The following is a 72,089-nucleotide window of genomic DNA, read 5'->3' as shown; positions in this document are numbered from 1 at the left end:
CCCCCCACCTTAAATTCCTCCATATACCTGTCTCGTAGTCTCTTAATCTTCACTAGTGTATTTGCCTCCACCACTGACTCAGGCAGTGCATTCCACACACCAACCACTCTCTGAGTAAAAAACTTTCACCTAATATCCCCCTTGAACTTCCCCCCACCCCTTACCTTAAGCCATGTCCTTGTAGTGAGCAGTGGTGCCCTGGTGAAGAGTTGCTGGCTATCCACTCTGTCTATTCCTCTTAATATCTTGTAAACCTCTATCATGTCTCCTCTCATCCTTCTTCTCTCCTAAGAGTAAAGCCCTAGCTCCCTTAATCTCTGGTCATAATGCATACTCTAAACCAGGCAGCATCCTGGTAAATCTCCTCAGTGCTTCCACATCCTTCCTATAGTGAGGCGACCAGAACTGGACACAGTACTCCAAGTTTTATAGAGCTGCATCATTACCTTGCGACTCTTAAACTCTATCCCTTGACTTATGAAAGCTAACACCCCATAAGGACATGGACCTCTCACGTGTGTCGGTATAGGAGTGGGGATAGGAATTGAAATGGTTGGCCAGAATAAGGAGATGGGCGGGGGAAGAGAGAGCCCATGTGAGCCCCTTCCTTTCCTGTCTGCAAAATCTCTTGAGCTTTGGACAAGCAACCAATGTGCAACAAACTGTACAAATACAAAAGAAAATAAATAAAATAATAATAAATACATAGATATCAAGAGCACAAGCTGTAGAGTCCTTCGAAATGGGTTGGGTGAGTGAAGTTATCACCTCCGTTCAGGAGCCTGATGGCTGGGGGGTGGAGGGTAATAACTGGCCCTGAATCTGGCTGTGCAGGACCTGATTTGTGGGTACAAATCCCCTTTGAGCATTAGTGAGTGTAAATTTCAGTACCAAAATCAATTTTGAGGTTTGGTTGGGAATAAAATACCGTAGATACAATGTCTGCAAATCTACCAGATTTTTTTAAAAAAGTCATCAACAAATCTTATAATATTTGTTAGTGATGGTAAACCTGATTCTGATTCTGATTCTGAAAACATAAATCAACTATAAATTATACGCAATTTTTACAAGAAAGGGCACAATTCCAACCCTCAACCACCTGGCTCATGCTCTTCACTCTCCCCAATGTTAACCTCACATCAAGTCTCAATACAACTGATGTTCTCACTACTTACTTATTTATCTATCTATCTAGTTATTTGTTGTTGTAATAATGACTTTTTATTTGCTATTTATTTATTCATTTATTTACAGCACAAAATAGCCCCCTCTGGCCTTTGGAGCTTTGGTACCCCATAATTCCCTAAATTAACCCTAGCCTAATCACAGGAAAATTGACAATGACCAATTAACCTACCAACCGGAACGTCTGTGATGAAACCAGAGCACTCAGAGGAAACCCATGCAGTCGGGAGAGAATGTACCGACTGCTCACAGGCAGTGGCAGGATTTGAACCCAGGTCACCGGTACAATTGAATTTGCACAATTTGTTGTTTTCTTACACGTAGAAACATAGAAAACCCACAGAACAATACAGGCCCTTCAGCCCACAATGCTGTGCCAAACATGTACTTATTTTAGAAATTATCTAGGGTTACCCATAGCCCTCTATTTTTCTAAGCTCCGTGTACCTGTCCAGGAGTCTCTTAAAAGACCCTATCGTATCCGACTCCACCACCGTCACCGGCAGCCCATTCCACACACTCACCACCCTCTGCATAAAAAACTTGCCCCTGACATCTCCTTTGTACCTGCTTCCAAGCACCTTAAAACTGTGCCCTCTCATGTTAGCCATTTCAGCCCTGGGACAAAGCCTCTGGCTATCCTCACAATCAATGCCTCTCATCATCTTATACACACCTTGAATTTGTGTCTGTATTTGTTCAGAGTTCAAAGTAAATTTGTTATCGAAATACTTATATGCCACCATATGCAACCCTGAGATTCATCTTTCTGTGAGCACACTCAATAAATCTATAGAATAATAACTGTAACAGAATCGATGAAAGATCACATCAACTTGGCCAATCAACCAGTGTGCAAAAGACACAAACTGTGCAAATACAAAAAGAAAGAAATAATAATCATAAATATGCACTAAATATTGAGGGCATGAGACGAGGAGTCCTTGAAAGTCAGTCCATTGGTTGTAGGAACATTTAATTGATGAAGTTGAGTGAAGTTATCCCCTCTGGTTCAAGAGCCTGATGGTTGAAGGGTAGTAACAGTTCCTGAACCTGGAGTTGTGTGTCCTGAGGGTCCTGTACATCCTTCCTGATGGCCGCTGCATGAAGACAGCATGTCGCGTGTGTTTTTATTGATTCTCTTGTGTTCCTTTGTATTTACTGTGTACGCCTGCATGAAAGTGAATCTCAGGGTAGAATATGGTGACATATATTTATATACCTTGACAATAAAGTTACTTTGAACTTTGAATAGAACAAAAATAAATTCCACTTTGATGCAAAGTGATCATAGTATTGCATTACTGAGGGTGGCATGAAGAGTTACATTTTGTTTCAAGAACTGAGTGGCGGAAGGGAAGTGGCTGTTTCTGAGCAACACACAGAAAACAAAGCTAGGTGGCAGTGTGAAATGTCAGGAAGATGTTATGAGGATGCAGGTGACGGACAGGTTGGGTGAGTGGGCAAATGTATGGCAGATGCAGTTTAATGTGGATAAATGTGAGGTTATCCACTTTGGTGGCAAGAACAGGAAGGCAGATTACTATCTAAATAGAGTCAAGTTAGGAAAAGGGGGAGCACAACGAGATCTAGGTGTTCTTGTACATCAGTCAATGAAAGCAAGCATGCAGGTACAGCAGGCAGTGAAGAAAGCTAATGGCATGCTGGCTTTTATAACAAGAGGAATTGAGTATAGGAAAAACTTTTTCACCCAGAGAGTGGTGGATATGTGGAATGCTCTGTCTCAGAAGGCAGTGGAGGCCAAGACTCTGGATGCATTCAAGAGAGAGTTAGATAGAGCTCTTATAGATAGTGGGGTCAAGGGATATGGGGAGAGGGCAGGAATGGGGTACTGATTATGTATGATCAGCCATGATCACAGTGAATGGTGGTGCTGGCTAGAAGGGCCAAATGGCCTACTCCTGCACCTATTGTCTATTGCCAATTGTCTAAAACACTGAAAGAACTCAGCCACTCAAGCAGTATCTCTGGAGGGCCATGAACAGTTGACATTTTGGCTTGTTCAGGACTGGAAAGGAAGGGGGCAGTAGCCCGAATAAGACTTGGTATGGGGGACAAGTACAAGCTGCCATATGATAGTTGAAGCCACAGGAGGGGGAAAGTGAATGAGTGGGAGGGGTGAAGTAAGAAGCTGGGTGGTGATAGGTGGAAGAGTGGAAGGGTTAAAGAAGAAGGAATGTGAAAGGAGATGTGGAATATGGGAGAAAGGGAAGGAGGAGCAACAGAGGGAGGTTATGGTCAAGTGAGAAGAGGCTGTGAAAGGAACCACAAAGAGGCATGGAAAAAGCGAGATGGGCGAGGGGGGAAATTACTGGAAGTTGGAGGAATTGATGTTCCTGCCATCAGGTTGGAGGCCACCCAAACAGAATGTGAGATGTTGCTCCTCCATCTGAGTGTGGCTTCATCATGGCAGTTAGAGGAGCCATGACCAACATATGCAAATACAAATGGGGAGAATTCTTGAACCTGGTGGTGTTGTTTTACTGAGGCAGTAATCACAGTTGTGCAGGTGACCACCAAGCTCACGATTAAGTGCTAGTCATAAACGCCAGCAAGGCCCCAACTCTTAGCTTCCTAAAGGAAATGCAACAGGTGGGCTGAGGCTTTATAAAGCACTGCTGAGGCCTCACTTGGAGTGTTGTGAGCAGGTTTGGGCCCCTTATCTTAAAAAGGATGTGCTGACATTGGAAAGGGTTCAAAGGAGGTTCACGAAAATGATTCCGGGTTTGAACGACTCGTCATATGATGAACATGTGATGGCTTTGGGCCTCTACTTGCTGGAATTCAGAAGAATGAGGGGTGAACTCATTGTAACATCAAATAGTAAAAGGCCTTGACAGAGGGGATGTGGAGAGGATGTTTCCTATAGTGGGAGAGTCTAAGACCGGAGGGGTGTCCTTAGAATGGAGATGATGAGGAATTTCTTTAACCAGACAGTGGTGAATCTGTGGAATCTGTTGCCACAGGCAGCTGTAGAGGGCAAATCATTGGGTATAAGTAAAGCAGAGGTTGACAGATTCTTGATTGGTCAGAGCATAAAAGGATATGGGGAGAAGGCAGATGACTGGGGCTGGGTGGTAAAATAGATCAGCCATGGTGAGTAGCAGAGCAAATTCGATGGGCCAAATCACCCAATTCTGCTCCTATATCTTACTATCTTTTGATTCAATTGTCCCACCTTGATTTGGTGGCTTTATAATTGGGCTTGATCCAAACCTTGTCTCCTGCTGGGCACATTGCAGCCAAGCGCACTCAATACAGATAAATAATTCTGATCAATTTGCCTCAGTTCTTATTCCGTTCATATTGTCCATCCTGCCTGGCTGTGAACAATGCATTACACTACCATAATGGGGCACCACTGCAGCATAGCGTTAGTGTGATGCTCTTCTGGTGCCATCTGTAAGCAAATTTATGTTCTTCCCTTCGGACTCCTCCAAGTTCTATGGTTTCCTCATGCAGTCCGAAGATGACCCAGTTAATAAGTTAATTGGTCAGTGTAAATTGCCCTGTGATTAGGCTGGTGTTAAATAGGTGGGTTGCTGGGCGACATAGCTCTTTGGGCCAGAAGGGCCTTTTCCACATTGTATCTCGAAACATATAGTACACACACTGTTCTTGCGTAACTCACTTCCCAACTAGTAACACCAAACTTGTTTTTTTTCTCCCCCAAGTGTGAGGGAATGTCTCCACTCCAAGAGTGGTGAGAACATGGAATGAGCTGCCAGATTTGAATGCAACATTTAAGAGAAATTTGGATAGGAACATGGATGGGAGGAGTATGGAGAGCTGTGGTCTGGATGCAGGTCGATGGGACCAGGTAGAATAACAGTTTGGCATGGACTAGATGGGCCAAATGGTCCACTTCTTTGCTGCAGTGACACAGGTTCACTGCCCTTCTCTCTGCACAGATGCTGCCTGATTAGGTAATTAGTAACTGGTTTATTAGAATCAGTTGTACTGAGACCTGTGAGAAAGGGACAGGGATGAGAGAAGTTGGAGGTTCAGGGTAGTACTACCCACAGCAGTGTCGCAGGAAAGCAGCACCAATTATCGGGGATCCCCACCATCAAAGCCATGCTCTCTTCTCATTGCTGCCATTAGAAAGAATGTCCGGGAGCCTCAGGTCCTACACCGCCAGGTTCAGGAACAGTTATTACCCCGAACCATCAAACCCTTGAACCAGAGGGGATAACTTCACTCAACTTCACTTGACCAAACACTGAACGGTTTCCACAACTTATGGACTCACTTTGAAGGACCCTTCATCTCATGTTATTGATATTCACTGATGTTTAATATATTTGCATGGTTTGTTGCCTTTTTCATGTGGGTTGTTTGTCCACCTTGTGTGGTTTTCCATTGAACAGGGTTGGTGGGCCCCGGGACATGAGCTAGTGTCCCCTGAGTTGGGCAAGTCCCACGATTGATACCGAATCTCGAAGACAGTCATCAGCGAATCTGGAACTCATACGCCCAGTGTCTGCGAATCAGTAAGATGGGATGTAAACTGGATGCCCTTAATGGCCTGTCCTGGAGTTAGAGGGTTTTCTTGGTGCATTAGTGGGTGGGATAGAGAAAAGGGTCTTGTTGTTTGAGTTTGATGTTGTTGTTGGTTATTTATTTTTTAATTTAGCGATACAGCATGCAGTAGGCCCTCTGGTTCGTCGAGCCACGTCACTCCAGCAACTGCTGACAAACCCAATTAACCTGAGACTAATAACGGGACAATTTACAAAGGCCAGTTGACTGACCCAGTGCATCTTTTGTCTGTGGGAGGAACCTAGATCACCCGAGGAAAACCCAAACATTCCATGGGGACTCCTTATAGAACAGCACTCCTGACTCCGGAACGACCTGAACTATAATAACCCCACTAACTGCTATACTACCACGTTGTAGTTGCCTGTGTTGTTCTACTGAACATAGAGGACATTCTACGCCGGTGCTGGAATGAGTGGCGACACTTGCGGCCGGCCCCAGCACCTTCCTAGGTTGCGCTGGTGGTTAATTTAAATGGCACATCTCACTGTATGTTTGATGTGTTTGTGTAAATAAATCTGAATATGAATCTCAACCTCCTCAAAGGCAACTGGGGATGGGGCATCCAAATGCTGGCTCAGTCTGTGATGCCTACATCCCTTGAATGAATATATCTTAGAAAATCTCCTGCAACTAGCCCTGCATTCAAAGCTCTGTCAAGGCTGGAGATTGCTGTCATATGCACCAGTACAGGGAGGTACAGGTAAGTGAGAAACTTACTTTCAGCAGCATTGTGGGTGCAGACCTACCCAAGGATAGGGGTTCCCAGTCCACTGACCTCTTGCTTAGTGGTAAGGCCTTAGTATAAAATAAAATGTTGAGAACCCCTGACGTAGGTGTTGGAAATGACTTACAGATGTAATGGTTCAAGGCGTAGTGGACAGCGAGAAAGGCTATCAAACTTTGCAGTGGGATCTGGATGAGCTGGCAAAAAAATTGCTAAGAAATGGCAGATGGAATTTAATGCAGACAGGAGAGAGGGTTTGAACTTTGGGAGGACAAGCCAAAGTAGGACTTACATGGTGGGAGATAGGGCTCTGAGGGGTGGAGTGGTAGGGCACTGAGGAGCGGAGTGGTAGGGCACTCAGGAGAGGAGTGGTAGGGCTGTGAGGAGAGGAGTGGTAGGGCTGTGAGGAGTGGAGTGGTAGGGCAATGAGGAGTGGAGTGGTAGGGCTGTGAGGAGTGGAGTGGTAGGGCAATGAGGAGCGGAGTGGTAGGGCACTGAGGAGAGGAGTGGTAGGGCTGTGAGGAGTGGAGTGGTAGGGCAATGAGGAGTGGAGTGGTAGGGCTGTGAGGAGTGGAGTGGAAGGGCAATGAGGAGAGGAGTGGTAGGGCTGTGAGGAGTGGAGTGGTAGGGCACTGAGGAGAGGAGTGGTAGGGCTGTGAGGAGTGGAGTGGTAGGGCAATGAGGAGTGGAGTGGTAGGGCTGTGAGGAGTGGAGTGGTAGGGCAATGAGGAGCGGAGTGGTAGGGCACTGAGGAGAGGAGTGGTAGGGCTGTGAGGAGTGGAGTGGTAGGGCAATGAGGAGTGGAGTGGTAGGGCTGTGAGGAGTGGAGTGGAAGGGCATTGAGGAGAGGAGTGGTAGGTCTGTGAGGAGTGGAGTGGTAGGGCACTGAGGAGAGGAGTGGTAGGGCTGTGAGGAGTGGAGTGGTAGGGCAATGAGGAGTGGAGTGGTAGGGCTGTGAGGAGTGGAGTGGTAGGGCACTGAGGAGAGGAGTGGTAGGGCTGTGAGGAGTGGAGTGGAAGGGCAATGAGGAGAGGAGTGGTAGGGCTGTGAGGAGTGGAGTGGTAGGGCACTGAGGAGAGGAGTGGTAGGGCTGTGAGGAGTGGAGTGGTACGGCAATGAGGAGTGGAATGGTAGGGCTGTGAGGAGTGGAGTGGTAGGGCACTGAGGAGAGGAGTGGTAGGGCTGTGAGGAGTGGAGTGGTAGGGCTGTGAGGAGTGGAGTGGTAGGGCACTGAGGAGCGGAGTGGTAGGGCACTGAGGAGAGGAGTGGTAGGGCTGTGAGGAGTGGAGTGGTAGGGCAATGAGGAGTGGAGTGGTAGGGCTGTGAGGAGTGGAGTGGAAGGGCAATGAGGAGAGGAGTGGTAGGGCTGTGAGGAGTGGAGTGGTAGGGCACGGAGGAGAGGAGTGGTAGGGCTGTGAGGAGTGGAGTGGTAGGGCAATGAGGAGTGGAGTGGTAGGGCTGTGAGGAGTGGAGTGGTAGGGCACTGAGGAGAGGAGTGGTAGGGCTGTGAGGAGTGGAGTGGTAGGGCTGTGAGGAGTGGAGTGGTAGGGCTGTGAGGAGTGGAGTGGAAGGGCAATGAGGAGAGGAGTGGTAGGGCTGTGAGGAGTGGAGTGGTGGGGCACTGAGGAGAGGAGTGGTAGGGCTGTGAGGAGTGGAGTGGTAGGGCAATGAGGAGTGGAGTGGTAGGGCTGTGAGGAGTGGAGTGGAAGGGCAATGAGGAGAGGAGTGGTAGGGCTGTGAGGAGTGGAGTGGTAGGGCACTCAGGAGAGGAGTGGTAGGGCTGTGAGGAGTGGAGTGGTAGGGCAATGAGGAGTGGAGTGGTAGGGCAGTGAGGAGTGGAGTGGTAGGGCACTGAGGAGAGGAGTGGTAGGGCTGTGAGGAGTGGAGTGGTAGGGCAATGAGGAGTGGAGTGGTAGGGCTGTGAGGAGTGGAGTGGAAGGGCAATGAGGAGAGGAGTGGTAGGGCTGTGAGGAGTGGAGTGGTAGGGCACTGAGGAGAGGAGTGGTAGGGCTGTGAGGAGTGGAGTGGTAGGGCAATGAGGAGTGGAGTGGTAGGGCACTGAGGAGAGGAGTGGTAGGGCTGTGAGGAGTGGAGTGGTAGGGCAATGAGGAGTGGAGTGGTAGGACACTAAGGAGCGGAGTGGTAGGGCTGTGGGTGTGAGGAGTGGAGTGGTAGGGCACTGAGGAGCGGAGTGGTAGGGCTGTGAGGAGTGGAGTGGTAGGGCAATGAGGAGTGGAGTGGTAGGACACTAAGGAGCGGAGTGGTAGGGCTGTGGGTGTGAGGAGTGGAGTGGTAGGGCAATGAGGAGTGGAGTGGTAGGGCTGTGAGGAGTGGAGTGGTAGGGCACTTAGGAGTGGAGTGGTAGGGCTCTGAGGAGTGGAGTGGTAGGGCACTGAGGAGAGGAGTGGTAGGGCTGTGAGGAGTGGAGTGATAGGGCACTGAGGAGTGGAGTGGTAGGGCACTGAGGAGAGGAGTGGTAGGGCTGTGAAGAGTGGAGTGATAGGGCACTGAGGAGTGGAGTGGTAGGGCACTGAGGAGAGGAGTGGTAGGGCTGTGAGGAGTGGAGTGGTAGGGCACTGAGGAGTGGAGTGGTAGGGCTGTGAGGAGTGGAGTGGTAGGGCACTGAGGAGTGGAGTGGTAGGGCTGTGAGGAGTGGAGTGGTAGGGCACTGAGGAGTGGAGTGGTAGGGCTCTGAGGAGTGGAGTGGTAGGGCACTGAGGAGTGGAGTGGTAGGGCACTTAGGAGTGGAGTGCTAGGGCTCTGAGGAGTGGAGTGGTAGGGCTCTGAGGAGAGGAGTGGTAGGGCTGTGAGGAGTGGAGTGGTAGGGCACTGAGGAGTGGAGTGGTAAGGCTGTGAGGAGTGGAGTGGTAGGGCACTGAGGAGTGGAGTGGTAGGGCTGTGAGGAGTGGAGTGGCAGGGCACTGAGGAGTGGAGTGGTAGTGCTGTGAGGAGTGGAGTGATAGGGCTCTGAGGAGTGGAGTGGTAGGGCTCTGAGGAGTGGAGTGGTAGGGCACAGGAGTGGAGTGGTAGGGCTCTGAGGAGTGGAGTGGTAGGGCACTGAGGAGAGGAGTGGTAGGGCTGTGAGGAGTGGAGTGGTAGGGCACTGAGGAGTGGAGTGGTAGGGCTCTGAGGAGTGGAGTGGTAGGGCTCTGAGGAGTGGAGTGGTAGGGCACAGGAGTGGAGTGGTAGGGCTCTGAGGAGTGGAGTGGTAGGGCACTGAGGAGAGGAGAGGTAGGGCTCTGAGGAGTGGAGTGGTAGGGCACTGAGGAGAGGAGTGGTAGGGCTGTGAGGAGTGGAGTGGTAGGGCACTGAGGAGTGGAGTGGTAGGGCTCTGAGGAGTGGAGTGGTAGGGCACTGAGGAGTGGAGTGGTAGGGCTCTGAGGAGTGGAGTGGTAGGGCACAGGAGTGGAGTGCTAGGGCTCTGAGGAGTGGAGTGGTAGGGGACTGAGGAGTGGAGTGGTAGGGCTCTGAGGAGTGGAGTGGCAGGGCACTGAGGAGTGGAGTGGTAGTGCTGTGAGGAGTGGAGTGGTAGGGCTGTGAGGAGTGGAGTGGTAGGGCACAGGAGTGGAGTGCTAGGGCTCTGAGGAGTGGAGTGGTAGGGCACTGAGGAGTGGAGTGGTAGGGCTCTGAGGAGTGGAGTGGCAGGGCACTGAGGAGTGGAGTGGTAGTGCTGTGAGGAGTGGAGTGGTAGGGCACTGAGGAGTGGAGTGGTAGGGCACAGGAGTGGAGTGGTAGGGCTTGAGGAGTGGAGTGGTAGGGCAGTGAGGAGTGGAGTGCTAGGGCTCTGAGAAGCAAAGCAAAAGAGATGGATCTGGAAATACAGATCCATAATTCCTTGAAAGTGATGCAATAGTTAGGATCTTCCGTGCTGGGAAGTTATGCTGAATTTGTATAAGATGTAGGTGACGCCTAATTTGGAATATTGTGTGCCGTCCTGGTCACCTACCCACATAGAAGGTATCAATAATCTTGAAAAAGTACAGAGAAAAATTATAAGGACGTTGCCAGAACTTGAAGATATTGAAAGGGAGACTTTATAGAAGTAATCAACATTATGATAGGATATTAATAGAGTGAGTACAGACAGACAGACATACTTTATTGATCCCAAGGGAAATGGGTTTTGTTACAGTTGCACCAACCAAGAATAATGTAGAAATATAGCAATATAAAACCATAAATAATTAAATAATAAGTACAATAATAATACAAGAGTGAGTATTTCTGCTGAGGTTAGGTGAGACGAGATCTTGAGGTCATGGGTTATGGGTTAAAGATGAAATGTTTGAGGGGAACGTGAGGCAGGACTTCTTCATCCAGAGGTTGGTGCGAGCTCCCAGCAGAAGTGTTTGATGCCAGGTCAATTGTAACATGTAAAGTAAGTTTGGACAAGTAAATGGATGGGAAGGGTGTGGAGGGCTATGGTCCAGGTGAGATCAAACTAGGCACTATAAAAGCTTGACATGGACTAGATGGGATAAAGGGCCAATTATTATTATTATTATTATTATTATTATTATTATTATTATTATTCTTCTTCTTCTTCTTCTTCTTCTTCTTCTTCTTCTTCTTCTTCTTCTTCTTCTTCTTCTTCTTCATGACTCCATGACTCTTTGTCGGTATGTTGGTAATGACATTCTTGACTTCATGAATCAAACCAATGAGTTCTGTTGCAGCTTTATAAAACCCTAGGTCTGGAGTATTGCATATGATTCTGATTGCCCTATTATAGGAAGGATGTGGGGGATTTGGATTTGGAGAGGCTGCAGAAGAGGCTTACCAGGATGCTGCCTTTATTAGACATGCTGCGCTATAGGAGAAGATGGACAAACTGGGGATGGTTTCTCTGAAGCGATGGAGGCTGAAAGGAGACCTCAGAATTGGATTTATTATCACTGGAATATGTGGTGAAATTAGCTGTTTTGGGCAGCACTGCAATACATAAGAAACACATTCTATGTTACAATAAGAAATTTAAAACAATAATTAAGTAGTGTAAAAAGAGAACATATTTGTGAAGTGCTGTCCATGTGTTCATGGAACATTCAGCAATTTCATGGCAGAGGGGAAGAAGCTGTTCTTAAAGTACTTAGTGTCGGTCTTCAGGCTCCTGTACCTCCTCCCTGCTGGTTATCCGTTATCAGTGATAACGGATTATAAAATTATGAACTGTTTTGACCTTGTTCCTGTGGTTGAAATGCCTAAATCTAGAGGGCATGCTTTTAAGCTGAGAAGGGTCAGTTCAAAGGAGATGTTGGGTGCCTGGAATTCAATGCTAGAGGTAAAGCTGGATATAAACCTGATTGAGAATTTTAAGAAGCTCTTATATAGGGACAACTCCGACATGGATGGTCCCAAACCCAGCTGCAAAAGGAGGAGGGTTGGGCATGAGGCTAGCAACCACTTCCTCTAAAAGCCCAGAGCTACTGGAATGCGACAAAGCTCCAAAAGCCTCATCCCTGGGAGAGGAAGGATCTTCAATGATGAGCTACACCTGGGGACAACTTGAAAGGCTGTAAGGGGCGATTGTCCCAGTAGGGGAGGTGAGTATATAGGCACACAATGTGCAAAAAATGGAGAGCATGGACCTTGTGTAAGCAAAAGGGATTAGTTTAACTAGACATTTAATCACCAGTTTAATTCGTTGGGCACAACACTGAAGGGCTTGTTCCTTTGTTGTACTGTTCTATGCTCTATGTTCCGTATTCTGTGTTCTGTGTCTGTGTTCCATACTCCATGTTCCGTGTTCTGTGTTCCATGTTCTGTGTTCTATGGAAGAATTGCCCTATGAGGAAAGGTTAGGAGAGCTTGTGGGATAGGACAGACACCCTCTGATAAACCTAGAGAATAATTTTGACCCAACATCCCAGGCAGGAATCACTAGAGGTATTGGGTTAGAATTCCAGTTTGTCTGAACCACTCCTTGCCTCTGCTAAACTGCGGGTCATTTTTGGGCAAGGTTCTGCCATTTCCCCACCCCAAGATCAGAAGAATGTGAAGCTATGGGAGCAGATAGTGCATATCACAAGTCCTGGTTATGTGACCACTGATGTCAGACATCTCTGAAGAGTATCGATAGTGGCTGGGCTCACTTTCCTTGCAAAGGCACTGCCCAGAAGGCAATGGCAAAACACTTCTAAGTAGGAACATTTGCCAAGAACAATCATTGTCATGAGACCATGATTGTCCACATTATGCAACATAGCACATCATAATGATGTTGACCCCACCTTTTTCTTCCCTGATGCTGACAGTAAAATTGGTAAGAATGGTAAGAACAAAGCAACTATGGCCCTGTCCATTTCCCCATGGCCAACTGGAGTCAGCTTGGGTTCATTTTCTTGTCTTGAAACAGGAAGCAGAATCTGTATTGTTCTGTTGCTGACGGAGGTTTAGGGTTGTGCAGGTTGATTCCAGAACCTAATGGTTGAAGAGAAATCATTATTTTCACTGCCTTGTGTAATGTTTGAATAATTTGTGTTCTGTGCTGTCATTAGAATCAGGTTTATTCTCAATGAGATATAATATCAAAATACAAATGTGTATATTTAAAGTATGTAAATTATAATTCAATTTTGTACATATATAAATACAAAAAAATGTATTAATTAGTGCAAAGAGAGCATAAAGTGAAGTTCAGAAATCTGGTGGTGGAGGGGAAGAAGCTGTTCCTAAAATACAGAGTGTGTGCCTTTGGGCTCCTATACCTCCTCCACCCTGATAGTGGAAATGGATCTTCCTGTGATGCTGCAAGCAAGCTGTTCACTGTACCTGACCATTCCTCTTTCTATGCGCATGACAATAAACTCAACTTGATTTGAAGCTTCTCTGTTGAACTGATAGAGAAGAAGAGACAAGGCAGTAGGATTTGGGTGAACAGGGATTCAAGCCAACTTTATGTTTAACACTGTTCAGCAGGACATCCCCTTTTCTACCCCTACTGAACTTCCCCACCCCCTCCAACCCTCAGAACAGAGAATCTTCCTCTGCATCGCCTACTGGCTGGTGAACTTTCTTCCCTTGAGAACCTGGAGTTGGACTACAGGACTAGAGGATCAGCTATGAGCAGTATCTAAGCCACATCCATCCATGTCCTGGCACAAATCAGACCACCCACAGCAAAGCCCCATCCCCTCCTCTCGGGAAAGTGGCCATGGTTTATTCATAAGACATTGAAGAGAATTTGGCAATTTGGCCCAATGAATCTGCCCCGCCACCCAACTCAGCTGATTCATTATCCCTCTCAACACCATTCTCTTGCCTTCTCCCTGTAACCTTTAACACCCTGACTAACCAAAAACATCAGCCTCCGCCAAATGACTTGGCCTCCACATCCTTATGTGGCAATGAATTCTACAGATGCACCACCCCCTAGCTAAAGAGATGCTTCGTCATCTCAGTCCTTGTATTCTGCAGCTGTTCCCTCTGGTTTTAGACTCCCCATTTAGAGGGAACATCCTGTCCTGTCCACTCTACCTAGGGCTTTCAATGGTCAATAGGGTTCAAGCAGATCCTCCCCCCCCCATTCTTCTTTCAAATCATCCCCAACTTGGGGGTTTAGGACATGAAACAAACCCTCTGCTCTCTCTGGGAAGAGGAGGTCCCAGTCGAGGTGTGGAGCTCCCTCACAACCTCGGGCAGGAATCTCAGAGCTTTGGAGTAACATGGCTGGAATCTTGTCTCCCTTTTATTGGAAGGATACAAGATTTATTTTCATTCTTCAGTACCTGAGTGTAAAGGAGATTAAATGATGCAGCAGAAAAAACACAATAAGCATAAGGAACACAATAAAAAACAAAAAGCACAATAATATAAATATAAAATCAATTTGATAAAACAGTCTGCAATTCTCTTCTCATTGCTACCATCAAGGAGGAGGTACAGGAGTCTGAATACGCTCATTCAACATTTTACGAACAGCTTCTTCCCCTCCACCATTCAATTTCTGAGTGAGCAATGAACCCATGAACACCACCTCACTATTTCCCCCTCTTTTCGCACTACTTGTTTAATTTTTATATATTATAATCATCGTTATGGGCCGTGTCGTATGACATAGACAATCATGGTCTTTTCATATGATAGATCTTGGCAATATTTCTACAGACATTGTTTGTCATTGCCTTTTTCTGGGCAGTGTCTTTACAAGATGGGTGATCCCAGCCATTATAAGAGATTGTCTGCCTGGTGTCAGTGGTCATGTAACCAGGACATGTGATATGCACCAGCTGATCAGACATCCATCCACCACCTGCACCCATGGCTTCACGTGACCCTGATCAGGAGTGTAAGCAGGTGCCACACCTTGCCCAGGGGAGGGAAGGATCATCTTGGTGCATTGGTGGAGACATATCTACAACATAAAATCACCCAGATTGCATGTACATAAAGAGACACTAGGTGATGTAGTGGTGGGTGGGTGGGGCAAGTTAATCAGTGGAGGTTGTCCTGAAGTGGATTCAGCTGAAGAAACTGTATGGAAAAAAAATCACAGGAAGGTAGTTTGAACTGGCGTTTGAGCAGAAAAGAGAAAATGGATATGCTGGGACTGTTTTCCCTGGAGTGAAGAAGGCTGGGGTGACTTTATAGAGGTTTATCACTCATAAAATATGAAAAATGTTCACAGCTTTTCTTCAAGATAAGGGAATCTAAGATCTGAGGGCATAGGTCAAAGATGAGAGAAGAAAGATTTAAAGATCCTGAAGGAGCAAGATGTTCACACAGTGATTGTTTCCTATAGTCGAGGAGTCAAAGATCAAAGGGCACAACCTCAGAATAGAGGGACATTCACTGAGAACAGAGATGAGGATGAATTTCTTAAGACAAATATGGTGAATCTGTGGAATTCATTGCCACAGTCGACCGTGGAAGGTATTTCTCAAGTCAGCCATGATGGAATGGGGGAGCATGCTCAGTGGCCTAATTCTGCTCCTTTGTCCGATGGGTGAATGACCACCGGTGGTGACAAATGGTGGTATAATTACAATGTTCAAAAGACATTTGGGTAGGAAAGGTTCAAAGAGCTATGGGTCAAAAGGAGGTAAAGGGGATTGGCATGGATTAGCATCGCGGCTGACATGTGCAAATTGGGCGGGATAGTCTTATTCCGTGCACTGTCTCAGGGATAATGAACTCCAGAGGCAAGGGAGTGCGAATCACCACGTACTGCTCAGCCTTGCGAGGAAGGCACGTAGCGGCTCTGCTTCGTTAGGGCGTTTGGGATGTCAGCAAAGGCACTTGCAAATCTCCACAGATGAACGTCTTTGAGATTTCTGACTGGTTGCGTCACAGCCAGGTATGGGGTCATCAATGCACAGGATCGCTGGAGGCTATAGAGGCCAACTTCATCACGGGCAGAGCCCACCCACGGAGGACATCGTCTAAAGGGAATGCCTCAAAAAGGCGGCATTAATCATGTGGGATCCCCGCCATCTGGGACATACAGTACTCGCGTTTCATTACTCTCATCAGGGAGGAGATATGGGAGCAGAGGGAACGCCCGAAGACAAGTTCAACGTCTTGAGAACAATTTCTTCCCCTCTGCTGTTACGTTTCTGAACGGTCCAGGAGCCGTCAACGCAGCCTCGTTATTCCTTTCTTTATTTATTCAGAGTTTCCAAATTCTAGTAATTTTATATATTTACATTTTACAACACACTTCCTATCATACAAGCCAGGGATAATACATCGGGTTCTGATTGTTATTGAGTACACATCAGGACTTAAATAGTTAACACAAAGCAGTTTGACAAATCAGTTCAGGAAGCAGCTATGTGTGTATGAGAGAGTGGGACTTCGTATTTTGAAATGCGGTTATTAATTCTAGCCCCCAATTACCTTCAGGCAAATTCATCTCCCTCCCCCCCAACATACCCACCCAGCTCAGAGCGCCCAATGAAATGATAAGCACGTGGGTGGTAAATTGACAGATAAGTTAGCACTGGCGACTGTGGATTGCAGATCGCGGAGGGACGGTCCTCTCTTGCACAGAGAGCGTCGCCCAGCGGGGAACTCCACCGGCCGGGGGAATTCAGGAGAGCCCTAGGCCCTGCCTGACAGCATCTGTCACTGCAGCTTCTCCCTGCCGAGTCGCAGGCTACCTCCCGCACTCTGGGGAAGAGGGGCGCTGGAGCGACGCGGGAGGGTCAGCCGGGACAAGCTGACCAGTAGGGGGGACGGGGCGCTCTGCTGCCTTGCCACTGGGAGATGGCGAAAATGGGGTTCAAGATGGTGGTGGTCCTCTATGTGTGGTGCGCGGCTCTGACAGTTGCCTTCCTGGGGATGACTGGTTACCTGCTGAGAGCTGACTACTACAGAAAGGTAGGTGGACACCGCACCCTCGCCTTTCAACATCTCAGATGGGATCCTCTCCTTCCTACTCAGCCTACCCCCGTTCGACCGTCCACCGTCCGTAGGGGAGGTGGGGGCATAATGCGAACCTCTTTGCATACCCCAACCTCCTCTGCCCTCCCGCCGCTAACTTGGTGTCAAAGCCGGGATCCCAGCGTGGAATTCCCTGCCGGAAGGTGCCTGGCTCCTCAGCAGAGGGTAGGGGCAGGGAAATGTTGGCCTGGGCAACGGGCACGCCTCGGATACGGTGAAGACCCCACCCTGATATGTCAAGGGAAGGAGATGTTGGAGGCCAGATCCCATTCAAACCTCGTGTCTATCTCTATCTATCTTTCCCCATGCCTCTGTCTCTAGTACGTACATTTCTTTATCTCTCTCTCTCTTCCCCTCTCCTGTGTCCTTTTATCTATATCTCTCTACCTTTGTTTCTCTTTCGCTCTCATTCACAAATAGGGTAATGCCTCTAGACATCACCCGGCATTTGAAATCATGAAGCAGGAAGGCGAGACAGCGGCTATACTTTGAAGTTTGAAGAGATTTGGCATGTCAACAAATACACCCAAAAGCTTCTATAGTTGCACCGCGGAGAGTATTCTGACAGGCTGCATCACTGTCTGGTACGGAGGGGCTACTGAATTCTGACAGGCTGCATCACTGTCTGGTACGGAGGGGTTACTGAATTCTGACAGGCTGCATCACTGTCTGGTACGGAGGGGTTACTGAATTCTGACAGGCTGCATCACTGTCTGGTACGGAGGGGTTACTGAATTCTGACAGGCTGCATCACTGTCTGGTACGGAGGGGTTACTGAATTCTGACAGGCTGCATCACTGTCTGGTACGGAGGGGCTACTGAATTCTGACAGGCTGCATCACTGTCTGGTACGGAGGGGCTACTGAATTCTGACAGGCTGCATCACTGTCTGGTACGGAGGGGCTACTGAATTCTGACAGGCTGCATCACTGTCTGGTACGGAGGGGCTACTGAATTCTGACAGGCTGCATCACTGTCTGGTACGGAGGGGCTACTGAATTCTGACAGGCTGCATCACTGTCTGGTACGGAGGGGCTACTGAATTCTGACAGGCTGCATCACTGTCTGGTACGGAGGGGTTACTGAATTCTGACAGGCTGCATCACTGTCTGGTACGGAGGGGCTACTGAATTCTGACAGGCTGCATCACTGTCTGGTACGGAGGGGCTACTGAATTCTGACAGGCTGCATCACTGTCTGGTACGGAGGGGCTACTGAATTCTGACAGGCTGCATCACTGTCTGGTACGGAGGGGTTACTGAATTCTGACAGGCTGCATCACTGTCTGGTACGGAGGGGTTACTGAATTCTGACAGGCTGCATCACTGTCTGGTACGGAGGGGCTACTGAATTCTGACAGGCTGCATCACTGTCTGGTACGGAGGGGCTACTGAATTCTGACAGGCTGCATCACTGTCTGGTACGGAGGGGCTACTGAATTCTGACAGGCTGCATCACTGTCTGGTACGGAGGGGTTACTGAATTCTGACAGGCTGCATCACTGTCTGGTACGGAGGGGTTACTGAATTCTGACAGGCTGCATCACTGTCTGGTACGGAGGGGCTACTGAATTCTGACAGGCTGCATCACTGTCTGGTACGGAGGGGCTACTGAATTCTGACAGGCTGCATCACTGTCTGGTACGGAGGGGCTACTGAATTCTGACAGGCTGCATCACTGTCTGGTACGGAGGGGCTACTGAATTCTGACAGGCTGCATCACTGTCTGGTACGGAGGGGCTACTGAATTCTGACAGGCTGCATCACTGTCTGGTACGGAGGGGCTACTGAATTCTGACAGGCTGCATCACTGTCAGGTATGGAGCGACTACTGCTCAGGACTGAAAGAATCAGCAGAAGGTTGTAAATCCAGTATCTTGGGCACTAGCCTACAAAATACCCAGGACATCTTTAGGGAGCGGTGCCTCAGAAAGGCAGCGTCCACTATCAAGGACCTCCAGCACCCAGGCCATGCCCTTTTCTCACTGTTACCATCAGGTAGAAGGTACAGGGGCCTGAAGGCACACACTCTGCGATTCAGAAACAGCTTCTTCCCCTCTGCCGTCCGATTCCTAAATGGACATGGAAGCTTTGGAACCTACCTCACTTTTTTAATAACATACACAAGGGTCCTGACGAAGGGTCTCGGCCCGAAGCGTCGACAGATGCTGCCTGGCCTGCAGTGTTCCACCAGCATTTTGTGTGTGTTTGAATTTCCAGCATCTGCAGATTTCCTCGTGTTCACTTTTATAAATATACAGTATTTCTGTTTTTGCACATTATTTTAAATCTATTCAATATACATAATTGATTTACTTGTTTATCTATCATTATGTTTTATTTTATTTATTTATTTTTTCTCTACTAATGTATTGCATTGAACTGCTGCCGCTAAGTTAACAAATTTCACGACATATGCCGGTGATAATAAACCTGATTCTGATTCTTTAGGAAGTTCCTCGACTTTCTCCCTCGAATACCAGGAAAGGCGAGGGCTTCATTCCTTGTGATCTTATCTGGACTGGGACAAAATAACGCTGGCAGACAAGATTAAGGAAAATCCCAGGGCATTTCTTAAATACATTAAGGAGGAGTGTAGAATACTGAGGGTGCCCTTACAAAATCATGAGGGGTATTGATAGGATGAGTGCACTCAGTCTTGGGTTGGGAAATCAAAAACGAGAGGGCGCAGGTTAAGTTTGAGTGAAAAGATTTAATTAGAACTTAAGTGACAACATTTCTTTTACAGAGAATAGTTCATCTATTGAGTGATGTGCTGAAGTGGTTGAGGCCGGTGCAATAATTTCTAATAGACAGGTTCACGGATGGGTAAGGTTTAGAAGGTTATTGCCCAAACGCTGGCGCATGGGATGACCTTAGATAGGGCATCTTGGTAGGTGTGGACGTTGCGCCGAAGGGTCTGTTTCTGGGCTATACCACGTCTTACCCCGCCCTCCTGATTTCTGTGGCCTACACAATTCCCCTGGGTTTTCCATTTCTCCGCGCCTTTGGCCGCTCTAATTCCTGGAACCCGCTCCCTTGGCTGAAACTGAATAAGGTACGGGCCCTTTTCCCCCGGGGTTTGCCGCGGGTTACTGGTTCGGAGGCCCCCAGACAACCAGTTTTGCACTCTGGGTTGGGAACCGGGACTCGTTCGGTCTGCATTTCCCAGCTGGTCCTCAGCTGAGCCCTGGTATAATGCGGGGGGGGGGGGCGTTAAATGCAGGTGGTTGCTGTGGTAGCTCAATATTCAAGAGTGCGTCCCGTACACAAATGGAAAGGGACGCAGAATAATTGTTATCACGAGATTCTGCAGATGCTGGAAATCCAGAATAGCGCGCACAAATTGCTGAAGGAACTCAGCAGGTCAAGCATCATCCAAGGAAATTAATAAACAGTGGACGTACCGGCCCAAGACCCTTGATCAGGCCTGCTAACCTATTCATTTCTAGTCTGGGGTGCTGTTTCCACGGAAGCTGCCTGGCCCGCTGAGCTCCTCCAGAATTTTGTGTGTGTTGCTTCATTTCTAAATGCTGCTTGACCTGTGAAATAATTGTTACTCCGGATCCGATGCAACACAAAACAGCCACAATAAGATAAATAACACAGTAAATATAACTATACAAGACCGTTTATATACATTGATTATATATCTATAAAGTGTTAGAGGAGAGTCTGTACATAAGGTGACGTTGACAGGAAATGATAAGGAAGTGGTGGTTGGGGCTGGGGAGGGGTGGGTGAGTGGGTGGAGGTGTTGCTCAGTCTTTCTGCTTGGGGATAGTAACTGTCTTTGAGTCTGTTAGTTCTAGCGTGGATGCTAAGTTCCCTTCTCCCCAATGGAAATAGTCCAGAGTTCCACAGTGTGGCAATGAGCCATGACCTCTGATCCTCCTTCCCAATTCAGAAGACTGACTCCACAGTAGAGTTTTTGAAAAAATCCCAGCCCTGCTACATAAGTAGGTGTCTACTCCGTGGTGGGACATCCCTGGAGAACTGAGCAGTGGACTGTGCAGGGACTGGGATTGACAGCGGAGACAGCCGTCTCTGTCTTCCTGCAATCATGTTTTCACCGTGTTTCTCCAGCACTCTATTTCACCTCTGTCTCGTTATTGCCATTCGTTTCGTTATCAGTATCTGCCCCTCACTGTCCGCTGTCTGTTTTCTGCCCTTCATTGTCCATCTTATTTGTCTCCCCTTCCTTCAGTTACATTCTCATCATGCTGCTACACTCTTTACCAAGCTATCTTTATCCATCTAATCCTAACAATCCTTCTTTTTGTTTCGCTCTGTTAATTGTCTTTCTATTTCTGTCCATCGTACCCTCTCTATTTCCGCCACTCATCTCTCTCCTGTCCTTTCTCCATCTCCATCTCTCTCTCTCTCTCTCTCTCTCTCTCTCTCTCTCTCTCTCTCTCTCTCTCTCTCTCTCTCTCTCTCCCTCCCTCCCTCCCTCCCTCCCTCCCTCCCTCCCTCTCTCTCTCTCCTCAATCCGGATGAAGGGTCTCGACCCGAAACATTAACTCTTTATTTCCATCCATAAATTCTGCCTGACCTGTCGAGCTCCTCCAGCACATGTGTACATCTCTCCATCAATCCTAGTCTGTCGTACATCTCTCTTCCCTCCCCCTTTGCCTCACACCACACTCCCATTTTTCTTCTCCTGCCCCTTCCCCCGTCTCTCTGACTCGCTCCCTCTCCCCCCGCACCGATTATTCTCCTGCTACCCCTCTGCCTCACACCACACTCCCATTTTCCTTCTCCTGCCCCTTCCCCCGTCTCCCTGACTCGCTCCCTCTCCCCACGCACCTATTATTCTCCTGCTCCCCCTCCCGCTATTTCCCCGTCTCTCCTACTGCCCCTGTCTTTTCCCCTACTGCCCCTGTCTTTTCCCCTACTGCCCCGTCTTTTCCCCATCTCTCGCCCTGCCCCTCCCCTCCGTCCTGTCTTTTTGCTCGCTGCCTTTCAAAACACACCCATTTTTCTGCTTCGCCCCGCTCCCTCTCTCAATGACAGTAGTCAGTAGCGTCTCCTTCCGCCCCACCCTTCGGTTTTGACCTCAGGTTGAGCGGTTGCCGATCACCTGTCGCTTCCATGGCGAGGCCCGCATCTACTCCCGATGATCTCCGCCCGGGGACGACCCAAGCTCCACCCGTGAGTGGCTCCAGGTAGGCCGGCACCGTCCAAGCTCCCATTTTTTCGGATAGGGTCGAGCCACGCCGGAAACCCGGGGTTAAATCCGCGACCCGGCGCCGCGGTGTCCGTGGAGAACGGCTGCAGCACAGAAGGAGTTAAACTCCCGTGTGTGGGTCAGGCTGAAGGGAGGTGTTCGGAGAGACGAGTCACGCAGCTCAGCGCCTCAGACATATCTGTCTGCTCAGTGCCGGCCGCTGGGACAGCAGTCAATGTGGATCTCGGCCCAAGCCGTCTCAGAAACAACGCCACGCCCAAAGGCTTGCGGAGAGCTGAAACCCGCTCCGTTTCTAAATCACTCCGGAAAAGTCGTCAGCACCTGAGTTAAAAAAAAGGGAGCGTGAGCACGGACAGGATCGGGAGCGTTGGGCAGAATGGCCTCATCTCCTGTCTGCGGAACTTGAATGGGTTGATCCCCCACGCTGCTCTCTGCCAGCTGGGGTGACCCTGTCGTCTCTAATGGGAGAGAGGCGAGTGGTTGAGCAGGGAGACGGGAGTGGAGAGCAGAGCAGAAAAAAGCAGAGAGGAGGGGCGGAACAACAGCATTCAGAGAGTCAGTCTGCTGAATGAGAGAGTGAGAGGGCAGGATCAGAGGGAATGCCACAGATTGAGGAAGAAAGATAGAAGATTAAGAATGAATTTTATTTGTCACATACATTGAAACATTGTGAAATGTCATTTGTGTCAAATCCAGTCAGCTGGAATTGTGCTGGGGCAACATAGTATGCCACACACACAAAATGCTAGAGGAGCTCAGCAGGCCAAGTAGCATCTGGGAAAAGAGTACAGTGGTGGAGGGAGAGAGTGTGCGCAAGGGCAGATAGGTGGAGTGCAGGGCAGAGAGGGGGAAGGTGGGGACAGAGCCAGCAGGAGCAGCTATTGAAGGAGAGAGTGCTTGAGAGTGCAGGAGCAGAGAGAGGGAGGAAACACAGCCAGTGTATTTGAATAAACTGAGAAGAAATGGGAGGTGGAGGAAACGAAACGGCAGAGTAGGCAGAAGGTGAAAGAAGAAAGTTGTCCTGAGTTCTGATTTGGACCGCAGAATGACGGAGTGGGCACAGGGTGAAAGTGAAAGCTCAGGAGGGTGGAGCAGAGGAATAAGCACAGAGGAGTTTGCAGAGAAACTGATAGAGGTGACAGGAGGAGAGAAGAAGCGATTTCATTAGCAAGTGGGGGTGAGTGGGTGTATTGGAACTCAACTGGCCGAAAGGATGGGGAAGAGAGAAACCCTCCCATAGTGGACCACGTCCTGGGGGTTGGGAGCAGAGTAAAGCCAATTCCCAGAATATGAATCAGGTTTATAATCACTGACATATGTTGTGAAGTTTGCTGTTTTGGCACAGTAGAATAGTACAAGATGTAAAAAAACCAATAAATTACCATAAGAAATATAAAATATATTCAGTAGTGCAAGAAGAGAGAAAATCGTTCGTGGGTTCATGAAGCTGTTCCTAAAATGTTGTATGAATGTCTGAAGGCTCCTGTAACTCCTCCCTGATGATAGTAAAGATGACAGGACATGTCCCAGATGGTGAGGATATTTAGTGGTGAATGCCACTTTTTGAAGGCGGCCTGGATGCTGGGGAGGCTCGTGGCCATGACGGAGCTGGCTGAGTGTTCAACTTGGTGTAACTTTTTTCCAATCCTGTGAAGTGACCAGAAAATGATGCAGCCAGTCAGAAAGCTGTCTCCGGTAGATTTGTATACCCTGGAGTGGTGGGGGCTGAGGAGGAGACCTGATTGGACTGCCCAAAGCAATGCAGGGGACACAGGGGAGATTGCAGAACATAGAGGTATAAGATGATGAAGGGCATTGATCATGTTGATAGACAAAGGCCGAAATGGCTAACACAAGAGGGTGTATTTTTAAGGTGGCAGAGGAAATGTATTGAGGGGATGTTAAGGGTAAGTTTTTCACACAGAGAGTGGTGAGTGCGTGGAAAGCACTGCCAGCGATGGTGGTGGAAGTGGATACATTAGTCTTTTAAGAGTCTCTTGGATAGGTACATGGAGCTTAGAAAAATAGAGCTCTATGTGCTAGGGAAATTCTAGGCAGTGTCTAGAGTAGGTTGCTTAGCTGGCACAACATTGTGGGCTGAAGGGCCTGTAATGTGCTGTAGATTTCTATGATCTATTGAGCATCTCTCCCTGTGTCAGAGGTATCTAAAACAAAGGCCACAGGTTGAGGAGTCATTCAGAAAGCCTGTGATTATTGTTGTCATAAGCATACTTGCACAGGATACATGAATTCTGTCTGCATCTTTCCCCTTTCTCTAGCATCCTGATGACTGCTCATGTCCCAAAATGTCAGCATTCATTCCCCTCCACAGATGCTGTCTGATGTGCTGAGTTCCTCCTGCATTGTGCTTCCAGCATCTGCAGAGTCTTCTGTGTTTGTGCAGTGTCACGGCCTGTTGTGGAGTTAGTGGAGTGTGTATGTGTGTTGGGAGAGGGGAATGAGGCTTGTTTTACTGTTGTTGTTTGTGTTGCTCGATGTGATCTGTTTTGTTGTGGTCTGCATTGTGTTGTTCTGCCGAACGAGGTGGGCATGCTATGTTGGCACAGAATATGTGGCAACATACGGGCTGCCCCCCCCAGTACATGCTTGGGTTGTGTTTAGAGTCATAGAGAAGTAAGCGCAGAAACAGGCCCACCTGGTCCATGCTGTAAAAACGTTTAAGCTGTCTATGCCAACTGACCTGCACTGGGGCCATAGCCCTCCATATCCCTACTATCCATTATCTATCCAAACTTTTCTTAAACAATATGAACAACCTCGTATGGACCACTTATTCTGGCAGTAATTCCACACTCTCATGCCCCTCTGAGTGAGGAAGTTCCACCTCATGTTCCCCTTAAACTTTTCACCTTTTACCCTTAAGCCATGGCTTCTGGTTGTAATCGCACCCACCCTCAGTGGAAAAAGCCTGTTTCCATTTCCCTAACTATATCCCTCATAATTTTATATACCTGTATCAAATCTCATCACAATCTCCTGCATTCTAAAGAACACAATCCTAACCTATTCAATGTTTTCTTATAACTCGGGTTCTCCAGACCCAGCAACATCCTTGTAAGTTTTCTCTGTACTCTTTTAACCCTATCTACATCTTTCCTGTTGGTAGGTAACCAAAACTGCACATTAATTAGGCCTCACTGTCTTGCATAACTTCAAAACAACATCCCATCTCCTGCACCCAATCCATTGATTTATGAAGGGCAATGCGCCAAAATCTTCCTTTATGACCCTATATGCCTGTGGTGCCACTTCCAGTGAATTACGTACCTGTATTTCACTCTGTTTCCAAGTGCATGTGATAAATCGATCTGAAAATTAGCTTTTTGCTACAGCAACACAAAAGGACATAAATCAGGCTGACATAACAATAAATAACAACACTCGTGAGGGGCAGGGAGAGGGGTATAAAGTCTGACCATAAGGTGTTAGGTGAAGGTGAGAGAGGGGAGGATGAAGGAAGAATCAATGGATTGAGTACAGGAGACGGGATGTTTTGAAGTTATGCATGAAGCTAGGAGGTGATAGGTGGAAGAGGCAGAGGGCTGAAGAAGGAATCTAATAGGAGAGGAGTGTGGATAATGGGAGAAAGGGAAGAAGGAGGGGAACCAGATGGAGGTTAAAGGCAGGTGAGAGGGGGACCAGAGTGATGAAAAAGAAAGCAGAGTGGGAGAAATTGCCAGAAGATAGAGAAATCGATATCCATGCCATGAGGTTTAAGGCTACCCAGACAGAGTATGAGATTCAAAAGCAAACGCGAGGAAATCTGCAGATGCTGGAAATTCAAACAACACACACAAAATGCTGGTAGAACACAGCAGACCAGGCAGCATCTATAAGGAGAAGCACTGTCGACGTTTCGGGCCGAGTCTGCTGTGTTCCACCAGCATTTTGTGCGTGTTGCCAGAGTATGAGGTGTTGCACCCCCAGCTGACTGTGGCTTCATTCTGGCTGTGGAGAGACGTGTCAGAATTTCGCCTACCACCTGCCAGCTTGTACTCCTTTTCCTCTCCCACTGCCCACGCTCCTTCCTTCCCAGTCCTGATGAAGGGTCTTGGCCAGAAATATAGGGACTGCATATTCCCCTCCATATACCCCTGCCGAGTCCCTCCAGCATTTTGAGTGTGTTTTGAGCATTTTGACTTCCAGCATCTGCAGAATCCCTTGTGTTTATGAGGAAAATCTGGCAGTGTTTCTTCACAAGTGGGTTGTGTTCCCCGGGACACAAGGAAGGCCCATTTCCCCTTCGCATGTCCTCCTGATAACCTGTCCCTGGATCTGAGACCAATCTGACAATGGTGCAGAAATCCCTGCAGCCCATTCCCTGACTCCTTCACCCCAACAACCTTTAGACCAGGGGCTCCCAACCTGGGGTCCACGGGCCCCATGGATAATGGTAGGGTATATGGCATAAAAAGGATTGGGAACCCCTGCCTTAGACCATCACTGTGCAAAGAGTCAGAGAAGACTTTGGCGCTTTTCCCGTCTAGTCTACCTAAGCTCATCACCCCTGCTGGGTATAGGCAATGGACAGCAGCTTGCCAGGGTCCTCTGTCCTGGGCCAGTCTTTCAAGTTGTGCCCAGGTGTTTCCTTCCTCTCCCGGGGTAAGGTCCTTAAGCTTTGTTTGGCATTTCCGGAGCGTGCCAAATGCTCAAGCTCCATGCTCAACCCACAGCCGGCTGTGGGACCATCCACAGCAGAGTTCATCCAGTCCATGCTGAACTATGAATCTGCCTAGTCCCATTGTGCTGGTACTGAAATCACACTGACTGTGTTCTGTTAGTGGAACATTTGTAACCATTGAGCCTCACCCATTCTCCTTGTAATTTGAATATGATTAAGTGGGAAGCACAGAAGGTGAGGGAATTCCCCAAAGTGAGGTAATGGTTTAGTTATTGCACACAGGGAGTCTTGACAGCCTGACACTGTGTGATTTCAGTAATCAAGAGTGCTTTAGTGCACTGTTCTCTGCTCTCCACACAACCCCTGTGGCACATGGTCATCCACATGACCTCTCCCTGTGGCAGGCCTGGCCACCTCTGCAAGGGTGGACGAGGAGTGGGGAGTCAAGTCAAAGGACCAAAATCACAGCGATCAGGCCAGTTTAATTTAATGTCTAACCCTCCCCCTCCCCCCAGTCTCCTTCTCTCCTTTATATCTACTATTCCACCTCCCACTCTGTACCCCACTCCCCCTATTTTTTTTTCTTATCCTTGCCCTCTTTTCATCTCTCCCCCTCCTGATCTCTGTCAAAGCCCCTCACTCTCACCTTCTCTCTTCCCCTTCTGCTTCACCCCTCCTTACTGCTGTTACTAACCTTTTCTTTTCCTATTCCCTCTCTCTTTCCTACTTTTTCTGACCCTTTGTCTTTGATTCTCCCTCTTCTGTCTCTCCCACCTCTCTCCCCCTTCCTCCCTCTCTTCTTTTTCCTTCTCCCTTTTCCCTCCCTTTTCTCCTCCTTTCTTTATGTCTTGCCTCTGCTTCTCTCAGGGATCACATATCCTTCGCTCTGACTCCTACGGTCACAAGCCTTGCCTGTCCAGCCTTTGCCCAGGAGACAACTCACCTATATCAGATGTAAACTGAGTGAGGAATCAAAGTCCAGGCAAGTGCCCTCTATAACTAAAGTTCAACTTCCCTCCTTTTTTATTTAAATCCCCTCACAATAACATGAGCTGCAGACAAAGCGGAACCAGCAATTTTGCTTGGAGGATTTCCAGAAGGTATTGGTTTATTAATGTCACATACACCAAAATCCAGTGAAGAGGTTTTCACCACTCATCCTACCTTTGCTACCATTCGCCGTACAGAATTGGTAAGGTAAATTGTGAAGAAGCATAAGAAAGCTCCGGGGGATACTGATAAGTTAGTGACCGGGCACCATTTCCCAGCATAGGTGCTGTCTGACTTGTCGAGTTCTTCCATATTTTGTGTGGTTTGCTCAGGATACAGAGCTTCTTGTGTTAGTGAAAAGCTTTCGTTTGCATGCCATTCAGGCAGATCGTTCCGCACGTAATACATCGAGAAAGTACAGACAGAAAACAGTAGATTCATGGACCAACACGTTAGCATAGCGATTAACATATCTCTATTACTGCACCAGCGACCCAGCTTCAATTCTGCCGCTGTCTGTGAGGAGTTTGTACGTGCTCCCCATGACTGCGTGGTTTCCTCTGGGTGCTCTGGTTTCCTCCCGTGTTGTAAAGGTGTGGGTTAGTAGGTAAGGTGGTCACATGGTGTAATTGGGTAGTGTGGGCTCGTTGGGGCAGAAGGGCTGGTTAATGTGCTGTATCTCTTTTTAAAAAAATAAGTCATTTATTAGATTAGGTGCATTTATTAGTCACACGTACATCAAAACATTCAGTGAAATATGTTGAATGTGTTAACAAGTGACACCAATCTGATGAAACTTGGGGGCGGGGCATAGTGGGCAGCCCGTAAGTAGTGTTATAGTTAGAGAGAAAGTACAGTGTGGGAAGACAGCAAACATGCGAGGGCCAAGACGAGGCAGATTGGGAGATCAAATATTCATCTGTAATGTATGAAAGGTCTGTCCAAGAGTTTAGTAATGGCAGGGAAGAAGCTGTCCTTGAGTCTGGTGGGACATGTCTTGTATCTTCTACCTGATGGGAGGGGGAGAGAAAGGGAATGTCCAGAGTGGGTGGGGTCTTTGATTATAGAACATAAAACATAGAACAGTTCACTACAAGAACAGACCCTTCAGCCCACACAATGTTGTACTGGACCAAATAACTTAGTAATCAAAGGATAAGTAAACTGATCTCTCCTGCTTGTCGTCTGTCCGTATTCTTCCATTTTCCTCACATTCATATGCCTATGTAAACATCTCTTAAAAGTCTCTAATGTTTCTGCCTCTGCAGCCACCTCAGGTAGCATGTTCCAAGCACTGTGTTAACCTGTCCCTCACACCCCCTTTGAAATTATCCCCTCTCACCTCCAGAATTAGCCATTTCAATGCAGGAGAAAGGATATTGACCGTCTGCTCTATGAACCACTATCGAATCTCCACTTCAAATAGAACAACCCACCTTTATCCAACTTCTCGCTCTGGCACATGCCCTGTAATGCAAGCAACACCCCGGTGAACTTCCTCTGCAGCATCTCCAAAGCCTCAGCATTCTTCTCATAGTGGGGAGATCAGAACTGTATGCAATACTCCAGATGGGGCCTAACATAGGTTCCTGACTTTTGAACTCAAAGCTTTGACTAGTAAAGGCAAACTATCTGTGTGCCTTCTTAACGACCCTATCATGAGGAATGAGAAATTAGACAAGGGCAATGGAAGCCTGGTTACTCTGGACCTTTTGGGCCAAAGGGCCTTTTCCCTGCCCTGTGACTCTTTGATTCAACCGCTAACAGTTTCAATAGCTTTATCAGCACCTTTGATATGAATTGTGAAACTTGTCCTCAGCACAGACCTTGTTAGATCTCACCAAGCAAAGAAAGGCCTGCTTATGCCTACTTCTTGCTGCTCCACAAGCTGAACTTTGAGCTACATCAGAAGATCACCTCCCACACCATCAGGTTTTCTGTTTTACAATATCCCTTGATGTGGCAGCCTTATCGAAAGCCTCATGGAAATCTAAACCTTGTGATTTGTTGAACACACATATTCAAAGAACAATAAACTGGCCGGACACATTTGTGCTGTGTCCCAGTGCATCCACAGATGGTACAGAAATGTACAGCACATTAAAGGCCCTTTGGCCCCCAATGTTGTGCCAACCATGTAACCTACTCTACAAACTGCCTAGAATTTCCCTACCGCATAGCCCTCTATTTGTCTAGGCTCTATGTACCTATCTAAGAGTCTCTTAAAAGACACTATTGTATCCGCCTCCACCACCACCACCAACAGTGCACCCACCACTCTGTGTGGGAAAACTTACCCGTGACGTCCCCTTGGTACCAATTTCCAAGCACCTTAAAACTATGCCCCCTTGTGTTAGCCATTTCATCCCTGGGAAAAAGCCTCTGGCTATCCACACGATTAATGCCCCTCATCATCTTATAGACCTCTATCAGGTCACCACTCATCCTCTGTCACTCCAAGCAGAAAAGGCCAAGTGAACTATTCTCATAAGGTATGCTCTCCAATCCAGGTAACATCCTTGGATCAGTGTTTTGGGTTGTTGAACGTACGACACAGTCACCCAGGCGACCTAACCAGGGTTGATCAGGCCCTGGCTTCTGTCTTAGTAGGTCATACCTCTTGACCCATGTCCATCTGGAGCCTCACTCAGGAGCCTGTGATGGTCCTGACAGCTCTTTTCTTTGCAGCTCCTGTAATGTCAAGGAGAGAGTAGGATCTGTACAGTGAGCAGCCAGCAGAACTGATACTACTCACCTCGCACCATGCCCTCCTCCCCTGTCCCTGGCACTGCTCTACCAGCTCCTGGCATTTGGTTTTCTTACAATCACACACCACCTCAATCTGGTCTTCCCAAGGCACTGTCAGTTCCACCATGAGCACCTGCTTTGAAACTTGACGATGGATCTCGGCCTAAAATCTTCCTATAGATGCTGCCTGGCCTGCTGCATTCCACCAGCATTTTGCGTATGCTACACGATGAAGTTGATAGTTTTGTTGCAAAGTTCGCAGATGATACAAGGATGAGTGGAGGGGCCGGTATTTTTGAGGAAATAGACTATAGAAGGACTTGGACAGATTAGGAGAATGGACAAAGTAGTGACAGATGGAACACAGTGTCGGGATGTGTACGGTCATGCACTTTGGATGAAGAAATGAAAGTGCTGAGTATTTTCTAAATTGAGAGAAAATACAAGAAAAAAAGAGCCCAAAGGGACTTGGGAGTCCTTGTGCAGGATTCTCTGAAGGTTAATTTGTAGGTTGAGTCAGTGGTGAGGAGGGCAAATGCAAAGTTGGCATTCATTTCAAAAGGACTAGAATATAAAAGCAAGGATGTAATGTTCAGACTTTATAAAGTGCTGGTGAGGCCTCACTTGGAGTATTGTGAGCAGTTTTGGGCCCTTTATCTTGGCAAAGATGTGCTGCAATTAGAGAGGGTTCAAAGGAGGTTCACAAAAATGATTCCGGGATTAAGCAGCTTGTCACATGAAGAGTGTTTAGCTCTGGGCCAGTATTCACTGGAATTCAGAAGAATGAGAGATGACTTAATTGAAACCTATCGAATGGTGAAAAGCCTTGATAGAGTGGATGTAGAGAGGATGATTCTTATGGTGGGAGAGCCTAAGACCAGAGGGCACAACCTCAGAATAGAGTGACATCCTTTTAGATTGGAGATGAGGAGGAATTTCTTTAGCCAGAGAGAGGTGAATCTGGCAGCTGTGGAGGCCAGATGTTTATGTATCTAAGGCAGATAGATTCTTGATTAGTCAGGGCATGAAGGGATATGGAGGAAAGGCAGGAGATTGGGGTTGAGAGGAAAAATGGATCGGCCATGATGAAATCGCAGAGCAGACTTGATGGGCCAAGTGGCCTGATTTTGTTCATATGTTATGAACATGTTCTCATGGTCTTATAATGTTAAGGTGACTGTACAGGGGTGATGTGAGAGGTAAGTGTTTTACAGAGGGAGTGGCAAGTGCTTGGAACACCCGGGTGAGAGAGGCAGTTTCATTAGGGACACTTAAGAAGTTGCTAGATAGCACACAGATGAGAGAAGAATTGAAGGCTTTGTAGGAGGAATGGGTCAGGTTAATCTTAGAGTAGGTTAAAAGGTCAGTACAACATTGTGGGCTGAATAGCTTGTAGCGTGCCAAGTGTTCTATGTTCCAAAATGCTGGAGAAACTCGGCAAGCCAGGCAGCAACTATGGAGGGAGTGAAGACTCTATGTTTCTAGTAGCTTGAACTTATTTCTTGAAGGTTTATGTTAAAATAACTGTTTCCTGCTTTCTGTTTCCCCTTTTTCATTAAAAAAAAGAAACGTTATTTTCCTCTCCAGTGGAATCTTCCCCAGACTTGGGGAGTTTTGGAAAACTAAACCCAAAAGAACGATCTCACCAGGATGCTCCTGTGCCGTGTTCTATAATGCAGGGGGTTTCCAGTTGAGTGAGAGCTAAGATTGGAAGGAGGTCTCGTCTCTGAGACATGGAGAGTATACAACAAGCAGTACACCCTGGTAGTACGGGTCGGCGCAGCAGCAGAGAGATTAGCGTAATGCTATTGCAGCACCAGCGACATGGGTTCAAGTCCTGTCGCTGTCCTTAGAGAGATTGTTCATCCCCTCCGTGACCACACGGGTTTTCTCTGGATGCTCCAGGCACTTTGTTGGTGCAGAAAGCGTGATGCCACTTTCAGGTTGCCCAATCTTTGGACTGTGTTGGTTGTTGACACAAATGACGCACTTCATGTTTCAATATTCTGATGTGCATGTGACAAATGAGGCTAATCTTTAAGACTTGATCTTTAACAGAAGTAAGCCACTGCAAAATATGTGGCTTAGAATAATAATGGTTAATACTTCCTCCTTATCCATCAATAAAGATTACTGTTTGGCAGAGAACAAAGCTGAATAAACTCCTCAGAGGAATTGAGCAATTTGCAATTGTGTGGGTCAGAGTCACAGAAGCAGTTGTTTCACTTTGTGAATGGAATTCCCTGCCTGAGGTACGTTACCAACATTTGCATTCTGGTGTAGTGGTTAGCATCGTGCTACTAGAGCACCAGGCACTTGGGTTCAATTCCCACTGCTGTCTCTAAGGAAATTCTAAATTCTCCCTGTCACTGCTTGGGTTTCCTCCGTGTGCTCTGATTTCCTCCCACATTCCAAAGACATACTAGTAGGTTAATTGATCACTTGGATGTAATTGGACAGGGTAATTGGGCCGGAAGGGCCTGTTACTGTGCTGCCGTCGTCACTATGTGCCGTGTCGTATGAATTGGGCGATCGTGGTCTTCCCATCATCAAGACTGTTCTTGGCAAGTTTTTGTACATTAGTGATTTGCCATTGCCCTCTGGGCAGTTTCTCTACAAGACCGGTGAATGCAGCCATTCTCAATACTCTTCAGAGATTGTCTGCCTAGCATAACCAAGACTTGTGATCTGCACCAGTTGCTCAAACGGCCATCCACCACCTGCTCCCGTGGCTTCACGTGACCCTGATCAGGGGAGGGGGCTAAGCAGATGCTACACCTTGCCCAAAGGTGACCTGCAGGCTAGCGGTGGGAAGGAGCGTCTTACATCTCCTTTGTTATCTCCACCCTGCCACCTGTATCTCTCTGTCCCTGGATATTCACGTGTCTACTGAACAGCCTCTTTAACTCCACTATTGTGTCTGCTTCCAACACATCCCTGGTCATGTGTTCTGGGAGCCCTCACTCTCTGCCATGCACATCTCCTTTACACTTCCCACTCTCACATTAAATGTGTGTCCTCTAATTTTTAATGTTTCTGCTCCAGGGGAGAAGATTCTGAATGTCTACTTTATCTCTGCCTCCATAATTTTATAAACTTCTGTCAGGTTTCCCCTCAGCTTCTGACACTCCAGAGAAACAACCCAGGTTTCCAGGTTTGTCTAAACTCTCCATGCCCTTTAATCCAGGGAGCACCCTGCTAAACTTCTCTCCAAAGCCTACACATCCTTCCTGTAATGGGGCAACCAGAACTGTACACAATACTTCGAGTGCAGCTTCACCAAGGTTGCAAAGTGACTCCTGACTCTTTCACTCATTGCCCGACCAGTGGAGGAAAGCATGCCTTTACCTCCAAGATCCCTCTGTACATCAAAGCTCCTACAGAGGCAGCAAAAAGAGTTTGCAGAGTCCATGGAGGCTAGTTCCTGTCATGTGCAGAGCAGTGTCTCCGTGGTCACATGCAGACAAGTTGTCATGTCAAGCCGTTGTGCATTCAGACAGAATGGTGTATCAATAGTGATTGGTTAGGGTCGATGGGGATATTAGTATTTCCTAATGCTGGTGAGGGACTTTTGTTGTTTCTAATGCCAGCAGTTTTTCTATTCACACTTTAAATAGATGTTTGTCAAGCCACTCCTCCAGCTCATGGCCGCATCAAAGGTCTGCACTCAAGTTGTGTCAGATCTTGGTCAGGGGGCATGTTTGGATGAGGTGGAGGACATTCCTGGGTTGGGGCACCACAGGGGCAAGCTGGGGTTCGTCGGCTGCTCCATCGATGTAGTGTTTGCGCTGTTTTGGTATGTCAACTTCTGAATCTATTTGCAGCTGGCCGGTTTTTTCCTGGTTGCTGTAGCAAAGCCCGGGAGGAGCGAGGTGGGGTTGTCAATCGGATCTCTGTTGGGGGAGGGGTGGGTACGTGTAGGATTTGAGTCGGAGCAAAAGTTGGAGGAGCATTTTCGATGAGTTTAGGAACTGGAATGTTGTTGGGCACATTTGGATACACTTGTAGAGTTTTGCTGAAGTTGCTCTTCTACGGATCTCCAGGCATACGATTCCACACATTTTTGAGAGCCATTGGACAGGTGTGGATTTCAGGCTCCTGAGAATATTCTCATAGAAGAAAGACCCATTAGGCCATTTGACCCATCAGGTCTGCTCTGCCATTCCATCATGTCTGCTCTGCCAATCCATCATGTCTGATTTAATAATAATGACTTCTTTACAGAGCACTTTTAATACAAATGATGTCATTCAAAACGCTTTACAATGGGACAAGATGAAAATGAAAGATAAGAGATGTTGGTTAACTACAAGATTAAATAAATAGCCTTTGAGCTGGTGTTTAAAAGTGAAAGCTGAGCCTGAATCCCTTATGATGTTCAAGTTTATTGCAGGGTGTGAATGGCCACCTCACTTTCTAAGGTCCAACAGAGGCAAGTATCTTGGGTAGACGCTGTTACCCAGAGACACAAGGGTGTTAACCGTCCATTTCCTTTCACAGATGTTGCCTGACCTGCTGAGTTCCTCCAGCACTTTTGAGTGCAGATGTTGATTCCTGGGCCTGGAAGGGCAGTGGGGCTTGCCCGATGGGAGGAGGTGGCGACTTCTCTGGATGCATGTTATTACTTGTTAACTTATTTGTGGTTGAATTACTTAGTGTTGAGTGTGAGTAATATATGTACTGCATTGTGCGCCTTGGTCAGAGGAAAGTTGTTGCGTTTGGCAGTATAGATGTACACAGTTGAATGGCAACAAACTTGAACTTGAGGCAAATTGAACCCAGACTTGCTGGAAGAATGAGAGGCCTCTGTGTGGTGCTCAGGACTCCGAGAGACGGGTGGTCGCTGACCACTGCTGGCTCAGACTCAGGGAGCCGGTATCCGGTGATGGGACAACTTCCCAGGAAGGGAGAACAACTTGGGTCTCGATTTCGGGAGTGTCTGAGTGAACTTTAACAGTGATGCACAATTATTAGTGCAAAGGTTGCTCTCAGGATATGTCAGCCCTATTCCAGTGGAGGTTTCTGCAGAGTCTGTCAGTGGACCCCATCCCCTGGTAAAGGGGCGTGTTCAAAATCTTTGAGATTCATTTTCTTGCAGGCATTTACAGTAAAATAAAATGTAACAGAAGTTAAAAAAATCTATACACCAACAAAGACTGACAAACACCCAATGTGCAAAAAGAAGACAAATTGTGCACACAAGAAAAAGTAATAATACTGAGAATGAGAGTGGTAGAATCTTCGAAAGTGCATCTGTAGGTCACGCCGTCAGCTGTGCTGAGTGAAGCTATCCATGCTGGTTCAAGAGCCTGACAGTTGTAGGGTAATAAATGTTCATGAACCTACAATTTGTTTACCCCTGCCCAACGGTAGTGATGAGAGGAGAGCATGGCCTGGATGGTGGATGCTACTTACTTGTGGAAGTGCTCCTTGCAGATGTGCTCAGTGGTGGGGAGACCTTCGCCTGTGATGGACTGGGCAGTGTCCACCACTTTCTGTTAGTTTCATTTGTACTGGCCACCGTGCTGGGAGTTCCTGAGTGGCAAATAAAACTATATTCCACTGCTGAACAAAAATCCACTCAAATTTGGCAGCGTGTCTCTACATTCAACCGAAACTGTGTGGGAGTGCAAGGAACTTCACAAGGGAATGTACATTAAGCGTTTATACTCACTGTCTCTGATTAAGATCCTCGGCAATCTAGGGGCTTCCCCTCCATGACTGACTGTTGGAGGGACATTTCCTTTGGACGAGCCCCTTCCATCTGATCACTGGCCAGCTCCCAGTGTTCAGTCTGAAATGAAACAGGTTTTGGTGCAGGTTTGAGCTTTGCAAGGCTTGGGTTTGTTTAATTATTTTGTGATACAGTGGGGAATAGACCCCTCTGGCCCTGCAAGTCATGCTGCTCCAAAACCCCAACTAAAGCTGATCTAATCACAGGACGACTTACCAGTTAACCTACCGACTGTGGGAGGAAACTGGAGCACCTGGGGAAAACCCATGCATTCCATGGGGAGGACATACAGAGTCTCCTTATAGAGCAGTACTGAGATTAAACTCTGAACTCCAGGATGCCCTGAGCTGTAACAGCTACGTGCCAACTGCTATTAATATGGTGGCCCTTTTTAATTCTCTCCATTTCACATGGAGGCGTTGCCGTAGAGGTACGCAGTAGTACAGCACAGAAAAAGGCTCTTCAATCCCCCCTGCTGACCATCACTACCAGGTTCCTCACGTTTATCGCTGTTACAATCAGGTTCATTGTCGTTGATGTATGTTGTGAAATGTCTACTTTTGTGGCAGTGCAGGGGTAACAAATTACTACAAGTTACAGTTTGAAAAAAATTGAGCGCAAAAGAGGAACAGAGAGGTAGTATTAATGGGTTCGTATCCCATTCAGAAGTTTGAGAGCAGAGGGGAAGAAGCTGTTCCTAAAATGCTGAGTATGGCTCTTCAGTTTCCAGCACCTCCTTTCCCCTGCTGGTCCTTACGAAGGATGCCACGTTCATGAAGCACTGTTGTTGGGAAGTTGCCCTCAGTGGTAGAGAGGGTGCAGCCCTAATGAACTCGGCTGAATGTACAACTCTGTGAAGCCTCTCAAAATCCTGTGCATTGGTGTCTCCATACCAGATGGTGATGCAGCCAGCCAATATCATCTCCATGGTATATCTGTAGTAACTTGCAAGATTCTTTAGTGACATACAATATCTCCTGAAATTCCTAATGAAATATAGCCACTAGCATTCCTTCTTCGTGTTTGCATTAATATGTTGGACTTGGGATTGATCTAACACAAGTTTCCATCAGAACTTTGTCGTTAACCATATAAGTAGGTAAATTGGTTTAATATTGTCACGTGCTGAGGTACAGTGAGAAACTGGTTTTCAAAGCGATCTGTGCAGATCAGTTCATAACATCAGTGCATTGCGGTAGTACAATGCAAAAGCAATAATGGAGTGCAGAATAGTGTTACGGTTACAGAGGAAGTGCAGTGCTAGGACAATGCAAGGCAGATTCTGAGGTCTGTATTCATCTAGATAACTCCTCAATGTTGTCATGCTATCGGCTTCCACTCACGCAGCTTGATTCAGATTCACGCCACCCCTAGCAGCAAGGCAAAAGCCTCCTGCATGTCTGAGGTCACACGCTGGCCAGACTGGGGCTGTGTACAGGACAGGCTGGAGTCATAGTCGTACACCTCCCTCTGAGTGAATCAGTTGCCCCTCAATCCCTTTTTAAATCCTTCCTGGCTCACCTTAAACCTTTGCCCTGTTTTTTTGTTCCTTTCCCTGGGATAAAGACTGTGCATTCATGCAGTCCATGCCCCTCATGATTTTGTACACTTCTCTAAGGTTATCCTTCAGTCTCCTACACTCCGAGGAAAGTGAGATTCTCGAGTGAACACTCTTGAGCTGACAGTCTACCTAGTTATGATCGTGCATCTTGTTTACCTGTACTGCCCTTTCTCAGTATCTGCTACATTTTACTCTGCATTCTGTTATTGTTTTATCGTGTTGTACCTCAATATGTTGTGTAAAGATTTGAACCGTAGGATTAGCATGGAAGATGAGCTTTTCACTGTACCTCAGTACTTGTAACATGGAAAAAAAAAGCTCCAAGTCCCAGGCTGTCCAACCTCTCCATATCTCAAGCCTTCATACTCTGGAAGATCATCGTAAGGGTGGCCCCTCAGCATAGTGGTTAACACAATGCTAAATGGTGCCAGCAATGAAGGTCGATTCACACCGTTGTCTGTAAGAAGTTTCTATGTTCTTCCCATGACCATCTGGGCTTCCTCCAGGAGCTTCTGTTTTCTCCCACGTGCCAAAGACGTATGGGTGAGTTTATTGAGTTGTGGGCATGCTTTGTTGGTACCAGAAGCACAGCAACACTTGCAAGGTGCTCCCAGCACATCCTCAGACTGTTTGTTATTGACCCAGTCAACACATTTGATTTTATGTTTCGATCTACATGTGACAAATAAAGCTAATCTTTAAATCTTCTCTGAACTCTTTACACCATTATAATCTTTCAGTGTCTCCAGACAAACACTGATTTCTTCTGTCTCCAGTTTCCAGCTTCCCATCCCAGTCTGCAGTCTCCCAATATCACCTTCCACCTCAACAGTCTTCCACTACATCGATCTCTCTCTCTCTCTCTCTCTCTCTTTCTCTCTCTCTCACATGCTCTCTCTCTCTCCAATCTTCCACTAGTCTCTGTCTGTCTCTATCATTTCACTACCTTTATTTCTCTCTCTCTCTCTCTCTCTCTCTCTCTCTCTAGTTGCTCATTGCCTCCCTCCCTCTGCAATCACTGGGACTCCAGCTTTACTGCTCCACCCTATTGCTAATCGTTCTCACCCTAGAGCTCTGGAACTGCTCGGTGTACATTTATGGGTGGGATGATCAATCCCATGTCTTGTGACGGGGGTTGAATGGAAAAGGTGGGGCGATGTCACCAAGCCATTGGTATTCCATAGCACCATGTTTCTCCATGCCAATAATTGGGTGTCTCCCTATTTCAGGACTGCAAGCCCTGCAATTCCGATAACCGGCCTATGGAAGGTAAGTTGTTGCCCAGCCTCCCTCTGCTTACTTCTTTTTTTGCTTCATTCGATAATGTGCAAGGTCTTGTCCGGCTGTGAATCAGGAGAAAGCCTTGGGTCACGTGTTGCCTCCCTGCTCTGGGATCTTGCTGTGTAACGTTACCCGTAGTCCAGGCCTCATTGGGATCTTGCTGTGCAGCCAGAACTCCCTGCTCTGTGATCTGGCTGTAACAAGTTACCCGTTGTCCAGCCCTCACTGGGATCTTGCTGTGCAGCCAGAACTCCCTGCTCTGGGATCTGGCTGTGTAACAAGTTACCCGTTGTCCAGCCCTCACTGGGATCTTGCTGTGCAGCCGGAACTCCCCGCTCTGGGACGCGGCTGTGTAACAAGTTACCCGTTGTCCAGCCCTCACTGGGATCTTGCTGTGCAGCCGGAACTCCCCGCTCTGGGACGCGGCTGTGTAACAAGTTACCCGTTGTCCAGCCCTCACTGGGATCTTGCTGTGCAGCCGGAACTCCCCGCTCTGGGATCTGGCTGTGTAACAAGTTACCCGTTGTCCAGGCCTCACTGGGATCTTGCTGTGCAGCTGGAACTCCCCGCTCCGGGACGCGGCTGTGTAACAAGTTACCCGTTGTCCAGCCCTCACTGGGATCTTGCTGTGCAGCAGGAACTCCCCGCTCTGGGACGCGGCTGTGTAACAAGTTACCCGTTGTCCAGGCCTCACTGGGATCTTGCTGTGCAGCCAGAACTCCCTGCTCTGGGATCTGGCTGTGTAACAAGTTACCCGTTGTCCAGTCCCTACTGGGATCTTGCTGTGCAGCCAGAACTCCCCGCTCTGGGACGCGGCTGTGTAACAAATTACCCATTGTCCAGGCCTCACTGGGATCTTGCTGTGCAGCCGGAACTCCCTGCTCTGGGACGCGGCTGTGTAACAAATTACCCGTTGTCCAGGCCTCACTGGGATCTTGCTGTGCAGCCGGAACTCCCTGCTCTGGGACGCGGCTGTGTAACAAATTACACATTGTCCAGGCCTCACTGGGATCTTGCTGTGCAGCCGGAACTCCCCGCTCTGGGACGCGGCTGTGTAACAAATTACCCGTTGTCCAGGCCTCACTGGGATCTTGCTGTGCAGCCGGAACTCCCCGCTCTGGGACGCGGCTGTGTAACAAATTACCCGTTGTCCAGGCCTCACTGGGATCTTGCTGTGCAGCCGGAACTCCCCGCTCTGGGACGCGGCTGTGTAACAAATTACCCGTTGTCCAGGCCTCACTGGGATCTTGCTGTGCAGCCGGAACTCCCCGCTCTGGGACGCGGCTGTGTAACAAGTTACCCGTTGTCCAGCCCCCACTGGGATCTTGCTGTGCAGCCGGAACTCCCCGCTCTGGGATGCGGCTGTGTAACAAGTTACCCGTTGTCCAGCCCTCACTGGGATCTTGCTGTGCAGCCGGAACTCCCTGTTCTGGGACGCGGCTGTGTAACAAGTTACCCGTTGTCCAGCCCCCACTGGGATCTTGCTGTGCAGCCGGAACTCCCTGCTCTGGGATGTGGCTGCGTTGTCTTTTCCACTCTGGGACGCGGCTGTCCTTTAGCCCCCTGCCATTTGCACTGCTCTGCACCGCTGGCTGCCCCTTCCTCCGGATCTTGCCATGCAGTCTCGGCTGAAATTGTTTTCCGTCCGCTTGGGATCCTGCCGGCGATGCCAAAATGAGACAGACAGCAACCCACCAATATTTACTTAGAACTACAAAACAGCGTTTATTCGGACAGAACAGAGCAGGCATTTAAAATGCACAGGCCCCTCTCACATCTCACATTCAGACGGGAGTTCCCACCCTGTCTTATCCGGGATCTTGCTGTGCAGTAGCTCACACTCTGCTCCTCAGCGAGATCTTGCACCAAGTCCACTCCCCACTTCCGGGGTCTGTCCCTGCCACTGGGAACCAGCTACTCAGCAGGACACATCCTGGACACCCCAGAGCGCAGATCTCCCCCGGGATCCCGCTGTACATTAGGCCACATGCCATCCCTGTTGCCCGTCAGGCCACATCCCGCCGTCCTATCTCTCCCAGGATCCTGCTTTTCAGTGATCAGCAGGTTCCCTCTCCCCACTCACACGCTGCCCCTACCCCTTCTGGAATCTTTCTGTGCATTGTTACATCCTGCCCCAGGGATCTTGCTGACCAAATTTTTATACCCTGTGGGACCTTGCTGCATAGCGCACAGCAGTTCCCTCGCCAAGACTTCACCATGCAGTGGTTCAAATCCTGGGATCATGCTGTGCACCCTACTTCCCCATGTGATCTTGCTTTGTATTCCACACCCAGTCCACCTACCCTCTTCTGAAGTCTCACGTTATCCCTATCCCGCCGGGATCTTGCTGTTGGAGCTCACGCCATTGACTCTCCCCCTCCGTTGCAGAAGGGACAGATGAAGCCAACAACACCGGACAGCAGTTCACTCTCCCTACCCCAGTGGGAGCACAGCAGAGGACGAGCCCACACAAAGGTAAGCTTGATGATCAGCAGCCAGAGCCCAGGCACAAAGCAGGGATGTGGGGCAGAACCCCCGCTCCCCAGAATTCAGAGGGCCCAGCGGGGCAGGGCGTTGCAGGTGCTCTGGGACTGAAGAGTATAGATCATGAATGTCACCAACCCTCAGGTCAGGCTACCCCGCAGCCTCCAGCAACCACTGTACTTCATGTTAGAACTGACCCCCTTACTCCTCAACAGGACTAGAATACAAAAGCAAGGATGTTTGATAAAGTATTGTTTAGAATACATTTAGCATGTTGTGAGCAGTTTTGGGCCCCATATCTAAGCAATGGAGCAGAGGTTTGGTGACAAGTGTTAAATATGAGGAAGGTTTGATGTCTCTGTGCCTCTACTTACTGGAGTTTAGAAGAATGAAGAAGGCTTAGGTAGAGTGGGTGTGGAGGGGGTGCTTTCAATATTGGAGCAGAAGGCACAGACTCAGAATAGAAGGATGTCTTCTTAGAACAGAGGTGAGGAGGAATTTCTTTAACCAGAGGGTGGTGAATCTGTGGAAATCATTGACACAGATTGCTGGGGAGGCCAGGTATATTTAAAGCAGAGGTTGATAGATGAATAAACTCTTCTTGGGCTTCCATCTGGGCACAGGTATCGATTATAACTGATATGAAGAAGATGGTAGAGTTTGTCTTTGAAATGTCAGTGGGGGTGTTTATTCATCCTGTAAACTGGGAAAGCACTAGATCCTTTTTCAGAAGAGTGTGGGTTTCTGGTTAGTAAGTGGTTACAGAGGCAGGAGCAAGCAGGGCGGCCATTGTTGTGAGTGTGTCAGTGTTGCAGTGGCTTTGACTCATCAGACTCGAGCAAGTTAAGTACCTGGTAATTCTCTCCCTTCCTCCTTGATTCCTCATTCCTTGTCTGTTAGGGGGCATCTGTGCAGTGAGAGTAGGGTTTTGTTCCGTGTAGCTCTTGGAGACCTCCAGTCCCCTGGATAACCACATCAGCAGCAGGCGCTCCGAGCTGCAGCTGCTCAGGGAACGGACTAAGGAACTGGAGCTGCAGCTCAATGACGTTCGGCTCATACAAGAGAATGAGGAGATGATAGATAGGAGCTACAGGGAAGTAGTCACCCCTGGGTTTCGGGAGGCAGGTAATTAGATGACTGGCAGAAGGAAGGTAAACGGGCAGCCACTGCAGAGTACCCCTGTGGCCATTCCCCTCGATAATATGTAAGCCACCTTGGATGCCATTGAGGAGGGCAACCTACCAGAGGGAGCCACAGCAACTGAGCCTCTGGCACTGAGTGTGGTGTTGTGGCTCAGAGGAGAAGGGAGGAGGACTGCAGTGGTAAAAGGAGATTCCATGATCAGAGGAACAGAGACGATTCTGTGGGCACGATAGAGACACCCAGACGGTATGTTGCCTCCCAGCTGCCAGAAGCAGGGATGTCTCGGATCGGATACATGGTATTTTAAAGGAGGAGGGTGAGCAGCCGGAAGTCTTGGTGCATAGTGGCACCAACCTCCTAGTAGGAGAGTTGAGGAGGTCCTGAAGAGAGATTTTAGGGTGTTAGACAGAAAGCTGAAAAACAGAAGCTCCAGGGTGGTAACCTCTGCATTAGTGGGGGCAAGAATAGGGTGACCCTGTGTCTAAAGAACTGGTGCGGGGGGCAGGGTTTCAGGTTTCTGGGTCATTGGCATCTCTTCTGGGGAAGGTACAATCTGTACAAAAGAGATAGTTACACCTGAACTCAAGGGGAACCAATCTCCTTGCAGGGAGGTTTACTGGTGTTGTTTGGTGGGGAGGGTGGGGGGTGGTTTAAACTCATTTGCAGGGCGACGGGAACTAGAGTGATCGTGCTGAGGATGAGGTAGTTGGTTTACAAACAGAGGCAGTGTGTTATGAGACTCATAGCAAGGAGAGGTTGATGACAGGGGAAAATTACAGTCAACAGGGTGAGTTGCAATGTAAAAGGTAGGCAGAACTGAAAAAGGTGAATACAAGGCTGAAGATGTTATATTTGAATGTGCACAGTATACGGAGTAAGCTAGATGAACTTGTAGTACAGTTACAGATTGGCATGTATGACGCAGACACCACTGAATCATGGCGAAACAAAGGTTATAGCTGGGAGCTTAATATCCAAGGATACACATTGTATTGAAAGGACAGGCAGGAAGGTAGAGGGGGAGGTGTGGCTCTATTTGTAAAAAAATGAAATCAAACCAATAGATAGTGGTGAGATGTGGTCAGAAGGTGTTGAGTCATTATAGGTAAAGCTAAGGACTGCAAGGGTAAAAAGACCCTGATGAGAGTTGTATACAGACCCCCAAACAGAAGTAAAGATGTGGTCTACAAATTACAATGGAGCCAGCAAATGCATGTCAAAAGGACAATGTGATGAGAGTCATGGAAGATTTCAATATTGATTTGAATTGACTTTATTTCTTATATCCTTCACATACGTGAGGAGTAAAAATCTTTACGTTACATCTCCATCTAAATGTGCAATCATTGTCATTTATAATAAATACATGATCAATGTTACAGCATGAATTCATCAGTCTGCTGGCCTGGTCCGGAGCCTATTGGTCCTAGCTTTTATGCTGCTGTACCGTTTCCCAGGTAGTAGCAGCTGGAATAGATTATGGTTGGGATGGCTTGGGTCCCCAATGATCCTACGGGCCCTTGTTACACATCTGCTGGATCCCAAGCCTAAGAGACGGCTTTTTAAAGCAGCTTGTAGTTAAGCCCACCAGGGATCAGCTATTCTGGATTGAGTGTTGTGCAATGAAGCAGAATTGATTAGAGAGCTTAATGTAAAGAAATGCATGGGATCCAGTGACCATACAGTGATCGAATTCACCCTGAAATTTGGGAAGGGGAAGCTGAAGTCAGTTGTATCAGTATTACAGTGATGTAAAGAGAATTAGAGGCATGAGAGAGGAGTTGGCCAAAATTGACTGGAAAAACAACCCTGGCAGGAATGATGGCAGAACAGCAATGACTGGAATTTGTGGGAACAATTTAGAAGGCGCAGGACATGCTCATCCCAAAGAGGATGAAGTTTACTAAAGGAAAGATGCTGCAGCTGTGGCTGACAAGATAAGTCGAAACCAATGAGAGAGCATGTTCCACACTGTAGCAATCAATCAGTAGATAAATCGATCCTCCCACAATCCAAAGATGCACCGGTTGATGGGTTTATTGGTCACTGTAAATTGTCGCAGGATTTGGCTATGATTAAATGGGGGGCGGGGGTTGCCTGGTTGAGTGGCTCAAAGGGCCGGAAGGGTCTGTTGTGCAATGTATCTCAATGAAGAAATGAATGAATCTCCTAGTGAATGACAGGTCCATTCAATAGAGGGATAGAAGTTGTCATTGAGACTAGTGGTGAGTCTTTTCAAGATTTAAAAAAAATAAGTCTTCTGCCCACTAAGAAAGGAGAGAAGAAAGGATTTTCCAGGGTGAGTTTGTTGGTTGCTTTCTCGACCGCAGTAGAAATTGTGGACGGACAGTGGATAGTTTCATTGTGCTGGGCCATGTCCGCAATTCTCTTTGGTTTCCTGTGATCACGAGCAAGAACTTGATGAGGCAACTACTGGATAGGATACTTTCAATGATTAATCTGTAAATGTTTAGTGAGGGTCACACCAAATTTCAAACGTCCATACAGAGTGTGTGTCACTGGGAATGTCAAAGTGATGGGATTTTGGAATTTCCCATGGATCCAGCCCTGTGTACAAGGCTCCACATGCTATGGAATGAATTATGTTGCATAACGGGAGAGATGGTGGAACCTGGAGAAATGTTTATCCATTGATCCTTTCGGAGTAGCTTATTGTGGGTTAATGGGGTGGAAAGCATCTATCGATCTAATTTCAGCACCCTGTTTTGTTCTGCAGATCCCACAAGAAAGCTGCCGATTGCTCATATTATAGGTAAGTAATCTGCATCACGCCAGCTGTCCTCATAGATCATATCACAGTCTGTCTTCCACCCCTCCACCACCCCACAGCCCATAACACTCCCAGAACCCACATCCTGCTCTCCCTGCTATACCACAAACATCCTCACCTCGCCTCTGGTCTCATGGAATTTCTAGGTGCAGGAGGTGGTGGATTCTGAAGGACTTTCCCACTCTGCCAGGCACAGAATTTCTGGAGTTTTGTGGTGGAGGGACGATCCCCCGTCGGAGCTCCACCCATTGCATGGAAGTTTTAACGACTAATGTTTTGGACAGGGTGCAAATGGAACTCACCAGGATACTGCTTGGATTGGGGAGAATATTATGGAAGGTTGGACAAACCTGAGCTGTTTTTGTTCTGGAGCAGCAGAGGCTGAGGGGAGACCTGATAAAACTTTATAAGATTGAGGGGCATAGATAGGACAGTCAGACAGTATCATTGTAATCCCTAATATTAGAGGGTATGCATTTAAGGTGAGGGGAGATAAGTTCAAAGGAGACATGTTGGGAGAGTTTCTAATAGAAAGTGTTGTGTGTCTGGAATGTGCTGCCAGGGGTGTGGTGGGGGCACATATGATAGAGGAATTCAAAAGGGTATCAGACATGAATACATGGAATGAAAAGATAAGAACATATTAAAGACAGAAGAAAGTAGAATCCCTCATCAAGGACCCCCACCATCCAGGTAATGCTCTCCTCCCACTACTGTCTTTGGGTAGGAGGTACAGGGGCCTCGAGTCCCACCCCACCAAGATCAGGAACAGTTATTACCCTACAACCATCAGGCTCCTGAACCAACGTGGAGAACTTCACTCGCCACAAAACTAGTCTTACAGCCTACAGAAACACTTTCAAAGACCCAACAAGTCAAGTTATAACTCAGTACTATTTTTGTGTTTCTTTGAACAGCTTATCTTTTGCACATTGGTTCTTTGTTTATATATAGTTTGGTAAATTCTTTTGTAATTCTTTATTTTTCTGTAACTGCGATGAAATGAGTCTCGGGGTAGTAAATGTTATCACTGATAGTAAACTTGACTTTGAAAAGAGATCAGTTTAATTGAACATTTGATTGCTAATTCAGTTATTTTGAACACAGAACAGTACAGGCTCTTCAGCCCATGGTGTTTTAACCTACTCTGAGATCAATCTAACTCTTCCCTCCCACATTGCCACCCATTTTTCTATCATCCGTGTGCCTATCTAACAGTCTCTTAAATGCCTCTACCACCGCCTTGGAAGGGTGATTTTGGCACAAAATCAAGAACCACAGGGCCTGTTCAGTGCTGATTTGTTCGACATTCCCCAACAAAGTGGGCATCATTGGCAAAGATTGACTTTTTTTTGCCTCTTGAGGAGGTATTGCAGAGCTGCCTTCAGTTTCAGCAATACGATACCCTGCTTGCGCACTGCAAGGGGGTAGTTATGCCAAAAATATGGATTTGGAGACAGAAAAGACCTGGATTAAAAATAGCAAAATCTCCTTTCTCAAAGGCATGAGTGAACCAAATAATTTCTTAATAGCACTCAACTTGTTACTTGTAGGAGGGCTGTGGAAGCTTTAGAGAGGGTGCAGTGGAGATATACCAGGATGCTGCCTGGATTTGAGAGCATGTCTTTTGAAGATGGGTCAAGTTAGCGAGGGCGTTTCTCTTTGGAGTGAAGGAGGATGACATGATGGAGATATGAGGCACAGATAGAGTGGACAGCCAGTGTCGTTTAACCCCAAGGTGAAAATGGCTAAATAGGAGGGGGCAGAATTTTAAGCTGTTTGGAGGAAAGAATAGCGGGATGTCAGACAGTTTATTTTTTAAGAGATTATTTATCACATGTATATTGAAACATACAGTGAAATGTGTCACTTGTAGCAAATCAAACCAGCCAGGGTTGTTCTGGGCAGACCTCATTTGTCCCCACGCTTCCAGTACTCGCATAGCTTGCTCACGATGCACTGATCCTGACCGTATGTTTTCAGAATATGAAAGGAAACTTGGAGCACACAGAGGAAACCCACACAGTCACGGGGAGAATATACAAACTCCTTACAGACACTCGTGGGAATCACACCCTGGTCTTGAAGCATTGCTCTAGCTGCCACCCTTCTGTGTCTCTCTGTTTTACACAGAAAGTGGGTCATGCATGAAACATGGTCATAAAGTCAGATACATTAGGGGCATGGATGAAAGAAAAAACGGAGGCCTCTAGGGGAGGGAGAGTGATAGGGTGGAGGTACATCTCCACTAAAGGAGACGAAAAGCAATCTTTCTCTCCGCTAGCCTGCAGGTGACCCTTGGGTAAGGTGTAGCACCTGCTTAACCCCTCCCCATCGACTGGGTCAAGTGAAGCCACAGGAGCAGCTCGTATGAGCAGTCAGTGCAGATCACAACTTCTGGTTATGCGACCACAGATGCCAAGCAGACAGTCTCTGAAGGGTATTGGTAATGGCTGGGGTCACCCATTTTTGTAAAGGCACTGCCAAGAAGAAGGCAATGGCAACACTAATGTAAAAAAATTTGCCAAGAATAATCATGATCATAGAAAGACCATGATTGCCTACGTCATACGACATGGCACAGAATGAATGAGCAACAGTGGAGGGAAGAGTTAGATTGATCTTGGATTAGGTTAAAGGGTCAAGTCAAATTGTGAGCTGAAGGCCCTTTACTGTACTGTAGAGTTCTATGTTTTACTTAAAATAAACTTAAAATTTCAAAATATTTTATAGGTGATAGATCCTCCCAGCTTTACATACACACACTGGCCACTTTTATAGGTGCACCTGTACACCTGTTTTCAATACAAATATCTAATCAGCCAATTGTGTGCCTGCAGCTGTCTGCATGCAGACAGGATCAGTTATTATTCGGACCAAACACTGGAATGGAGAAGGAATGTGATCTAAGTGACTTTAACTATGGAAATGATTGTTGGTGCCAGATGGAATGTTTTGAGTGCAGTATTTCAAAAACTGCTGATCTCCTGGCAAACACAAAAACTTCTGCTGAGTGGTATTTACGTGGATAATGAGAGAGAGAGAGAGAGGTCAGAGGAGAATGGCCAGATTGGTTCAGGCTGACAGGAAGGTGACAGTAACTCAAATAACCACTTGTAATAACAGTAGTGTGCAGAATTGATGAATGTATCAAGGCTTGACATGGATAGGCTTCAGCAGCAAAAGGCCACAGACATACACTGAGTGGTGACTTTATTAGGTACAGAAGGTGGATATAGTCACTCAACACAGAAACAGGCCCTTCTGCCCAACTCAACCATACTGATCAAGGTGCCCATTCAAAGTTGGACCTATTTGCCCATCTGGGCTAGTCCTTCTAGGGTCAGAGTTCCAACTGGGCTGTTGAGGAGTGTGTTTGTGGGTTTAGTAACCATTCAGATCACTCATCTTTTACTCATATCCCTCAAACACTGAGCCATAATCTCAAAATGGCAGTGCAGGCTCGAAGGGCCGAGTGCTCTGCTTCTGCACCTATTGTCTATTGTCTACTAAACCTTTCCCATCCATCAACCTGTCCAAATTTAAACAATTTAAACATTGACACATGCAGGCAGCCCCCAGCACATCCTCAGGTGTGTTGGTTGTTAACACAATCAAGACATTTCATTCTATGTTATGATAAATAAACTTGAATAATGCCTGCCTGCATTACAGTTTCTCTGTAACACCTTATTCTGCACGCTATTATTGTTTAACCTCGTACTAGCTCAATGCAAAGTTATACTGAATTGATTAGTATGGATAGCATGCAAGGCACGATCTCAGTACATGTGGGAGGGGAAAGATCTGGTTTATTGTGGTCAATGTGGGTACGAACAACGTAGGAAGAACAAGGAAGTAGGCTGTGCAGAGTGAGTTTGAGCAGCTAGGGAATAATTTAAAATGCCCAACTAAAAAGGTAGTAATCTCTGTATTGTTACCTTAACCACATGCAAATTGGCTGAGGGTTTAAAAGATGAGAGAGTCCAATGTGCTGCACAAAGGTTCAAATTTGAAAGTAAATCTATTACCAAAGTACATTTATATCATCATATACAACCCAGGCATTGACTGTAAACACAGGGAAGCAAAACAGAGTCGATGAAAAATCACACTCAAGAGGGTCAGACAACCAATGTGCATCTGTGCAAATAGATAATAAATATATAAGAACTAAATGAAAGTTCAAAGTAAAATCTATTATCAGAGTACATACAAGTCACATATAACTTTGAAGTTCCTTTTCCGGCAGGCATACTGAGCAAATCTATAGAACAGTAACTGTAAACAGGATCAATAAACAACAAACAGTACAGATATAAATAAATAGCAATAAATGACAAGAGCATGAAACAACATGATAAAAAGTCATTAAAGTGAGATCATCAGTTGTGGAAATACCAGAAATGGAATGAGTATGGTTATCCCCTTTTGTTCAAGAGTCTGATGGTTCAGGGGTAGTAACTGTTCTTTAACCTGGTGGTGTGAATCCTGGGGCACTTGTGCCTTCTACCTGATGGCAGTAATGAGAAAAGAGCATGGTCTGGGTGGTGAGGATCTCTGATGGATGTTGCTTTTCTACATTTCATGCATATGTGCTCAATGGTTGTTGGAGCGGGGTGCTTTGCCTGTGATTTATTGGACCAATCTACTAACTTCTGTAGGATTTCCTGTTCAAAGGCATTAAGGCATTGGTTTTCCCATACCAGGCCATAATGAACCAGTCGATGCACTTTCCACCAGACATCCATAGAAGTTTATCAAGGCTTTTGATGACATGCTGAATCTCCACAGACTCCTGGGGAAGTAATGGCACTGCAATTCTTTCTTTGCAGTTATATTTATATGACAGGACAGAGTCCAGAACAGATTCTCTGAAATAGTGCCATCCAGGAATTTAAACTTACTGGCTCTCTCCTCCTCTGATCTTCTAATGAAGATGGATCTCTGGTTTCCCCCTCCTGAAGTTTACCATCAGAATTCTACAAATATTCAGAACATGTGCTGAAAGTACTTGGTGTAAGAGAAGTGGGATTGAAATGGATATATTCTCATTTGCTGTATTTAAACTGGAAGTTGATAGGTTCTTGCAACACACACAATATGCTGGAGAATCTCAGCAGGCCAGGCAGCATATATTGAAAAGAGTAACGTTGACGTTTCGGGTCAAGGTCATCCAGTCCTGCTGAAGGGTCTCGGCCGGAAATGTGGACTGTACTATATTCCATAGAGGTTGCAAGCCCTGCTGAGTTCCTCCAGCATTTTGTGTGTGTGCTTGGATTTCCAACATCTGCAGATTTTCTCTTGTTTGCAGTTGATAGATTCTTAATTATTCCGGTCCATTGATGCAGCCTGTTGCTGAGTTACTATAGTGTGTGTGTGTGTGTGTGTGTGTGTGTGTGTGTGTGTGTGTGTGTGTGTGTGTGTGTGTGTGTGTTGCACAGGGGAATACTGCCACCTGCAGGTCCAATCTGAACTGAACTGTGCTCCGTGCCAATTTTCACTTCAAGTTTGTTGTCATGTGAGATACAGGTGCAGTGAAAACCATGCTTGCAGCAGCATAGCAGGAATATACGGACAGACAACACGGAGGACATGAATTTTACATGGGACAATGTTCGCAATCCTAATGACAACCTTAGTGTAACAAGACAATGATACAAAAGTAGGTGGAAGGGCAGATGGTGTTGAGAAAGCAGTCTGCAGAAGGACAGATTGGGACAATGGGTGAATAAGTGGCAGATGAAATACAGTGTCAGGAAGAGTATGTCCATGCACTTTGGCCGAAGTAATAAAGGTCTAGATTGTTTTCAAAATGGAGAGTAGACTGCAAGTGTAAAGAGCCCTCGTGCAAGATTTCCTAAAGGTTAACTTGCTGGTTGTGTCAGTGGCAAGGAAGGCAAATGCAATGTTAGCATTAATTTTGAGAGAATATCAATATAAAAACAAGGATGTAATGCTGGGGCTTCAGAAGCCATTGATTAGACTTCAATTGGAGTACTGTGAGCAGATTTGGTCCCATTATTTATGAAGTTGTATGCTTTCATTGGAGACAATGTGGAGGAGGTTTAAGAGTAATCCCAGGAATAAAAGGGTTAATGCCCCAGAACTGTTAGATGCCTCTCGGCCTGCACTTACTACAGATTAGAATTAGTGAGGATCTCATTGAAAACTATCAAACATTGAAAGGCTGAGATAGAGTGGACTTGTACACACAGAGACAATTCCATGTTAATACAAGAGGTCTATGGTGTCCGTTTGCAGAGACAATTCCACATTAATACAAGAGGTGGTCTGTATGCTCTGTTGCTGAGATAGTTAGGTTGCATAAGTCAGTTCAACAACCTAATGGCTGTTGGGAAGTAGCCGTTCATGAACCTGGTGGTGAGGGTCTTCATGCTTCTGTATTACCTGCCCGTCAGTAGCAGTGAGAAGAAAGCATGGCCTGGCTGCTCAAAATTGCTGATCAAAATTATCAGAGTCTAACTCCCACTACTCGCTCCCCAAGAGCACATTTGGAGCACATCCCATAAAAGGATGGTTCCCCTTCCCCACTTTACACTCCCCCACCTTCTTAAGAACACAGGGATGGGAATAAATAAGACCATATGATATAGGAGCAGAATTGGGCCATTTGTACCATGTAGTCTGCTCCGCCTCTTCATGGCTGAATTAATTTCCCTCGCAATCTCTTTCTCCTGCCGTTCCCCCCTGTTGCCTTTGACATACTTGCTAATGAAGAACCTATCAACCTCTGCTTTAAATATACCCAGTGACTTGGCCTCCACAGCCGTATGTGATAATGATTTCCACAGTTTCGGCACTGTCAGGCTAAAGAATTTCCTCCTCATTTCTGTTCTAAATGGTCATTCCTCTATTGTGAGGTTGTGTCCCCTTGGCCCCAGATTCTCGCTCTACTGGAAGCATCCTCTCCACGTCCACTCTATCTCAGTCTTTCAAGAGTCAGTAGATTTCACTGAGACCCCTCCCCTCCCACCCCTACTGAACTGAAGGGAGAACAGGCCCAGAGACATAAAGCATGGATCGTACGTTCACCCATTCATCCCAGGATCACTCTTGTCAACCTCTTGTTGGCCTTCCAATCCTCAGATCTGCGGAAGTAAACAAGAAGCTTTCTGACCCTTGACTTTTTCTTCTGAGGAGTGTTTGATGTCTCTGAGTTTTTATTCGATAAATGTCAGAACAATGAGAGGGATTTCACTGAAACCTGCAAGATACTGAAAAGCCTTAAGAGAGTGGATGTGGACAAGATATTTCCATCAATGGGAGGATCTACAACCAGATGGCACAGTCTCAGAATAAAGGAATGCTCCTTTAGAACAAAAATGAGGAGGCATTTGTTCCGCCAAGGTTAAGTGCTACAGATAGCTGTGGAGACGATGTCACTGCGTGTTTTAAGGCAGGGGTCCTTGACTGGTGGTGATTGAAGCTTATGCGGATGAGGGTGGCAAGACTGAGAAAGAATTAGCCATAATTGAATAGTGATGGGCTGAATGGCTTTATTCCCAGTAAAGGAGGGGAAGCAGTGAGGTTGGGACTATGTTGTGTGTGTGGTGAATCTGTGGAAGTTATTGCCCCATTTAGACAGGAACAAAAATGTTAGAAAAATTGAGGGTTATGTAGGAGGGAAGGGTTAGAAATGTTGCTGAGGTAGGTTAATTGTTTGGCAAAACATCAGGGCTGTGCTGTAATGTTCTACTTTATATGTTCAAATGGATGTGGAGGCCAAGTCGGTGGGTATCTTTAAATCAGCAGTTAATGGGATTTAATTTGTAAAAGTGTCAAATGTTTTGGGGCAGGAGAATGGGGTTGAGATAGAATGATAGAACAGACTCGATAGGCTAATTCTGTTCCGATGTCATGTGGTCTTATGGTAACCCAAGACCATAGCAGCTGATCGGAGTTTGAGGGGGAGTGAAGGAAGAGGAAAGGGATGTAGAGAAGGAGGGGAATAGGGAATGGAGGGAGGAATGCAAATTGTGAGACCAGAAGAGATAGGAGTAGAAATAGGCCATGTGGCCCATCAAGACATCTCTGCCAACTGATCAGGGCTGATTTATTATTGCCTTCAATCCCATTCTCCTGGGTGGGAATGGAGAGAGGGATAGAGGGACATGTGGTGTACAGGTAAACGGTGAGGGTGTGGGTGTTCACACAGTTGTGTTGCGGAGACCATGGTCTGACCTACATCCCTCTCCTCCCAGCCTTAAAGAAGTTTGACAACGGAAGCGTGGAGTGGGGGACGAACAGGATGGAATCCAGCCTCCAGGCCATGGATTACGACAACGGATCCATCATCGTTTTGGAGGCAGGCTATTACTATGTGTACTCCCAAGTCTCGTTCGTGGGGCCCAGCTGCAATAACACCTCAGAGGTCCTGGAGAGTAAAGTTCTGTACCAGCAGCATTCTAGCCACAAAGTCCTGGAACTCATGGAGGCAACCCAGTCAGCCTGCGAGGGGTCCAACAAAAAGAGATGGTACCAGTCGATCCGGCAGGGCGGCGTCTTCCAGCTGGGCAAAGGCACGTCCCTTTCCCTGAAGATCAGTCCCCTAGACAGGGCTGAAACGGAATACCACAAGACCTATTTCGGAGCTTTCAAAGTCCAGTGATTGCCTCTGTGGGCCGAGAGGTGGGTAAGGAGAGAGGAGACGCTGGCTCCATTAAAACACAGCCCCTTACCCATCCCAGGCCCCATGCTCCAAGTGAACATTGATGAAGGACTGCCCCTTCGAGGGGCTAATTTGCAAATTATGATCTTCCCCCAACCAACCCCCTTGTACATTGAATCTCAAAGACCGGCTGGTTTTGGAGTTCCCGCCGCTTTTTAAGGGGGTGGCAGTGTTGGGGGCGGGGAGAAGGTAGTTTCCGTAGAGAGTGTAAATACCGCCGCCTCTTCATCCCACCAGCGTTCCGCCATTGAAGTGGGGTTAAAGCTGGGATGATCTCCGGCTTGTTGGAAAAGATGTGGGAAAGTCACTGAGGATCGGGTTCGGGAGAAAGTGGTGAGGGGTGGGGGCAGGGCGTCACCACTCTCTTCGGATCGGCGGCTGATCCTCCGGCACACCGACTCTGCACTTTCTGTGGGGAGGGGGAGTGAAAGGGTTCTCGCCGCTCGGAATGAAGGGGACTTATAAACTTCTCTCCAGGGCGAGGACGGTTGAGGACCCAAGATATCCGGGGCTGCGGGACAAGGGCTGTGACTGAGAGCGCTCAGGGAGCTTCCGAGCGGGGCTTTGACCATAAAGCATATGAGCAGATTTAGGCTATCCAGCCGTGGCCTTTTGGATACGTTCTAACATGGAGCAAAACTGCCCAGCATTTTCCTGCATCCCAGGAATCCATGCTGGGAAGGAATGTCTGGTTTAGGAACCGAACCTACTCAGTCGATCAGGCCCCGTGGAGAGGCAATTCCTAAGAATTATTCAAGTCGATGTGCCTCTGTTACAATTCTCCAAAGGTGACTTCAATGCCTGATAGAGGTGAATAAGCTGATGAGAGGCATTGATCGTGAGAGACAGAGGATTTTTCCTGGGGCTGAAATGGCTAACACGAGAGGGCACAGTTTTAAGGTGCTTGGAAGCAGGTACAGAGGAGATGACAGGGGCAAGTTTTTTTAACTCAGGGAGTGGTGAGTGCATTGAATGGGCTGCTGACGGTGGTGGGGGAGGAGGCAGATATGATGGGGTCTTTTCAGAGACTCCTGGATAGGTACATGGAGCTTAGAAAAATAGAGGGCTATGTATAACCCTCAGTAACTTCTAAAGTAATTCCATGTTCGGCACAGTATTGTGGGCCGAAGGGCCTGTGTTGTGCTGTAGGTTTTCTATGCTTCTAATCCCAAGGCAGTTCCCTACCTTAGACTGTTCCCGCTTGAGTCACGAACATGGGGTCGGGATAAGGGGTCTGTCTTTTGAAAACAGGGACGTGCGGAAATATCTCTCGAGGTAGTGAGGCTCTGAGATTCTCTGCCTCCGAGGCAGAGCAAGTAGGGAATCGTTGGATAGATTAAAGGAGGAGACATAAATTCTTTATCCATTGTGGAATCGAGCATGAGTGGGGAGCTAGCAGGTAAAATAGTTGAGGAGAGCGAAAAAAGAACAAGTAAAAGGGGTCGCGGACACAGGGACCTGTATTAAATTAAAACACACTAAAAATCTCAACGGGCCGAGCAGTATCTATGGAGGCAAAAGGCACGTCCACATTTCACGTTGCGATCCCATATCAGGAAAACAGTCATGATCACTTTGGATGGCAGGGCAGGTTTGAGAGCCTACTCCTGAATGTACTGACCGGAGCTTCTGAAATATCACCTCTCCACAGAGGCTGGCTGACCGGCTGAGTGTTACCAGTGTTTTCTGAATTTATTTCAGGTTTCAATGAATTGCCTCCAGGAGGCAAGAGCACTTTAGGATGGGGCTCAGCCCCCGCGCCCCCCACCTCAAACGAGTGTCTATGGTTGAGTTTGGGAAATGGTCTGAGTGGGATTACTCTGAATAATCGGCCGAAGGGTCGTTCTTCATGGGTAAACAAAACTAATTGGACAGGCTGTGGTGGGAAGCCGGTGCCATTGGAAAGGAGACTCCAGGACTGAATGCAGTCTCATGGTCAATGCTTGCTGCTAGTGTTCTGAAATTTAGTGCCTTTATTTATTAAATGCGTGCTTTTGATCTAACTTATTTTAACAGATATTTTCGGGTGTTAAAAATTTGGTGATGGGATGTTGTGTTAGAGACAGAGCGAATTTCGCTGTGACACTGGGAAACTGCGTTTAGGATTTTTTTTGCACAGGGGATTCGTGTTGGCGGATCTCCATCCCTCAGGGTCAATAAAGAGGAACAGCGGATACCCGCGGTGTGTGTGTGTGTCTCATTGTTCAGCTCATGGAAAGCAGACATTGACCACGGGTCCCAGTGTGTATTCATGTGTGCTTCGGTCAATGTGTATTGGGGGGGGGGTAATGGAGTCCGTGGGGTTAATATGTGAGGGAGGGTCAGAACGCGGAGATGTCAGAACATCCAGGGGAGGGGAAAGAGGCTGCTGTGCCGGGGGAGAAGGTCTGTGTGCCGGTAAGAGGTGGGTCGGTACACTGGGGTGAGCTGGCGAGGCGAAGAGATTGGTGTGCCGGGGTGACGTTGGGGAGTAGGTCGGAGTTCAGTTCCAGAGAAAGTGCAGTGCAGGCAGACAATAAAGTACAAGCAACACTATGGGTAAATAGAGAGATCTCCGTGCTAGGGGACCAGTCAATGGTCTTATTACAGCGGGGTAGAAGCTGTCCTTGAGCCTGGTGTACCTTCTGCCTAATGAGAAAGGGGAAAAGAGAGAATGTCTAGAGTGGATGGGGTCTCTCATTATTCTGGCTGCCTTACTGAGGAAGAGAGGAGTATTAGAGTCCATTGAGGGGGGGCTGGTTTACGTGATGCGCTGAGCTATGTCCATGACTGTCTAGCGATCGTGCACAGAGCATTTGCAATATCCAGCTCAGATGCATCCGGACAGAATGCTTTCTATGATGCATTGATAAAGATTGGTAAGTCAGTGGGGACATGCCAAAACTCTTTTGCCTCTTGGGAGAGTAGAGGGATTGGTGAGCTTTCTTGGCCGTGACATCAATATGGTTGGACCAGCACTGGCTAGTCACACCTGGAACATAAAGCTCTCACCCCTCTCAAACTCAACACCTTTGATGTGGATAGTAGTTTGTGCACCCCACCCACACCACCCCCTTCCTGAGGTCAATGACCAGCCCTTTTGTTTTGCTGACATTAAGGGGAAGGTTATCATGTCACTAAGCTCTCTTTCCTTCCAACTCCTGTTACTTGCGATCTGGTGGTATCACCTGCAATTTTTCAGATCGAGGTAGAACAGGATCTGGACACGCAGTTGTGAGTGTACAAGGACGAGGGTAGAGGGCCAAGGACACAACTGTGCAGAGCACCAGTATGTTGAGACACAACAGAATGGAACAACTGCAGTCCTGATCTAGAGGCTCAACATGAAACTGTTTATTCCTCTCCAGATCTGTCCTATTGAGTTCATCCAGTTTTCTGTGTGCTGCTCTGGATTTCCAGCATCTCCAGAATCTCTTGTGTTTGCCATGTACCTGAGTTAGTCCCATTTGCTGACATTGACCTATATCCCACTAAACATTTCCTATTCATGTACTTATAGCACTGCAGCACAGAAACAGGCCCTTCAGCCCATTTAGTCTGTGCTTCTACCTAGAGCTAGGCCATCTTCCTCCATACCCTTCCTATCCATACACCGCTCCCAATTTCTCTCAAATACTACAATCAAACTAGCATCCACCACTTCTGCTGGCCAATCATTCCACACTCACACCACCCTCTCTGTGAACAAGTTTCCCTTCAGGTTCCCCTTAAATATTCCACCTTTCACCGTGAACCTGTGACCTCTAGTTCCAATATATTTCTTTATCTATACCCATTACAATTTTCTATACTTCTGTAAGTATTCACTTGCATGCCAGGGAATAAAGTTCTAACCTATTCAACCTTTCTCTATAACCCAGGTGTTCAAGTCCTGGCAACATCCCTGTAAATGTTTGCAGCTCTCTTTCAAGTTCATAGATATCTTTCTTTCAAGCACGTTCATAAAGGAAAGGATTGATTTGGGATGCCATGTTGAAGGTGAGCAGGAGATTTCTGAGGCCAAATTTAAAGTACTATGTGTGGTTCTGATCACATACTAGTACTGCACATAATACTTTAAACTTCGTCTCACAAGTATCCTATAGATCTTCAACATTACATCCCAAATTAATGCATTGCTTTATGAAGACCAATGTGCCAAAATCTCTCTTTATGGCCTTATCTGTGATACCACTTTCAAAGAATCAAGAATCTGTATTCTGTTCTACCACATACCTCAGAGCATGACCTTTCACTGTATAAGTCCTACTCTGGTTTGTCCTTCCAAAGTGCAACACCTCACACTTATCTGCTTTAAATTCCATCTGCCGCTTTTTCAGCCCATTTTCCCAGCTGGTCCGGGTCCCGCTGCAAGCTTTGCCGTCCACCAGTGTTGGTGTCATCTGCAAATTTGCTGATCCAGTTTACCCCATTGCCAACAAAATCATTAATATAGATGATAAATTGAAATGGACCCAACAGCAATCCTATTGGCACACCACTAGTCACAGGTAAAAGTGTCAGACATCCACTCCCTGGCTTCACTCACTGAGCCAATGTTGAATGCCAATGTCTTTTAAATGTTATCATTGTACCTGCCTCAGCCAGCCTGCTGGATGTGTGTACCATTCTCAATGTGCTTTTTCTGCCATTGGTGTATTTTACCAACAAAAAAAATCTGCTGGAGGAACTCAGTGGGTCGAGCAGCATCTGTGGGTGGAGAGGAATTGTCAACATTTCGGGACAAGTTGCAGGTTTCCATCCGAAATTCTGACATTTCCCAATCTGAATGTATGACAGCTGCTCTGCTCGAGACCGCAAGAATCTGCAGAGAGTTGCGGGCACAGCTCAGCACATCACAGGAACCATCCTTCTTGTCTGTGGACTTGGTTTCCACTTCTCTTCTCCCCCTCCCATTATACAGAAGATATCAAATCCTGAAAGTTGGTACCACCTGGCTTAAGGACAGCATCTATCGCGGTGTTATATGATGATTGAACAGTCCCTGAGGACAATGAGATAGATTCTTGATCTCGCAATGTGGTTTGCATTCAGGTCCCTTCATTCTTACCCTTTAGACCATAAGACATAGGAGCAGAATTAGGCCATCTGGCCCGTTCAGTCTGCTCCGCCATTCAATCATGGCTGATCCTTTTTTTTCCTTCTCCTCAACTCCGGTTCCCAGCCTTCTTTCGGTACTGTTTGATAGGTCCAATCAAGAGCCTGTCAATCTCTGTTTTAAATACACCCAAAAGCCTGGCTTCCACAGCTGTACTTGGCAACAAATTCCAAATTCATCACCCTTTTGAAACCGCACCCCTCTATCCTGAGGCTGTGCCCTCTTGTCCTAGATTCTCCCAACATGGGAAATAACCTTTCCACATACACTCTGTCTCGGCCTTTCCACCTTTGAAAGGTTTCAATCAGAACACCCCACATCCTTCTGAATTCCAGTGAGTACAGATCCAGAGCCATCAAATGTTCCTTATCTGATAACCCTTTATTTCTGGAATCATCCTTGTGAACACCCTCTGGACCCTCTCCAAAGCCAGCACATCTTTTCTGAGATGAGGGGCCCAAAACTGGTCACTAGACTCAAGGTGAGGCCTCACCAGTGCCTTATAAAGCCTCAGCATCACATCCCTGCTCATGTATTCTGGACTTCTTGAAATGAATGCTATCATTGCATTTGCCTTCCTCACCACTGACTCAACCTGTAAGTTAACCTTTAGGGTGTTCTGCACCATGACTCCCAAGTCCCTCTGCATCTCAGATTCCTGGATTTTCTCCCCGTTTAGAAAATAGTCAGCATATTTATTTCTACTACCAAAGAGATGACCATGCATTTTCCAACATTGTATTTCATTTGCCACTTTCTTATCCCTGTTGCCACTGGTTTTAGAAACCCCTAACCTGGAATAAAGATTGTGATCATTCACCCCCTCACATTAATGAACACTCATTCACACTAAATATAAAAGCAGGGGACTCTGTAGATGCTGGGAATCCAGAGCAAAACACAGAAAATGCTAGAGGAACTCAGCAGGTCAGACAGCATCCATGGAAATGAATAAACAGTCGATACTTTGAGCCGAGACCTTTCATCTAAACTGTAAAGGAAGGGGGCAGAAGACAGAATAAGAGGTGGGGTGGGGAGAGTAAGGATGAAGGTGGGAGGGCTGATTAAAATGGAATCTGATACAAGAGGAGTGTGGATCATGGGAGAAAGGGAAGAAGGAAGGAACCAGAGGGAGGTGATGGGCAGGTGAGGATAAGAGAAGAGGTGAGAGGGTAACCAGAATGGGGAATGGAAAAAGAGAGAAGGTGGATGGGGAGAAAATACTGGAATTTAGAAAAATCGACATCCCATCCCACTGATTTCCAACTTGCACTTATTCCTACAAGCTGGACAAGTGCTACACCTGCCTCTGCATCTCCTCCCTCACCACCATTCAGGGCCCCAAACAATCCTTCCACCCACTGGATCTAGTGCTTCCATTTCAGCCTCCTCGGCTTCCAGAAGTGTGTTTTTCCATGCACAGGCGTAATTTTACCAGCAAACTGCTGGAGGAAGTCAGCATTAAGGGAAGGCATTATCAACATTGTTTCAACCTGAAATGCCAACATTTCCCTATCCAGATGCATCACTGCATTGTGTGGCAACAGCTCTGTATGAAACTGCAGAGAGTTGTGGACACAGCTCAGCACATCATTGAAACTAGGTTCATAGTTCCAGAACCCCACACCTCCCGTTCCTACCTCCTACCCAAAATCCACAAACCCATTTGTCCAGGTAGACCCATTGTTTCAGTTTGTTCCTGCTCCACTGATCTCATATTGGTCTACCTCAACTCTATCTTAACCCCCTGCTCAGACCCTTCCTACACCTCACCTCACGCTCTCTTGATATTTTCAAGGATTTCAGGTTCCCTGGACCCCATCATCTTATTTTTGCTATAGATGTCCAGTCCCTATGTAACCCCCTGGGTCACCTCAGGCTCGCTCAGCTCATTTCGTCTAGGGGGAGCAGCCTTCGGCCCTGCCAAACTGGGTAATCAGCTGGTGTGGATGCTGTGTGATGTCCCCGCCTCGCCCAGAAACAGACAGTACACCATAAGCGATTAAATGAGTACAATTTATAAAGGTTACTATAACTAAGTGATTAATAATGATACAGTATATATGAAAGAGAAAAAAATAAAGAAAAGGCGCCAAATTTATCAAAGTCCAAACCACTTCGTGCACAACCGTTGGAGCTCAATTTCTGAAGTCTTCTGGCCACCATTTGATCCCCTCCGAACTCCTCGACTTGCAGCTCAGGACCCTCCGAGTGGTCAACCAAGCACACCTAGCTTCATCCCCACCCCCTCCTCGGAGTACCTCCCAGCTTCGGACCCCCCTTTGGGGTCCGATCCTCGCCCAGTTTACAGCATTGCGTCCTCTCTCTCGACCCCCTTGCGCCGATCTCCCCAAAAGCCTGTCAACAAAAGCTTACAGACTCAGAAGAAAGAACGTTAATCCCCATTTGGTTTACAAAGGAATACCATTCTCGTTATCAGTAAATTAGCATTCCTGCTAGTTAACAAAAAGAAACCCTTTCCCAACAGTAACAAAGAAAAAAAGAAGAAACCCCCTTTACACCTATACACCTCCATCCCCAACCAGGAAGGCCTCAAAGATCTCCGTTTTTTTCTGGACACCAGACCTAACCAGTTCTACTCCACCACCACTCTCTCCTCCGCCTACCAGACATGTCCTCACTTTAAATAATTTCTCCTTTGGGTCCTCCCACTTCCTATAAAACAAAAGGGATAGTCCTGGGCACTCGCATGGGTCCCAGCTAAGCTTGCCTATTTGTCAGCTATGTGGAACAGTCTATTTTGCAAGCCATCCAGCACTTTTCCTGCGATACATCGACGACTGCATTGGTGCTACTTCCTACACTCATGCTGAACTGGTTGACTTCATCCCCTTTGCCTCCAACTTTCATCCTGCCCTCAAATTCAACTGGTCCATTTCCGACACTCTCTTCCCCTTCTTGATCTCTCTGCCTCTATCCCTAGAGCCAGCTTATCCATCAATGTCTATTACAAACCAACAGCCTCTCACAACTATCTGTACTATACCTCATCCTACCCTGCTACTTGTAAAACGGCCATCTCCTTCTCTCAATTCCTCTGTCTCCTCCGCCTCTGCTCTCAGCATGAGGCTTTTCATTCTAGAATGGAAATGTCCTCCTTTTTCAAAGAAGGGGCTTTCCATCCTCCACCATCAACACTGCGCTCAACCAATCTCTTCCATTTCAGACGTCTGTTCTTACCCCATCCTCTGCCACCCTCCCAGGGATAGGGTTCCTCTAATACTCACCTACCACCCCACCAGCCTCCATATCCAGCACCTAATTCTCCAAAACCTCCACCACCTCCAATGGAATCCCACCACTAAATGCATCTCCCACCCCCCCCACTTTCAGCTTTCTGCAGGGATCTGTCCCTACACCACTCCCTTGTCCATTCATCCCTCCCCACTTAACTCCCCCCCGGCACTTATCCTTGCAAGCAGAACAAGTGCTACACCTGCCCCTACACCTCCACCCTCACTACCATTCAGGGCCCAGTGTATCCACATTTCACCTGTGAGTCCGTTGGGGGTCGTATACTGTGTTCGGTGCTCCTGGTGTGGCCTCCTGTATGTCAGTGAGACTCGGCGTAGACTGGGAGACCACTTCACCGCACATCTACGCTCTGCCCGCCAGAAAAAGCATGATCTTCCAGAGTCCACCCATTTTAATTCCAGTTCCCATTCCCATTCTGATATGTCCATCCATGGACTCCATTGTTGTGATACGGTCACACTTAGGCTGGAAGAACAACACCTTTTATTCCGTTTGGGTAGTCTCCAACTTGATGGCAAGAACATCAGTTTCTCAAACTTCCGGTAATGCCCCCCTCCCGCCACCCTACACCATTACCCATCCCCTTTTCCCTCTCTCATGTGATCTCCTTGCCCACCCATCGCCTCCCTGTAGTGCTCCTCCCCCTTTTCTTTCTTTCATGGCCTTCCGTTCCTTTCACCAACAAAATTAATAACCTGACAAAATTAATTTCTGCTGATGAAAGCCAATTGCACCACAATCTCCAATTCCACCGTAGTTGCCACACATCGACAAAAGGACCCCCATACCCACCGCACCAGACACACTCAGGGCATGTGATTGTAACTGGATGATAATGAGCGTTTCAAGGGATTTTAGACATGAGATTCACAGAAACAGTCTCCAGCTCAGCAGCTCATTCCTGGGGAGGCTGCACATTGCCCTGTGATGTACAAATACTGTGGGAGGCCAACTAAGAGAACATAACAGGCGGAACAATTTCAATCAGTTCTAAGATGGTGATAAAGGTTGCTTCTGTTTGAAAGCTATCACTGCACAATCCGTGGCCGTGTACACTTCCACTGAATCAAATTTCCTCTCCACCACCACGACCCTCCTCCGTCTGGTGGAACTGGTCCTCACACTCAACAATTTCCCTTTCGGCTCCTCCGATTTTCTCTAAACGCAAAGTGTAGCAATGGACTTTCACATGTCCCCACCTGCGCCTGACCTTTATTTGGCTAAATCCGTGTTCCAAGCCTTTCTTGGCTGAATCCCTGCAGTACCGCAATTGTCCACCACACGCGCTGCAGTCTCAGCAATGAACGCCGGCTGTTGTAAACGACCAATGGGAAGGTGTCCTGGCTTCTTCAGCGAACCTCAAGCTACGGAAAATCAGAAAGACAACAAACACTAAAAATCAATGAACCCAGCAAGAAGGGCTCGTCACAGTTTGCTCAGGAGAGAAAGGAACAAGTGGGACTTCAAACGTCGGTTAAATGTAGATTCAGAGTAATTGGCAGGGTACTGAAAATACCTGCCAACCAACTCAGTGGAGCATTCAAGATCATCTTCAACCTCTTGCTGTTACAGTCAGAGGTTCGCACCTGGTTCACAAGGGCTCCATCATACCGTGCCCAGGAAGAGCTGGGTTAACTATCAACCAATGGCACTCACATCTACTGTGATGAAGTGCATTGAGACGTTGGTCATAATTACTACTTCCTGAGGAAGGCTGCAGTTTGCCTATTGCCACAATAGGTCGACAGCGATGCAACCTCACTGGTTCTCCACTCGGCTTACAACACCCAGGCAATCACAATAACTATATATTGTAGCTCAACTTCAATGCATTCATCCCCACAGTACTAATAAAAAGTTTCGAAGCCTACCTCCCTCTGCAACTGTATCCTTGCTGTCCTTAGCAGGATAACCCAGTCAGTGCAGATCAGTGATAATATCTCTATCTCCAGCTCACTGACAATCTACTCTGGGGCTCCTCAAGGATGCTGAGCTCACTGCCCGACACTCTCTACACTCAAAATTTAAGGCAGCTCAAGTGCTATCTCTGCTATCAACACAGTTGTTAGAAGGATTTCAGATGCTGACGAGGAGTTTTCAGATAGATGGACTGCCAGGCATTAGGAAGGGGAAATCGGGAGAACACACTCTGGTCCTCATTGAAGGTTCAGAGGAGAAAAGGGAGAGCAGCTTCAGGTTCCCGGGAATTAACTCATTGATGAGGATCTATCCTGGGCCACACACATTGATAATGATCTATCCTGGGCCACACACTTTCATAAGGATTTATCCTGGGCCACACACAGTGATAATGACCTATCCTGGGCCACACACTTTCATAAGGATTTATCCTGGGCCACACACAGTGATAATGACATATACTGGGCCACACACACTGATAACGATCTATCCTGGGCCACACACAGTGATAATGAACTATCCTGGGCCACAAACAGTGATAATGATCTATCCGGGGCTACACACATTGATAATGATCTATCCTAGGCTACACATATTGATAATGATCTATCCTGGGCCACAAACAGTGATAATGACCTATCCTGGGCCACACACTTTGATAACGATCTTTCCTGGGCCACACACGGTGATAATGACCTATCCTGGGCCACACACATTGATAATGATCTATCCTGGGCCACCCACATTGCTAATGATCTATCCTGGGCCACACACATTCATAAGGATCTATCCTGGGTCACACACATTGATAGAGATTGATCCTGGGCCGCACACATTGTTAATGATCTATCCTGGGCCACACACATTGATAACGATCTATTCTGGGCCACACACAGTGATAATGATCTATCCTGGGCCACACACATAGATAATGACCTATCCTGGGCCACACACATTGAGAACGATCTATCCTGGACCACACACATTGATAATGACCTATCCAGGGCCACCCACAGTGATAATGACATATCCTGGGCCACACACAGTGATAATGATCTATCCTGGGCCACACACATTGATAAGGATTTATCCTGGGCCACACACATTGATAAATGTCCTATCCTGGGACACACTCATTGATAATGATCTATCCTGGGGCCGCACTCAGTGATAATGATCTATCCTGGGCCAAACACAGTGATAATCAACAATCCTGGGCCACACACAGTGATAATGATCTATCCTGGGCCACACACATTGATAAGGATTTATCCTGGGCCACACATATTGCCAGAGATCTATCCTGGGCCACACACACTGATAATGATCTATCCTGGGCCAAACACATTGCTAATGAACTATCCTGGGCAACACACATTGATAATGATCTACCCTGGGCTACAAACATTGATAATGACCTATCCTGGGCCACACACATTGATAATGATCTATCCTGGGCCACACACATTGATACCGATCTATCCTGGGCCATACTCATTGATAAGGATCTACCCTGAGTCACACACATTGATACAGATTGATCCTGGGCCACAGACATTGTTAATGATCTATCTTGGGCCACACACATTGATAAAGATCTATTCTGGGCCACACACAGTGATAATGATCTATCCTTGGCCACACACAGTGATAATGATCTATCCGGGGCCACACTCATTGATAATGATCTATCCTGGGCCGCACACAGTGATAATGATCTATCCTGGGCCACACACAGTGATAATGATCTATCCTGGGCCACACACAGTGATAATGATCTATCCTGGGCCACACACATTGATAATGATCTATCCTGGGCCACACACATTGATAAGGATTTATCCTGTGTCACACACATTAATAGAGAACTATCCTGAGCCACACACAGTGATAATGACCAATACTGGGCCACACACAGTGATAATGACCTATCCTGGGCGACATACAGTGATAATGATCTATCCTGGGCCACACACATTGATAATGATATATCCTGGGCCAAACACATTGCTAATGATCTATCCTGGGCCACACACATTGATAATGATCTATCCTGGGCCACACACATTGATAAGGATTTATCCTGTGTCACACACATTAATAGAGATCTATCCTGAGCCACACACAGTGATAATGACCAATACTGGGCCACACAGTGATAATGACCTATCCTGGGCGACATACAGTGATAATGATCTATCCTGGGCCACACACATTGATAATGATCTATCCTGGGCTACAAACACATTGCTAATGATCTATCCTGGGCCACACACATTGATAATGATCTACCCTGGGCCACACACATTGATACCGATCTATCCTGGGCCACACACTGTGATAATGATCTGTCCTGGGCCACACATATTGATAATGAACTATCCTCGGCCACACACAGTGATAATGATCTATCCTGGGCCACACACATTGATAAATGTCCTATCCTGGGCCACACACACTGATAACGATCTATCCTGGGCCATACACATTGATAATGACCTATCCTGGGCCACACACAGTGATAATGATCTATCCTGGGCCACACACAGTGATAAATGTCCTATCCTGGGCCACACACAGTGACAATGATCTATCCTGGGCCACACTCATTGATAATGATCTATCCTGGACCGCACACAGTGATAATGATCTATCCTGGGACACACACATTGATAAATGTCCTATCCTGGGCCACGCACAGTGATAATGATCTATCCTGGGCCACACTCATTGATAATGATCTATCCTGGGCCGCACACAGTGATAATTATCTATCCTGGGCCAAACAGAGTGATAATGACCTATCCTGGGCCACACACAGTGATAATAATCTATCCTGGGCCACACACAGTGATAATAAACTATCGTGGGCCACACACAGTGATAATGATCCGTCCTGGGCCACACACATTGATAACGATCTATCCTGGGCCACACACATTGATAACGATCTATTCTGGGCCACACACTGTGATAATGATCTGTCCTGGGCCACACATATTGATAATGAACTATCCTCGGCCACACACAGTGATAATGATCTATCCTGGGCCACACACATTGATAAATGTCCTATCCTGGGCCACACACACTGATAACGATCTATCCTGGGCCACACACAGTGATAATGAACTATCCAGGGCCACATATAGTGATAATGATCTATCCTGGGCCACCCACATTGATAATGATCTATCCTGGTCTACACATATTGATAATGATCTATCCCGGGCCGCACATAGTTATAATGACCTATCCCGGGCCACACATAGTTATAATAACCTATCCTGGCCACACACATTGATAATTATCTATCCTGGGCCACACACATTGATAATGATCTATCCGGGGCTACACACATTGATAATGATCTATCCTAGGCTACACATATTGATAATGATCTATCCTGGGCCACACACATTGATAATGACCTATCCTGGGCCACACACATTGATAGTGCTCTATCCTGGGCCACACACATTGCTAAAGATCTATCCTGGGCCACACACATTGATAATGATCTATTCTGGGCCACACACAGTGATAATGATCAATCCTGGGCCACACACATTGATAATGATCTATCATGGGCCAGACACAGTGATAATGACCTATTCTGGGCCACACACGTTGATAATGACCTATACTGGGCACACACAGTGATAATGATCTATCCTGGGCCACACACATATATAATGACCTATCCTGGGCCACACACATTGAGAACAATCTATCCTGGGCCACACAAATTGATAATGACCTATACTGGGCACACACAGTGATAATGATCTATCCTGGGCCACACACATATATAATGACCTATCCTGGGCCACACACATTGAGAACAATCTATCCTGGGCCACACAAATTGATAATGACCTATCCAGGGCCAACCACAGTGATAATGACATATCCTGGGCCACACACAGTGATAATGACCTATCCTGGGCCACATACAGTTATAATGATCTGTCCTGGGCCAAACACAGTGATAATGACCTATCCTGGGCCACACACAGTGATAATAATCTATCCTGGGCCACACAAATTGATAATGATCAATCCTGGGCCACACACAGTGATAATGATCTATCCTAGGCTACACATATTGATAATGATCAATCCTGGGCCACACACATTGATCAGGATTTATCCTGGGCCACACACATTGCTAGAGATCTATCCTGGGCCACACACAGTGATAATGACCTATACTGGGCCACACACACTGATAACGATCTATCCTGGGCCACACACATTGCTAATGATCTATCCTGGGCAACACACATTGATAATGATCTACCCTGGGCTGCAAACATTGATAATGACCTATCCTGGGCCACACACATTGATAATGATCTATCCTGGGCCACACACATTGATACCGATCTATTATGGGCCATACTCATTGATAAGGATCTATCCTGGGTCACACACATTGATAGAGATTGATCCTGGGCCACAGACATTGTTAATGATCTATCGTGGGCCACACACATTGATAACGATCTATTCTGGGGCACACACAGTGATAATGATCTATCCTGGGCCACACACATTGATAATGTTCTATCCTGGGCCACACACAGTGATAATGATCTATCCTGAGCCACACTCATTGATAATGATCTATCCTGGGCCGCACACAGTGATAATGATCTATCCTCGGCCAAACACAGTGATAATGACCTATCCAGGGCCACACACAGTGATAATAATCTATCCTGGGCCACACACATTGATAATGAACTATCCTGGGCCACACACAGTGATAATGATCTATCCTGGGCGACACACATTGATAAGGATTTATCCTGTGCCACACACATTAATAGAGATCTATCCTGGGCCACACACAGTGATAATGACCAATACTGGGCCACACACAGTGATAATGACCTATACTGGGCGACATACAGTGATAATGATCTATCCTGGGCCGCACACATTGATAATGATCTATCCTGGGCTACACACATTGATAATGATCTACCCTGGGCTTCAAACATTGATAATGACCTATCCTGGGCCACACACATTGATAATGATCAATCCTAGGCCACACATATTGATACCGATCTATCGTGGGCCATACTCATTGATAAGGATCTATCATGGTTCACACATATTGATAGAGATTGATCCTGAGCCACACACAGTGATAATGATCTATCCTGGGCCACACATATTGATAATGAACCATCCTCGGCCACAGACAGTGATAATGATCTATCCTGGGCCACACACACTTTGATAAGGATTTATCCTGGGCCACAAACATTGATAACGATCTATTCTGGGCCACACACTGTGATAATGATCTGTCCTGGGCCACACATATTGATAATGAACTATCCTCGGCCACACACAGTGATAATGATCTATCCTGGGCCACACACATTGATAAATGTCCTATCCTGGGCCACACACACTGATAACGATCTATCCTGGGCCACACACAGTGATAATGAACTATCCAGGGCCACATATAGTGATAATGATCTATCCTGGGCCACCCACATTGATAATGATCTATCCTGGTCTACACATATTGATAATGATCTATCCCGGGCCGCACATAGTTATAATGACCTATCCCGGGCCACACATAGTTATAATAACCTATCCTGGCCACACACATTGATAATTATCTCTCCTGGGCCACACACATTGATAATGATCTATCCGGGGCTACACACATTGATAATGATCTATCCTAGGCTACACATATTGATAATGATCTATCCTGGGCCACACACATTGATAATGACCTATCCTGGGCCACACACATTGATAGTGCTCTATCCTGGGCCACACACATTGCTAAAGATATATCCTGGGCCACACACATTGATAATGATCTATTCTGGGCCACACACAGTGATAATGATCAATCCTGGGCCACACACATTGATAATGATCTATCATGGGCCAGACACAGTGATAATGATCTATCCTGGGCCACACACATTGATAATGATCTACCCTGGGCCACACACAGTGATAATGACCTATTCTGGGCCACACACGTTGATAATGACCTATACTGGGCACACACAGTGATAATGATCTATCCTGGGCCACACACATATATAATGACCTATCCTGGGCCACACACATTGAGAACAATCTATCCTGGGCCACACAAATTGATAATGACCTATACTGGGCCACACACATTGAGAACAATCTATCCTGGGCCACACAAATTGATAATGACCTATACTGGGCACACACAGTGATAATGATCTATCCTGGGCCACACACACTGATAACGATCTATCCTGGGCCATACACATTGATAATGAGCTATCCTGAGCCACACACAGTGATAATGATCTATCCTGGGCCACACTCATTGATAATGATCTATCCTGGGCCGCACACAGTGATAATGATCTATCCTGGGCCAAACACAGTGATAATGACCTATCCTGGGCCACACACAGTGATAATGATCTATCCTGGGCCACACACATTGATAATGAACTATCCTGGGCCACACTCATTGATAATGATCTATCCTGGGCCGCACACAGTGATAATGATCTATCCTGGGCCAAACACAGTGATAATGACCTATCCTGGGCCACACACAGTGATAATGATCTATCCTGGGCCACACACATTGATAATGAACTATCCTGGGCCACACTCAGTGATAATGATCTATCCTGGGCCAAACACAGTGATAATGACCTATCCTGGGCCACACACAGTGATAATAATCTATCCTGGGCCACACACAGTGATAGTAAACTATCGTGGGCCACACACAGTGATAATGATCCGTCCTGGGCCACACACATTGATAATGATCTATCCTGGGCCACACACATTGATAACGATCTATTCTGGGCCACACACTGTGATAATGAGCTATCCTGGGCCACACATATTGATAATGAACCATCCTCGGCCACAGACAGTGATAATGATCTATAATGAGCCACACTCATTGATAATGATCTATCCTGGGCCGCACACAGTGATAATGATCTATCCTCGGCCAAACACAGTGATAATGACCTATCCAGGGCCACACACATTGATAATGAACTATCCTGGGCCACACACAGTGATAATGATCTATCCTGGGCGACACACATTGATAAGGATTTATCCTGTGCCACACACATTAATAGAGATCTATCCTGGGCCACACACAGTGATAATGACCAATACTGGGCCACACACAGTGATAATGACCTATACTGGGCGACATACAGTGATAATGATCTATCCTGGGCCGCACACATTGATAATGATCTATCCTGGGCTACACACATTGATAATGATCTACCCTGGGCTTCAAACATTGATAATGACCTATCCTGGGCCACACACATTGATAATGATCAATCCTAGGCCACACATATTGATACCGATCTATCCTGGGCCATACTCATTGATAAGGATCTATCATGGGTCACACATATTGATAGAGATTGATCCTGAGCCACACACAGTGATAATGATCTATCCTGGGCCATACATATTGATAATGAACCATCCTCGGCCACAAACAGTGATAATGATCTATCCTGGGCCACACACACTTTGATAAGGATTTATCCTGGGCCACAAACATTGATAACGATCTATTCTGGGCCACACGCTGTGATAATGATCTGTCCTGGGCCACACATATTGATAATGAACTATCCTCGGCCACACA

General features: G+C 47.0%; 1 protein-coding gene across 1 annotated transcript; it reads left to right on the top strand.

The window, feature by feature from the left end:
- Positions 1–21,820: 21,820 nt before the first annotated feature.
- On the top strand, positions 21,821–56,283 carry LOC132393840 (tumor necrosis factor-like). Its single transcript, XM_059969232.1, has 5 exons — positions 21,821–22,028; positions 38,956–38,995; positions 41,396–41,482; positions 45,372–45,407; positions 53,651–56,283. Exons 2-5 carry the CDS (start codon positions 38,989–38,991, stop codon positions 54,055–54,057), a joined length of 537 nt encoding a protein of 178 aa, XP_059825215.1. The 5' UTR covers positions 21,821–22,028; positions 38,956–38,988; the 3' UTR covers positions 54,058–56,283.
- The last annotated feature ends 15,806 nt before the right edge of the window (positions 56,284–72,089 follow it).

This window comes from Hypanus sabinus, chromosome 5 (genome assembly GCF_030144855.1).
Source record: "Hypanus sabinus isolate sHypSab1 chromosome 5, sHypSab1.hap1, whole genome shotgun sequence".
NCBI classification, from domain to species: Eukaryota; Metazoa; Chordata; class Chondrichthyes; order Myliobatiformes; family Dasyatidae; genus Hypanus; species Hypanus sabinus.
Note: the sequence above shows the minus strand (reverse complement) of the source record. Positions and strands in the feature narration are given on the sequence as shown.

Coding starts and splice junctions, on each gene's coding strand:
- LOC132393840 (XM_059969232.1), top strand. Junction 41,483..45,371: donor GAGGACGAGCCCACACAAAG/GTAAGCTTGATG, acceptor TTTGTTCTGCAG/ATCCCACAAGAAAGCTGCCG. Junction 45,408..53,650: donor GCCGATTGCTCATATTATAG/GTAAGTAATCTG, acceptor CTCTCCTCCCAG/CCTTAAAGAAGTTTGACAAC.